This window comes from Sphaerodactylus townsendi, linkage group LG15 (assembly GCF_021028975.2).
Source record: "Sphaerodactylus townsendi isolate TG3544 linkage group LG15, MPM_Stown_v2.3, whole genome shotgun sequence".
NCBI lineage: Eukaryota > Metazoa > Chordata > Lepidosauria > Squamata > Sphaerodactylidae > Sphaerodactylus > Sphaerodactylus townsendi.
In genome coordinates, this window is record NC_059439.1 from 9,686,146 (window position 1) to 9,757,164 (window position 71,019).

Below are 71,019 nucleotides of genomic sequence, written 5' to 3' on the forward strand. Positions count from 1 at the left end.
TTTAGAGTCTTCCTCTCTCTTTCTCTCAAGCACTTCTCTCACTTCAACATGGCACGGAAGCCAGAGAAGAGCTTGGGAGAAAGAGAGAGAAAGATTAGAAAGAGATAGAGCCCCCAAGCCTCCCTTGTTGGAAGGGAGTGGACTCTGTCAAACTGAAGAGAATCCACACACCTCCTTCCCCCACAAGTGCCTCCAAGCTGAGGACGACGACGACGACGACGACTACTACTACTACTACTACTACTACTAATAATAATAATAATAATAATAATAATAATAATAATAATAATACTTCCTCCTCCTCCTCCTCCAAGCCGAGGAACTTTAAAGATTTTTAAAGATCTGCAGGGTGCAGGCTCTTGCTGGCAAAAGGGGGGTAGAGTCCAGTCCACACACTCCTTTTGCTAGCAAGAGCCTGCACATCATGGGTCTTTAAAGATCTGTAAAGATCCGCAGTGTGCAGGCTCTTGCCAAAGAAGGGGAAGCGGCGGCGTCCGAGGACTCATTTAAACGCATCCCCCCCCTAATGCCCTGAATACAGGTGAGGCGTGATCGAATGTTTGTATTCGGGGTTAAAAACTCGGCTTCCAGGCATAATGTATTCAGGAAGAATATGGCCTGAATACGCCCGAATAGGCCGTGATTCGGCCCGAATAGGTGATTCGTTTTATCCGAATCACCAACCCTAATCAGGCATTTAAACTAGAACTCCCACCCCAACAGCTGTTGAATACAGTAAGGCAGGAGGAAGTTGGAAATACAATTTCAGGAACAAGGATCAATAGGCAGAACCACAGTCGAAGATGCAATTTGTATAACTGTGTATATGTGGTTTAGGTAGTGATGCCTTAGCCAGAACAATGTTCAGCAACTTTCTGCCAGCGTTTAAAATTGAGCTGAGAGCTGAATGTACTTTGGTCTTGTTTAGAAAACAAAATTTCTGCCAGTGGAATCCTGTGTAAAACTTATTCACACAATTACTTACTTCGCACACTTTGATCCAGGTTTTTTTTGCAGCTAGTCATGGGAACAGGCAAAGAGTGAGGAACAGGTCTGGAGTCCCACCCCAAGCCCTGGAAATCCAGTTCATCCCTCCTTTCCTCAGTAGCTCGGACTGTGCCCAGAGAGTCTTTTCTCCCCATTTTAACAGACAGAACATTGCTTTTAATAGACAGACAGATATTGGAACACCTTTGTAATGTATATGAGCACACAAATGCTATTATTATTTTGTGTGCATTTAAGTACTGTGATTGTGGCAGCGTACAACACAAAGCTCTATCCACTGTGTCTGCACGTACCCATTTCATAAACTTAGCACTCATTTTCTTGCAGTGCGACAAGGTATTTGTACTAATGCCACCCCATCCTTCTGAGCATGTTTTCTTGGCAGTACAAGATTGCAATCACGTGCGAATAGAGCCCATTTTCCTTGGGAACAGCACCCCTCACCCCGGGTTTTGGGAGCCAGACAATGTGTGGCAGTTAAAAAACTCATTGCATTTGTTTAAAATATGTGTTAGCACCATTTCACGTGTCAGAAAACCTCCAGAATGACTTGGGGACAGCTTCCATTCACAATGTACTAACAACAAAAAATCATTGTAATCGTGGGAGCATGAAACTTTTGGAAGAGAGTAAAATCAGTCTGCCAAAATCCAGCTCTTCTTCAAAGCGTTGGAAATGGACACATGGCAGTTTGCAGAAAATATGTTCGCTGAGCCCCTTTTCTCACTTGTCCTTTGCTGGACCTGACTGAGCCCTGATAATATCCTTTCTTCACTACCGGGGGCTTGTATCCCATTCCAATGGGAATGGTTTACAAAGAGATGGGAGCGTCAAAATGTGATTTTCTACCTACTTCCTTCCAAGGACAAGAGGCCAGCCAGGGCATTTGTCAAACACAGGTTGACATTCCCCTGCTCTACCAGCATCTCTGAGCTATTTCCCTTGCTTCAGACTCCTGGGTGTGGCTTGACTTCTGGCATTCCTTGTCCTAGGGCACCCCTAGCTGGCAATCTGACCAGGATACACCAACTGGGCTTACCATCCCCCTCCCCGTCTCCGAACATGCAGGCTGCACTGACACCTGGTGGCTGTACATGGAATTGCATGAAACTTTTCCCCCCTCAAGCAATTAACACCCCCACCTTCCAAAAACAAACACCGGCCTTTGTTAAATTATTTTAATCCCACCACTGAATGGACCATCTATTGTGTCATCGGGCAGGTCACGCTTTTCACACTTAACGCTGAAGCTGGACTAGATGTGCTAGAGGGCAATCCCATGCAGAGTTTGAACCTTTTAAGCATGCAGGAGTTACATCTGTGGAACTTTGCCTACTGCTATTTTGTCAAACCTGCCATAGGGCTCTTGGGGGACACACCAGATACACACCAAGCATTGTTGAGTTCTAAGGTGGAGGAATACACAACCCTACTAATGACTTTTTCTGAGGCAGACTAATTGGAGAAGATAGATTATGTAGTGTCTACTGGCACCTACTGGTAAGAAGAGGTTATGCCTGGAGATACCTGGAATAAATAGTGGGTTCCTGTCAGCAATTAAAACAGTGCAAACTTTACACTGCAAGATTTCTTCAGGGTAATTGCACCATAGATTGTAGAGCATGGATAGAAACCAGAAACCAGACATAAAAGGAAGGGCACTGAGTCAAAGAGTTAGGAGATCACAGAAGTGGGTCTGCCTTTCAGGGATTCATTGGCAAGCTGTTCTCAGAAACGATAGCAAGGCTGGTTTATCGGCAATCCTTTATTTTTCATCCAAAGCCTTAGGCATGGAATTGAATGTGAAGTTCCCACCACCTGCACCTCTGCCAACATTTGCCCAGTATCTCTCACAGTTGCTGCTCTACCTCCTCCACACGAGACGATATCACTTTGCCATCCACCAATTCTTCAATGACGGTCTTCACCCGGCGGCTCGCAGAGGACTCTGTACAGAGAAACAGGAGATGCTGAGTCTGGGGAAATCACCACCCGGTATCCAAGATGTTTGGTGTGTATCTGGTGGCTTCCTGAACTTCTGGTCATTCTGGTCTCGACATATACAAGGGAGATCTCTGGGGATCTTCATCTCCTTTGAAGATATCTGGTTCTCCGTTAAAACATATCCAACCCAATTCAACATCCAAACATAACTGTAATCTGCTTGTCGTCACAAAAACGGATTCCCATCCTGGGATATTATCTGTTAATTGTCCATCTTCTAAGAAATCATCAGTCTACCAATATAAGATACCCAGCAGATAGTTTAGAGCAGGGGTGTCCAACTCTGGCACCTCAGATGTTCATGGACTACAATTGGCCATGCTGGCAGGGACTGATGGGAATCATAGTCCATGAACATCTGGGGCACCAGAGTTGGACACCCCTGGTTTAGAGCCACAGCTTGACAGCCAGTGTGATATAGTTGTTATTGTTGCACTAAGATGTGACTTGGATTCAAATGCGACAGTCACCTCGAGATTGGACTACTGTAACTCGCTCGACGCGGGCCTTCCCTTGAGACTGACCCGGAGGTTGAAACTGGTCCAGAATGCGGCGGCCCGATTGCTTACGGGGGTCTCTTTTCAAGACTATATTACCCCCATATTGCGCCGTCTGCACTGGCTTCCGATGGGAATCTCTCGGGCTTCCGCTCTTCAAGGTGTTGAGTGTTAATCCTTCAAGATTGCCAGCGGCCTGGGACTCTCTATTACTTGCAGGGACCAGTCTTACCCCATATGCGTCTCAAATAGGCTTCACTGTGCTCCTTATCCAGTGGAGCTAAGCTGCAGAGTCCCCTGGTCCTTCAATGATGCAAAGTGGCTGGTTCTCTACACCGAGGGCCAGCGCAGCAGTGATGTGAGTTCTGCAGGGCCTGCAAAACTGAGATGTTCCACCAGGCTTTTGGAGAGGCTGGCCACGGATTGGCTGCCCCCTGGTGAGGCCCCTGCTGTATGTTGTCATTTTTAGCAATGCCTCATATTGATTCCATCTCTTGGCATTGCTGCCCCTCCCAGCCTTGGACCCAGGCACCACCCATATGGGGTTTTAATGTAATTGTTGTTTTATTGTGTTGTTCACTGCCCAGAGCCCTTTGGGGGAGGGGTGGTATACAAAATCAATTATAAATAAATAAATAAATAAAATTTAAGCTGCTTCTGTTTTAGAATTTTTGTATGCTGCTATTGATTTTAAGGGTTGTAATTATGTTTTAACTGTTGTTAGATATTACGTGTTGTAAACCGCCTAGAGCCCTTTGGGGATGAGGCGGTCTACGAAATCTACAACAACAACAACAACAACAACAACAACATGCTGGAGGTAGGGTATTCTACCAGAAGGGGCTCCCATGCCAGACAGGTCTCAACTGAGAAACCAGACTAAGAGTGTCCACAAACCCATACAACATGGTGATACAAATGAAAAATTATTCCATACTGCATCGGTCATCGTGCGGGTTAACAAGGGCCACATCGCATGCTGGGGTCCCTGGGCATGCGTCGACAAGTGAGCTACAAGTGGACCAACCATCCCAAAGAAAGAAGTATAGTGTGCAAGAAAATCGTGCCATCATGGCTTCTTACTACAACTCAGAGCCAGAAAAAAGAGGATACTTGAAGTGGATGTACGAATTGTGGAAACAACGCTACTGGGGCGACCATGAAAGGATGAAGTAACTTTGAGGCATCTGCCATGTCTGGCATGGGCCAATGACTGGCGAGAGATTGGCCTCATGGGATGGCACTCCTGCCCTGGAAGCACAGGAAGGGATGGGGTGGAATGTGTTATAATCCCAGCTTCATGGAAGTGCCATTCCCAAGCTTACCCCCCTAAGTGCAGGCACTGATGAAGATGTCTTAATTAAAATGGGACTTTTACCCCAAAAGCCTTTTTATTTCGCCGAAATTCTCATTGGTAAATCCATCTATCTATATATTCCTGCAGGACCCTCTTGTCTGCGAAGTGTATGGAGAGGTTGAATAGCTATTGGCAGGCTGCAGCCCTCAGTGAGGCCCAATCTTTCCTTCTGATCTGGAGGAACCGGTATATAACTGGCCCTTCATTAGTGGCCTTTCCGCCTCGTGATCAGCAATTAGTTCCTTGCATTCAGCGAAACGAGGGATTTGATGATTTAATTAAGGGACTTCCATGGAGTCGTTTAGTTTGCCCATGGATCAGAGTTCTGTGACTGATCTCCCACCTGCTAAGGATTACAAACCCAGATGGAAATCAATATGGAGGAGACGGGTTTGAATTCAATTCCTTTCATATGTATGCAACCTGTGGAATCAAATGACCCATTCCTGGATCTTGGGGATTTTGGTGGATGTCTGCTAAGGGTCCACTGTGGGTATTGAAAGCATCTGGGGCTCCAGCCCAGCGACACCGACTAAACTCCTTTGGAATTCGTAGGTATCCAGATTGGCCCTAAATCGACCCCCCCTTAATCTCCCTGGCTAGCGAATTTGGACCTGGGAGGGCTTCGGGAGCCACCAAGCATGCGGTCTCGGGCCGACGTAATGGCGAGTCCCAGGTTTTCGCGGCCCTGTGCCGGATCGGCCTCCCATCAGAGGGACTCCGGGAAGGTAGCGACGACGCGATGCCCGCCGCGGAACCGAACGCAGCTGTGGGAGAGGAACGCAGCGGCAGCAAGAGCGCCAAAACGGTAGGAGGGACCGGAACAGCAGGTTCATTGAAGGGTTCTCCGTGCATGGCTTCCAGAACGATTAATGCCCAGAATCTGTCAGTCCATGATGAAAGTCCTAGAAACATTCTAGACCGATCGGCAACGCAACGTTAAAGCGTCTTTGTGTATATCGGAAGCAGAGTTTCCACTTGGGGCTCCAATGTAATTTAACTGAAGCTAATTCAACTATAGTGCTGTTTCAGGAAGCACCAGGATGCACGAAGGAGAGGGATCACAGAGGGAAACTGTTGAGGCAGCATCCGGGAAGCCTGCTGAGCTCCATGCTGTTACTGACCATGCCAAAGCTAGGCCACGGTAATTTGGTCCTGCTACCCAACGCTTAGAAGGTAATTCCTCATTTAGCCTGATTCGCCCCCCCCCCATACAACAGCGCTGCCTGGCTCCAACTCTGTCAGTTCACCAGCAGAACTAATTTCCCAGCAGGCTTAAGAGAGTTTACACCGGGCTACTTATCCGGCCCCCCCGGAGCACAGCCTGTTGATGATAACCCGCCTAAACTTCCTTTACTTCTATCTTATAACCAATGCCTCCACTTGTAAGACTAAGGGGATGATTTATACCCGGTCTGAGCTGGTAAAATACAGAGCATCGGGTTTCAGTCCTGAAGGCCATCAGTTCCCGTGACTTTGATCGGCGATGAGGACTTTATTAGCCCGACTCTCCAAGCCTTAAGAGCGCTGCTTTCAAGATTCAGGCGCTGAATTAAAGCCAACTGGCATCTATCAAAACCATCAGCAAGGCACCTTCTGCTTTGTAGAATTTGCTCAGAATTGCAGGCGGCGTGCTGTCTGGAATACCTCCTGGAGGGCTCAGAATTTATGAAATGCCAATACTTCGATGCTGTGTGAATGGCAAGCGAAACGGGTGTTTTTAATTAGCTCCTCGGCTCATTGTAGATTGATCCAGTTAGTCCTAAGCATGCCTCTGCTTTGGAAATGACGCCGCCACAAGGCATTTTACCTAAAAAAACCACTACTTCTCAGGTTCACTCAAGTCAAGCTTCCAGCCTCTACCAAAATCCATCAGTGGAAACGCCAGCTGTGCTACTGGGATTGTGGGTTCTTTACTCGCGAGGGTCAGGTCATCAGCCGCCAACTGTCCTAAGAAACAAAACCAACCGCTTCCAGCTCCGCTGTGACTCCGCCTGCTAAACCAATTAATGCAGGTTGGGGCCGTTTCCCACAGGCTCGTCAAAGCTGGGCATACCGGCTTACCCAGAGGAGGGTTAAATGTCGGTCTTTCTTCAGCTCCCTCATGATGCGGGGTCTGACTTGACGCGTAGCAGCCCATTACTGTTCAAGCATCTTCCTACAACTCCCCACAAACACACTGGCTATAGCCTCAGCCTTTGTGGATTCCGGCTGCCCTAATTGCTTAATGCGCCCTGTGGCAGAGGAGCCAATCTGGACCGACCTCCTGGTTAAGCTTCCATACCCATCTCAACCAAATGGGATCGGTAGTCTCTCGAACAAGGACCGGCCTAGTATAAACACAGCCGGCCTCCTCATACCGGTCTAATTGGGAGAAAATTATTCATTTCATGCACAAACACTCCATGTTTTGGGCATGCCTTGAGCTAGCTGCCATATTAAACCAAAGTTCATTTGGAAAGAACGATCCTAATCACTGACCCTCCCTGCGAAGAAGGAATCAGGAGAAACCCAACGCCTCCCAGGGACACACACCCCTCCCTGGCTTCCCAGTGATTTACCCCTGATCTCATTGCATCCCACCTGCATAATGCTGATTCCAGCCAGAGTCTTTCAGGAGCAGAACGCGACTCAGCTGCCACCCCACAGAGACACGACCAAAACACGCTATACAACCAGGGGCAGCAACTACCCAAAGGTAGAATCTACCGAGATGAGTCCCAAAATTGAGGAGTAGCTGAACTTCGTGTCTTCCTTGGATGTTACAGAACCTTGCCTGGTTCATAATACTGGGCGGCTACCAAACACACACACACGCCGCCCCATGATTTGTCAAAAAGAAAGATGGGCCCTACGGCTTTGCAGATTATCTATAATCTCTAATGCGGCCTCCTGTCCAATAAATATCCTTTTGCCTTTAATTATGACCTTTTAGATGCAATCTTCCGCAAAGGGGACGTGATTTTTACTAAATTGGACTCTTGAGGAGAAGTTTACTACAGAGTCAGAACGTTTGAAGGCTATGAACACTTAATACAAAGTTTGGACAGTCGAAGATTTAATAATGCTATCTTCGGTTAAGCGGCCCTTGAGCTTCAAGGCTCACGAAGTTCTCCAAGGATTTACTGTACAAGGAGTTGTTGTAGTATACTGATGACGCTTTTAATTTACTCTACAAACCATAGAAGAGTGCGAAATATCATTCGAAAGAGGCATGAAAACGCTACTTGACAACTCTCTTTGCCAAACTCTCCAAATGCTGCTTCACTGACCTCCATTGACTATCTAGTTAATTGATCCTCGGAGGGTCAAAATGGATCCTGCGAAATTGACGCAGTCCTCCAATGGCTCAGCCCCCACCAACCGGTGGCGTTAACTCCAGTCGCTTCTTGGTCTTTATTAATTTCTATCGTGGACTTTGATACCCTAATTCATTGAACTGACTCTCCTCCTTACAGACCTCTTTTACGCATCTAAGGGTAAAGATCCACCAAATCCCGCCCATTCTTCCTGGTCGAGGGAATGTCACAGCCTTCAACTATTAAAATCTATGCTACCAATCAACTCTGTATCCTAAAGCACTCTGACCTAGATCTCCGCTTAGGGTTCAGATGCCCGGATAAAGTAATTTGGGGCAATTTGCTGCAGAAAATAAAGATGGTAGCTGTCCTGTGCTTATTTGTTCAAAAAATTCCTTCAAGCCGAACCTAACTGGACTAGGAGACATGAGATCAGCGGCCACCAAAGTAGCACTCCACTTCATATCATTGAGGGGCTTAAGCACCCTTCAAGTTTCATCGATCATAAAAAACTCTTGGTGAAGCCTTTCCACCCCTCAAGATGTCCGAAAACAACTTCGCTAACATTTCCTTTTCTCGCTTCTCTTTACAGTCCATTTTTCCTGGGAAAACTAACAACTGGCTGACGGCCTCGCTGCCTACCTGAGGTGGAGCTGCCCCACGGTGACATTCCACGTGACTGTTCTTCCTCCCAGTTAGTTGGCTGTCACCCGGGATCCCCGCAACACCTACTTCCTCCACCCCATTCCCAGTCTCTGGCTTCCTTCCCAGCGGGAACTGGAGGGAGCATGCAAACAGCCTCCAGCAGTCAAGGAGACTCCTGACTGGCGCTTAGGAATGGAGTCAGCGGAGGGGGGAAATGCTGGCACCGCACTTCCTCCGCAAGCAGGTTCTGCTTCACATCATGCCCGTTGGCTGGACATTTCGTTTTGAAATCCCTCCGTACGAATTCACGGGTAGTTCCCTTGGGTGGAGCGAATGCGCGAAAGACATGGAGGTATTAGCAATAAAGGTTGCCTTCGGTTTGTGCAGAAGCCAAAACTATCCCGGAAAGTCCTACGGACTATTGAAACCTTCCCGTAGCCGCCCCGCCTAAGTCATCTCCATGGACGGCTTACAGATTTGCCCTGTGCTGGCAACACGGGCTTTATGGTGGTAGACTTATTCTAAGCAAGCTCCATTTTATTCAAGTGTGCTTCCATCCTCCATTCTGTTGGTAATGGCTGTTTATTCAACATGTTTAATCATTCCATTCCGCTTCATAAGTATCCCACCAAGGCCCCCAATCTATCCAAAGTTCTGGAGCGCTTTAGTTGTTGGGGTTCGCCGTCACACGCCTTCCTTCCAGCGACGACGGAGAGAACGCAGAAGAAACTAGAGCAGTATTTACGTTGTTATACCAATCCACCACCAAGACAATTCAGAAAGTGAGCTTATCTGCTTTATGGAGTACCATACCAGCCATGTGTCTATAGTAGTAAATAAAAGAAACCCCTTTGAAATTGTTCCGGTCGCCCTTCCGCCAAGGTTACAACTAAATTCTGCAGCAGCCTTTGACCCCTCCTGTGAATTTCTAAATAATGATTCCAACCGAATAGGATGGAAGTCAACCCAGACTTCTACAACAAGCAAAGGACTCCAAAACTGTAAGCTGGATAAACACCGCCTGATTTCTCTCATGCAGGGCTCCTGGGTGCATTTATTCATAAAAAAATCTCAGAGACGCATAAATATCTCCAAATCCTGCAAGAGACTGTGGGACCTTTCAGATTACTAAAGGATTAGCGATGTCACTGCCTACTAGATTTGCCTAACCTCTTAGTAACATCCATCCCACTTCCATTCCAGTTTGCTCAAGGAGGTCTCGGCTCCGGATGTCTGGTAATGACCACTGGAGAGGCCCCGCACCGACTATTAGCTGGATGGCCGCGGCACGCCGTAAATTGACGCTTTATCCTGACTCTAATCTCCAAACGCTTAAAAATATTTGAACCTCTTGGGTGGGATATTCCTCTGTATAACTTCAATGGGTTTATTCCAAAATATTGAAGCTCCCACTTCATTTCTGTCTCCACTTCCATAAAACCCAAAGGGTCTTTAGAGTAAAAAAAAAAGGAGTGCAGGCTGATTCAATGGTGTTGATGGTGAAGTAACCTTGAGTGCATTCCACAGCCCGGGCTGATGGAGCCAAGATACGCATCGGCGGAGAACTTTATCTTCTTGCTTGCGGGAGATGAAGACTCCGTTCCTCATGGGAGGGAAGCAGGAAGGGGGGGATAGGGTGAAATAGTGTTATAACCTTGTGTGCTTCATGGCGAGGAAGTGCCATTCCTGCCACTGCGTGTACTTGAGCTTTCTAAGATGTCTTAATAAATGGACTTTTACTCCCAAAAGCCTTTTATTTCTGCTTCTATGGAATTCCTTACAGCTACCCAGATTAGAATATCACTGAGCAAAGACTGGCAGATCAAAGGCGATTCATCATACGGAATAAAGTGTTCACAGAGATAGAACTGGAAGAAGTCCAGAAAAATTGTGAAAAGAAAGCAACTGTAACATCAGAAGACAGAACAGTACATACTCCAGAAACAACAGGAGAGATCATAATAGAACTGCTAGATGAAAACGCCAGCACAGGGGAGAAAATAATAGTACAGTCACAAGAGAAAGTCCCCATGACAGAAAGACAAAAAGAACTAAGGGAAAAGATCATCCAGTATGGACAATCAAATGAGGAAAGACAACGGCTGCCAGCATTGAAAATGGTGCCCAAAAAAGACCTGGCAACCATAACGAGGGATGTAAACATGGCATTGATGACAATTGAAACAACATCCATCAAACAAACTAATCAGCTCATGTACAGTACGGCACTAGTGGTCACAAGATAACTGGGCATTGAAATACCTAAACCCAGGATAAATCAACCAAAGTGGAAAATTAGACTGGAACAGAAGATCAGAAAACAAAGGCCCTTTCCGCACCGCAACAGTGCGGGGGTGCATCGGCGTAAAAAACGCCAACACACACCCCCTCGGGCCAATTTGCATGGACGGTCCCAGGAGGGCGGCAGGTGGCAGCGCAGCCCTTGCACAGGCTGCACCGTCCCTGAAAGCTTACCTCGTCCCCTGTCATCCGGCTCATCGCAGAGGCGAGGGGACACGCCCCCACAGGCTGGAGCGACGGCTCTAGAATCGCAGGCCAGGGGGACATGTCCCCTGGCATCTGCGACGAGCCAGAAGCCAGGAGACAAGGTAAGCTTTCAGGGATGGGTGCGGGGGACATGGCCGGAAAACCTCACCCAGGGAACAAGGTTGGGAAACAGCGGCTTCGCGCCACTGGGGGGGAGGGCGGCGCCCCTCATGCGAACAGCTCCCTAGGGACAGCGTTTTTGCCGCCTTAGGGCGCAGTTTTTGGCCAGTGCAGAAAGGGCCTAAGATCAGATGCCAGTTACCTGAAAAATATGAAAGAACAAAGACTAAAGAATGGCAAGATCATGAAAGAATTAATTAGAAGGTACTGGCTAGACACTAGAACAATTGAAGAGGCTAACTCGATGATCACCAAACAAATAAATAAATAAGCCACAGCGAGAAAAATTGGAAAAGATTCATGGAAGCAAGTTGAACATCCAGTACAGACAAAATCAGCAATTTTGTTCAGACCAAAGCTGCATTTCTAACAAAACCTCAACACAAAAAATCAATGTTGGAAAGCAAAAAACCAGAGAAAAATGCAAATAACTTCCAGTTTGGAAAAGTTCTGTGGAAAAAACGAGAAAGATTACAAACAGTAAGGCAAGTGAAAGTGGATAAAAAGATTTTGAGAAAGATGTTGGCCAAAAACAAAATGCAAGAGCTTGAAATAACCAACTGATATGATAAAACGAAGCAAGAAAGTGAAAAATTGGACAGCACCAGGACATGATCAATTGCATGGCTTCTGGCTCAAATACCTAACCAGTTTGCACCCGGCAATGGCCAAGCAGTTCAATGAAGCCATGCAAAATGGTGAAATCAATCAATGGCTAACAACTGGGAAGACATACTTGATTCAGAAAGATCCAGCCAAAGGAGCAACACCTAGAAACTAGAGGCCAATAACATGTTTATCCACAGTGCTCAAACTGCTCACTGGCATAATAGCAGATAACATCATGGACTACTTCGAAGCAAATAGCATCCTGCCAGTGGAACAAAAAGGGAACAAAAGAAGGAGCAGGGGCAGGGACATAGGTACAGATTTTTTATGGGGGGTTCAGGGGTGGGGCCACACCCCCACCTGCCCCTAGGGAATGGCCACGCCTCCCCAAGCCCAGCCCCTGGCCTAGCGCTTATAAAAGCAGCTCTCCAAGGCCGGGGATGGTAGACTCCCCTGCCCTCCCCTGCCACCCACCAGCTGGGCTCCCAGCCGGCAGCCGGCAGTTCCTTTTGCCCTCCCCTCTGGGCAGAGGCATAGAGGGAAAATGGAGCCCGGTGCAAAATCTGAGTTTTGCGCCCCCCACCCCCTGGCAGCTGTTGTGATGCTGGAATCCACCCCCAAAGAGCATCACTTTCAATGGTGTTTAAACTAGAGAGCCCCAATTCTCCTTTTAAATCCACCTTAAAGGGAGAATCTGGGGTCCCTAGTTATTGAAAGTGATGCTGTTTTTGGGTGGATTATCCCCCACCCTGAAACAGCATCACTTTCAATGCGGTGTAGTGGTTAAGAGCAGGTGCATTCTAATCTGGAGGAACCGGGTTTGATTCCCTGCTCTGCCACTTGAGCTGTGGAGGCTTATCTGGGGAATTCAGATTAGCCTGTGCACTCCCATACACACCAGCTGGTTGATCTTGGGCTAGTCATAGCTTTTCAGAGCTCTCTCAGCCCCCTCCCCCACCTCACAGGGTGTTTGTTGTGAGAGAGGAAGGACAAGGAGATTGTAAGCTCCTTTGAGTCTCCTACAGGAGAGAAAGGGGGGATATAAATCCAAACTCTTCTTCTTCTTCTAAACTGAGGACCTCAGATTCTCCCCTTAAATCCATGCCGAAGGGGGTGGATTTAAAAGGAGAATCTGGGGAAATTTGGGGGGTGCCTGCTGTCAGGGGTGCAATGGTTAATCTAGAAGCACCAAACTTTCAGGGTATCTTTAGGAGACTCTCCTAATGATACCACCCAGGTTTGGTGAAGTTTGGTTCAGGGGGTCCAAAGTTATGGACCCTCAAAGGTGTAGCCCCCATCTTCTATTAGCTCCCATTGGAAACAATGGAGATGGGGCACTCCTCTCTTTGGGACGACCAAGTAGCTTTAGACCTCCTGAACTTTAAAACTCTCACTTTAAACCCAGGTAGTATCATCAGGAGAGTCCCCCAAACAATCCCTGAAAGTTTGGTGCTGCTAGCTCAAACAATGCGCCTCCTGCAAGCCAAAAACCGAAAAAAACACTAAAAATGTTTTTAAAACCCACAAATGGAGGGGCGGAGCTTTGGACATGAATGGGGGGGTTGAACCCGAGAACCCCCCCTTACCTACGTCCTTGAGCAGGGGTACAAAAGATCAACTCCTGATAGATAAAATGATAATGGAGAACTGCAAGAATCGAAGAACGGATTTGCATATGGTCTGGATCAATTACAAGAAGGCATTTGACTCACTGCCCCATAGTGGATCATGAAATGCTTGGAAACACTTGGCATCAGTGAAAACATTTGAGCATTCACTGAAAAAGCAATGAGACAGTGGAAAACTGAACTGATAGTCGGAAATGAAAACTTTGGAACAGTCAACATTAAGCAAGGAATTTTCCAAGGTGATTCACTATCACCTTTACTGTTTATCATTGCCATGATCCCACTAACAGTAATTTTAAAGAAAACAAAGTTGGGCTATCAATTGGCCAAAGACTCAGAAAAAAATCTCACATTTGCTGTACATGGATGATTTGAAGCTATATGGGAAATCAGACACAGAAATCCAGTCACTAGTAAACACAGTCTGAATATTCAGCACAGACATTTCGATGGAGTTTGGCCTGGAAAAGTGCACTACTGTGGCAATGAAGAGGGGCAAGATCACTGAGAGTGATGGGATTGAAATGCCTGATGGCCAACTCATCAAGTGCAACCAAGAGGCCGCTTATAAATACCTGGGCATTTTGCAGCTGGATAACATCAAGCACGGGCAAGTGAAGACTGTTGTCAGCAGAGAGCACACACCCAGAGGGTCAGGAAAATTTTGAAATCTAAATTAAATGGGCGGAATACCATCAAGGCCATCAACACCTGGCCATGCCCTACCATCAGGTAAGCATTGCGGGAATCATCAACTGGACACAGGGCTGAGTTGGAAGCATTGGATAGAAAAATCCTTGGAAGTTTATGGACAATGCACCCATGCCTTACACCCAGCACAGTGATACTGATAGATTAGTACCTTCCCCGGAGATCTGGAGGCAGGGGCTTACTGCAAGCATACAGAAAAACAGTGGAAGCAGGAGAAGCATGCACTGGCCAATTATGTAGAAGGAAAGTCAAGAACAGGCATTGATTAGAAGCGAAGAATAACAGACATTTAAGCTGCAAAACCCAGAGGAAACCAAGCAAGAATACAGAAAATGTGATTAAAATGAGGGACTGGAAAGCTGGCAATACACACAAAGGTGACTGCACGGCCAATTTCTGGAGAAAAATCAAAGACAAGGTGGATAAATAAAAGACTCTGGCTGTGGTTAACAACTGGAACTCTGGCAAAAGGAAACTGAATCCCTGATTTTAGGGCCCAAGAGCAAAGCCAGCTGAAACAAATTCGATCAAGGCTTTTGTAAAATTGAAAAATCCTCAGATGTTGCAAATGCAGATTGTTCAAAGAAGCTTGATGAAAGCTGAGGATCGTGTGTCCTCAGCTGCTGTAAAAAGATTGCCCAGATCTGAGTGCAACAATCAGAAGATACAACTCAGTGGCCAAGATGATCCACTGGGAATTTATTATGCAAGAATTACAACATAAGAACAGCTAAGAATCTAGTGGGAACATTGTCCAGAGAAAGTAATGGAACATGAGAAGGTCAAGATCCTATGGGACTTTCGAATCCAAACGGACAAAGTATTGAAACACAATATACCAGACATCACCGTGATCGAGGACAAGAAAATGATCATCATCAACATAGCAGTCCCCGGTGACAGCAGGGTCATTGAAAAAGAACACGAGAAGGTCACTAGATACCGCGATTTGAAAAATCGAGTTTTCAGCATCTATGGCACAAAACCAGCTGAGGTCGCTCCCAGTGGTAATCGGCATCGCTTGGCCATCCTAAAAACACTAGGGCAGCACTTGAAACATCTTCGAATTGACAAAATTAACATTGGTCAAATTCAGAAGGCAGCTCCTCTACTGGGATCCGGGCAGCACGAATATCATTTACCGCATACATTACAACTTCCTAGGCCTCAAGGAGGCTCAATTGTAATGATAGGGCCAACAGCCAGCTAAAGATCTGGCAGCTGTGAAATCTACAATAATAATAATAATAATAATAATAATAATAATAATAATAATAATAATAATAATAATAATAATAATAATAATAATAAATCTTACCCACTGCCATTAAAACTCATTGGGAATCTCTGGGTTTGTCACGCTTCCTTAGCCAAACCTACTTTGCATGGTTGTGGTAAGGCCAAAATGTGATTGTTTGTATCTATCACTTAATAAACCAAGATTGACATTCAAGATTCTGTTCTCTGGTTACTATTTCAGGATCTGTTTGCCCCATGGCAACATATTTTCATCACCATCTGTCCCAGTCCACCCAAGCCTCCCTCCAAAAGAGTCTGGGCAGAGTACATGCAGTTCTCCTCTTCCACTGTATTCTCACAACAACCCTGTGGGGTAAGTTAAACAGAGAGAGAGAGTGACTAGCTTCATAGCAGTGTGAAGATTTGCCTATGGGCCCCAATAACCCCCCTCAGCACAAGCAGGCCTTCACAAAGTGTCACCTGGGATGGCTTTTTCCACAGCCACCCAGCCCTGAAATTATGGGATTGGGTGGGTGGCTTCTGCTAACGTCCAGAGCCAGATAAATGTGTTTTCGGCATCTGGAAAGCCTTTTTCCCTGGGTGAAATTGCTGAGAAAGCCTTGTAGTGTTCCTACCTTGCTTTCCCCAGTACAGCATGCCTTTCCTTCTCAAATCATCCCACGCTTTTTGAAGGACATAAGAAGACCCCTGCTGGATCACAACAGTGTCCACCTTGGCCAGAACCCTGTCTCATGCAGTGGGACACAAGTTGTTCTGGAGGGACATCAAACAGGACATAGCGGCTAAGGCCTTCCCTGATGTTGCCTCTCACCACTGGGATTCAGAGGTTTACTGCCTCTGTATATGGAAGCTCCTTTTAGTCACCAGGCGAGTAGCCACTGACAGATCTGTCCTGCGTTCATTTAATTTATTGATTCATTTGTAATTCCACATTTCTCCAGATCTGTTCTTCCCCTGCTCCATGAACAGCTCTAATCCTCTTTTAAAGCCATCTACACCTGTGGCTGTCCCCACTTCCACTGCCAGGGAATTCCACCATTTAACTGCTCCTCTAGTAGGGATGCCAGCCTCCAGGTGAGACCTGGGGATCCCCTGGAATTACAGCTCATCTCCAGACTGCAGAGCTCCTGGAGGAAATGGGTGCTTGGGAGGGTGGGCAATAAGGCATGCTCCATCTCCAGATCTCCGGGTGTTTCCCAGCCTGGATCTGCCAACCATATCCCACCATCCCCAACCAGAGGGCAACTGGCAACCCTACCCTCTGTTAAAGATGTACTTCCCTTTGCTCTGAATCAATCATTCGTCAGGTTCTAGTTTTGCACTTCTCCTAATTGGCTTGCAGTTTGGATTGGATGTTGACCAGTAAGAGGCTGTCAGGAAGAAGGCTCTTGCTCTTGGGCTCAGGAAGTTTATGGCTATGAAGTATTTTTGCCCGCTGCTGTGTTGTAACTGAAGGAATCTACCACAGGGCGTTTGTAATGGTGACACAGTGCCCTCTTGTGGACAAATCTCATAAAAACAAAAACTGTTGGGCAGTAGCACACAGCAGGGCCTGGGTAAGTTGTGCAAGTCAGGTGTTATGAAAATGCCTAGTGGTTGCTGCTGGGCCTGGCCCCGATGAGTCTCATAGACCAAAGCAACCCCAGAGAGCATCCTGCCCCCACCTTTTACTGACAGAAACCAAGTTTTGAAGTCTGGCAATACTAAGGTGACCAGATTTTAACATTGGTAAAGTGGGACACCATTGACCGGGGGGGGGGGGGGGGCTTGATTAAAAATTTGGTATAACTGTCTCTCCCTTTCAAGCATAACCAAAGAACTGATTTAGGATGTAGCTTTCTTTCCACAATTACATCTGCTTCTATTACAAACTGATGTGCTGAGTCTGCTCTTATTCCCTAGTTCTTCCAAATGCCTTCAACACAAATGCAGCTTTATTTACCTAATTCTAATGTTGCAGCACACAGGGGCGTAATGCCCATTGGGCAAGGTGGGCATCTGCCCAGGGCACCACCTTGTGGGGGGCATCAAAATGCAGGGTTTGGTTTTGGGTATTTTTAGTGGTTTTCCATTTTTGGCCTGCAGGGGGCACAGTTTTAAGGCTAGCGGCACCATAATTTCAGCGTATCATCAGGGGACTGCCCTGATGATACCCCCCAGGTTTGGTGAGGTTTGGTTCAAGGAGTCCAGAGTTATGGACTCCCAAAGGGGGTGCCCCCATCCCCCATTGTTTCCATGGGAGCTAATAGGAGATGGGGGCTACAGCTTTGAGGGTCCATAACTTTGGACCCCCTGAACGACACTTCACCAAACCTGGCATGTATTACTTTATGTATTACATACATAACTTTGGCCCACCTTGAACCAAACCTCACCAAACCTGGGGAGTAGCATAAGGACAGTCTCCTGATGATACGCTGAAATTGTGGTGCTGATATGTCTAAAAATGTACCCCCTGCTGTCACTAATGTCCTGGTGCAAAAATAAATTGGTCGTGGTGGAGTGGCCGCCCATGGGGGGGGGGGGGGCATCCAACTCAGGTTTTGCCCAGGGCTACAGTTTGCCTCGTTACACCCCTGTGCAGCACATCACACTCTTGGCTCTGGGTAAGCTAACAATATAACTTAGGATTTAAAAAAACACCTATCGATTCTTTCTGATCCAAAAAATAACACCAAACCAGCACTGTATTTATAATTCAGAATTACCAGTCTACTGTGTGAGAAGAAAACATGCAATAGTGATAAGTATACAACCAGTCATCATCCTATCATGCTGGAACTAAAAGTATTATTCATTGACTACAAACTTTGCAAAGGGATTTTAAGCATCTATTGTATCCTACCCATTTGCCATTGCTCCAGGGATCATGAGAACTACATTTTGAAAGTGCTCGAATCCAAAGGCAAACACCTGAACTGATTCATACCATGGCATTTAAGACAAAATGTCTAACATTATCCATGCAACAAAACTCAAGTCATGACTATGAAAATTCAAAAATATTCAGACTTATATTAAACAAATAAACTGCAAGATTAAACAGATTCCCCTTCCTTTATAAATCATATAACAAAGCTTTTTAAAAGAAGAAAATGTCTAATGATAATAAGTCGAATGATAAAGTTTTCATTTATTTTAACCCTTTACAATACATGGAGCACACATTTCAGTTCCCAATACGTTTGAGATGTTTTAAAAAGTTCTGACACTAAACTAAGGATGGAATTCTACATGTTATTAGTAGGGGGTAAATTATACTCAACTCGATAAATCTGAATAAACATACATAATCTAGACTGGTAATTGTCTATGTAAGTACATCTCGAACTACTAAAAAAAAAAAGTTGATCTGCCATGGTAAAAATAATGAGATAGTTGATATCTTAAATACAAACAAATATATGAGATTAAGATTTTTTTTTCAAAATAAAAGAACTGTCTTGTGCTTAACTGCAAGCTTATTCTGGAAAAAAATGTTATTACTAGGCAAAGGATTCCAAAGTACAACACTGAGACAGTCACTAAAACATGGACCCTAGGGAATACCTTGGGGACATTAGCCACAGTTTGGACACTTGATTGTTTTTTTCTTTCCAACTGTAAAACATCATTTGCTTCTCTTCTACCTGTCACTGCCCAAAGGCTCTCAGTTTACCTAGCAAAGCCTTCATGGGAACTGAGTATGGCCCCATGAGGCAACTATCATGGGCAGGGACCGCATTACCTCACCACTTTCTCTCTCTCCCCAAATCCACCTGTCTATCCTGTTCCTTACCTCCTGCCTATATCTCCCCTCACCGGGACAGAAAGACGCAGGGCCCAGAGCCCCGGGTCCTGCAACGCTCTCCCTCAGTCCTGGGGTGCCTCTGAGGGTTTCCTCCAGAGTAAGAGCGGGGAAAATAGGAGCCCGGGGCAAAATCTGAGGCCTTGGGCCCCTGCCTTCTACTCATGCGACTCAAAGAATGATTTTTTGCACCAGGCTATCTCATGTCACTTAATCGCATTATAGAATACTCTAATTCTCAAATCTGAAATACAGAAATGGTCCATGCCACACAGCTGAAATAAAAATTTGACAACATTTTCCAAAATGCTTTCAGAATACACATAGCTGTTATTACAAAAGTGTTCATGTGCCACATGACTCTAAATGCTTTCAAATGTTTGACATTGCTAGAAAAATGTTTTTTATAGTGTTATATCCAGTAATCTCTACTGTCTCCCAGCATTGAACACACAGCACAGAATCAGGAAGAAAAAAGGAGGGAGGGAAAGGACAGGAGCAACAGTCAAAATAATGAATTTTAATACCAGACCATAAGGCACTTACTAACATGAACTCACAGTCTTTACAAAAATAACTCTTTGTAATAAAAGTCACAACCTGTACTTTATCTTATATTTGTCCATTCCTTTGAATTAGTCAAACATTTCCAGTGAAAAAACACCCTCAAGGATCTCTTCTTACAACATATCTGTATTTACTGCACAATACAGATACTACACTCAAGAATCCACCTTTCAAGCTCCTCTCACCACATTCAGCATAACACCAACTTTCCTACCCCTCAGAACTCCTTATTAAGCATCTGGCCTGAGCTCCAAACAACTCCAAAGCTCACTCAAATAGCTGTACTCTTTCGGATGGTTTAATACAAATAAAGCATAAATAAGTTCTCATCCTCCGTGACATTAGGGGTAGGGGATAAGTTTTCCCTTGTGCAAATGAGCCTCCAGGGATGAGGAATGGAGAGGAAAGCCACAGAAGGGACTGCGAAGAAGCTTGTCAGTCCCTTGCCCTATTATTATTTTAACATACATCAAATTCCCTCCCCAGCGCTCTTGGAAGATCCACCTGCAAACAGTGGGAATACCCCATGTTTTTTTTAGACTCCAAGTGCCTTTTACCACCAGCAAGGCAAGCAAAAATTCAACAGGGGCGATTCTCCAAGCTTGGAAGTGCAATGATAAGCCAGCACCTGCCTTTCCAGACAAGACTAAGTGCCATTTTGTCTAAGCATCATTTTCCCAATCTAAGCACCATTTCCCCACATTTCTAACCATCACCTGTGGCAGGGGAGAATGTGGAGGAGGAGCCCTTCATTCCAAGGGAAGTGATGAAGCCGAGGCAGAAAACTGTCATATATGTGAGGGGAGGGGTAGAGAAAGAGGCCAATGGGGCAGAGGGACGGCTGGAAAGTAGTGCATTTTCTACATACTGGCTTACCTTACTATGGGTTGTTGTCAGAATAATTAGGCTCATTTTATGCCCAGGGAAAAACCCTTTGAAAAAGTCTCTCCAAAAGCAGTGGCATGTAGTGGTTAAGAGCATGGGAGCACTCCTAATCTGGAGGAACTCGGGTTTGATCTCCCTGCAGCTCTGCTGTCTCTTGAGCGATGAAGGCTTATCTGGGGGATTCAGATTAGCTTGTGCACTCCCACACATGCCAGTGGGGTGACCTTGGGCTAGCTCAAGCTAGCCTCCATTATCACGGAGTCTCTCAGGCCTCCCCCTCTCACCTTACAGGGTGTGCTCTGTTGTGAGGGGGAAGGGAAAGGAGATTGTAAGCCTTTTGAGTCTCCGTTCAGGAGAGAAAGGGGGGATATAAATCCAAACTTCTTTCTTCTTCTTCTACAAACAAAGGACTCATTGGAAAGCACGCTTGCGGCCAAGAGGCAACTCACCTTTTAGCAAATCACCAAGTAGGCTGGGCTAGCTAGGCCATACAATCCCTCTAGCCTCTTCTATTCTGCACTCCCCACCTCACCCCCCATCCCTTTTCTACAAGGAACATAATATCACAGGCTGGATGCAGGAAGCTGGAAGGGAAGAGCTGAACCCAGTTCCCTCCAGCAGGCAACTTGCCTTTGCAAAAGGGAGGGGTGGGGCTTTGTAAAATGGGGGGGAGGGGCTGTAAAATGGAACAAATAAAGTCATATCATGCAAGTTTCTAACTTAATATGCGGCAGAGAGATAATCATATCGAACATATTTAGATTAATCTATACTATTAGAAGGCGATTTTAAGGCATGCCATAGTAGCACCAGCTAGACAAAAGGCAGAGAGGTGGAATTGCATCCAAACTGTTGGACTACCCCGAGAGAGAGAGAGAGAGAGAGAGAGAGAGGGGGGGGGGGCGAAATTCATAGGGGAAATTGGAGAGTTTCTGCCACTGTAACTCCAGTAAGAAGGATGGGGGAGATCTGAACCTGGCAGTTGTTTTGGGAAGGGGCAGATGCTGGGGGTTCCTCTTCCTCCCCTCGTTAAATCCACTCTGCTGCATTCATCCTTGCACTTCCTTCCAACTTTCCCTGGACTTCTTGGAATGCAAAGGGAAACATCTTTCCTACTCCTCCTGAGTGGTGCCTACAAATGTCAGCCAAAGCAACTCTCTTCTCCCAGGCAGGCACCCCAACCCCTGGCAGCTATTTCCAGGTCGCCAGTTCTGCAGCAGCAGTAACAAGTCCTTTGAAGAAAGGGAAACATGCCGGGGTTGCTTTGGAAAGTGAAAGTAGATCTGACTCTGGTGGAGTCACATTACCCCCACCTCCAATTCCAGCCTATAATCTCTTACTAGAACAAAGGGGGGAGAAAAAGAGCAAGAGAGAATGATGCACCTTTTCTTCCTGGCAGTAGCCACTTACAGGCATCTCCTGGAATACAGCGGCATGGAAGGACAGGGAAGGAAGGAAGGAAGGAAGGAAGGAAGGAAGGAAGGAACTGGGGCGGAGGAGGGCTTTTCCCTCCTCCTCTGTGCCGCCCCCCCCCTTGAAGGAGCTGGGACAATGAGGCTTTTTTTCCCCTCCGCAAGCTGCCTCAAGCTGGGCTGGGCTGGCTGGGCTCTACCTGCGTGGAGTGAGTGAGTGAGTGTTGCCTCCCTTCTGTTCCCTCCCTGCAGGCTTTGGGCTCCGGTGGCCGGCAGGGGCTTGGCTGGCTGTGTAAGTGCCAGCCAGGCTCCCGTGGGCCAGCCAGGCGGTCTCTTCTTGCCTTGCTCCTACATGGGAGAGGAGGCAGAGGGGAGGTGCCGGCCATGGTGAGTCACGTGTGGGGGGATGATTTTGCGTCCCCCACGTGACTCAACACTGCAGCGCCCGGGACAAGCCGCCCCGGATGTCTTCATTGGCCCAGTCTCCTCCTCCGTCCCCGTCATGCGCTCCTCACCCTGCTTAGCAGCGCCCAGGACTTCCCCGCCCCTTTTGCCTTCGTCATACAGCAGCTCTTCAATGGCAAGCCAGATTGAGGCTGGGGGAGGGGGGAGGGGGAGTCAGAAGCACAGCCCTCTCCACCCTCAGCCTGACTCCTCCTCCCCCTCTGAGAGGGAGCTCGGCTGATCCGACGGAAGCAGGCGAAAAAGCAGCAGCTGAGGAGAAAGAGGAAATCGGGACTTTTTAAAAACCCCGCGGGACGCGGGAGAAATTGTTCAAAAGCGGGACCGTCCCTGGAAAAGCGTGATGTCTGGTCACACTAGGCAATACTATAGCGGTTGCCTAACAACAGCCGCTGAGGGCATTCATTTCTTAAAGCTTCGGTCATGGACATAGGTAAGGGGGGGTTCTCGGGTTTCAACCCCCTCCCCCATTCATGTCCGAAACTCCATCCCTCCGTTTGTGGGTTTTTAAAACATTTAGTGCTTTTTCAGTTTTTGGCCTGCAGGGGGCGCACTGTTTGAGCTAGCAGCACCAAACTTTCAGGGATTGTTTGGGGGACTCTCCTGATGATACTAGCTGGGTTTGGTGAGGTTTGGTTCAGGGGGTCCAAAGTTATGGACTCCCAAAGGGGGTGCCCAATCCTCCATTGTTTCCAATGGGAGCTAATAGAAGATGGGGGCTACACTTTGAGGGTCCATAACTTTGGACCCCCTGAACGACACTTCACCAAACCTGGCATGTATTATCAGGAGAGACTCTTATTGATACCTCCCAGGTTTTGTGAAGTTTGGTCCAGGGAGTCCAAAGCTATGGACTCCCAAAGAGGGTGCCCCATCCCCCATTGTTTCCAATGGGAGCTAATAGGAGATGGGGCTACACCTTTGAGGGTCCATAACTTTGGACCCCCTGAACCAAACTTCACCAAACCTGGGTGGTATCATTAGGAGAGTCTCCTAAAGATACTCTGAAAGTTTGGTGCTTCTAGATTAACCATTGCACCCCTGACAGCAGGCACCCCCCAAATTTCCCCAGATTCTCCTTTTAAATCCACCCCCTTCGGCATGGATTTAAAGGGAGAATCTGAGGTCCTCAGTTTAGAAGAAGAAGAGTTTGGTTTTATATCCCCCCTTTCTCTCCTGTAGGAGACTCAAAGGGGCTTACAATCTCCTTGCCCTTGCTCCCTCACAACAAACACCCTGTGAGGGGGGGGGCTGAGAGAGCTCCGAAAAGCTGTGACTAGCCCAAGGTCACCCAGCTGGCATGTGTGGGAGTGCACAGGCTAATCTGAATTCCCCAGATAAGCCTCCACAGCTCAAGTGGCAGAGCAGGGAATCAAACCCGGTTCCTCCAGATTAGAATGCACCTGCTCTTAACCACTACGCCACATTGAAAGTGATGCTGTTTCAGGGTGGGAGATAATCCACCCCAAAACAGCATCACTTTCAATGTTGTTTAAGTAGGGACCCCAAATTCTCCCTTTAAGGTGGATTTAAAAGGAGAATTGGGGCTCTCTAGTTTAAACATCATTGAAAGTGATGCTGTTTGGGGGTGGATTCCAGCATCACAGCGGCTGCTGGGGGGGGGGGGCAAAACTCAGATTTTGCACCAGGCTCCATTTTCCCTCTATGCCTCTGCCCAGAGGGGAGGGGCAGGGGAGGGGTGTCTGCCATCCTCAACCTCAAAGAGCTGCTTTTATAAGCGCTAGGCCAGGGGCGGGGCTTGGGAAGGAGTGGCCATGCCCTAGGGGCAGGTGGGGGTGTGGCCCCACCCCCGAACCCCCCCCCCTAAAAAATCTATACCTACGTCCCTGGCTTCGGGTGCTGCTTCTATAATTTTGGAGGGCTTTAACCCTGCAAAAAAAATTCACTTCAGATTTTTTGTGAAAATCTGGCATTTTTCCAGGTTGATAGAAAGATCTGTTTGATCACGGCTCCTGTGTCTGGATTTAAGTATCCTCAGAATCAAACATGCTGAGAATTAAAGATATTATTACATTCCCAAATGGAAAAGTAGCCTGACTTACCTGATATGGGTGGTGGGTCAGTTTCTGATCTAAAGGGAGAGAAAGAACATTGGATCCGTTAGAGGCCTGCATGCTGTAGAAGCTCTTTAAAAAGAATCGAATTTGCGGTGCATGCCCGGTTGCCCTTCCACACACTAATATAGACCCACACCCATATTGCAAGCATAAACCACTTTCAAACAGGTTTATAATTATGGTTTCTACTTTCTACCAACATGCTATCAAGAAAAAAAGGCTTTTCTTCTAGATCATGCTGGTCTGTTACTTAGTACTTTCTCATGCCCTCTTCAGTTGGGACACTTTGGTGGATCCCAGAGTGTATTGCATCACCATACAAAGCTACTAACTTTTTGCTGCTTTTTGGAAGGATTTAATGTGCCAGAAAGTAAATGCATTGCATCTCTCTGACATTCTGCACCTGTTCTGGTAGTGCACAGCTTGATTTGTTTGAGTGCATCATACAGAGCTGTTTTACTTGCCCCTGCTAAAGTCCTGGGCACCCTTTCTGAGTCTGTGTCATGCTTGTGTTCTGGATTATTTATGCTGATTTCCCAGGGGCTGAGAACTGGAATGTCCTGCCTTGTGGTCTAAGCAGCCTGATGATCCTTTCCAATTCTTATTCCTAGTCTCAGAATTGTGTCTCTTTTGGGAGGGGAGGAAGTTCTACACATGTTTTGCTCCCTCTAGTGGTCAACCTGAAACAGCTGTAAACCCAGCATATTTGCCTGCAGATTTAAACTGCAGGTTTTTATGCTGGATTTAAAGATGCTTGGTGTTGAATTGGCCACTACTGTTATTCCAAGTAGGTAGTCTCTACTTTAGTTGGGGGGAATTAGCTCAAGACAAGGATAGTATTGCAGATCTTCCATGCAGGGTTGCTGTTAAGCATTCCTCAGATAATATATGTAAAGTGCTTTAAATCACCAATAAACATAATATTGTTTTTTAAGCAACTCTGCAGGATAGACCTTGCCTACCTACAACCCCATGCTTATCTCACCCTTCAAGCAGACACCGGTAGGTGGCTATCTCCTGCTCCAGTCTGGTCTTGAGGTCCATCAGTCGGTCATAGTCTTCCGCTTGGTTCTGGGCATCCGATCTTAGCTGCAGCAGCTCGGCTTCCCTGGCAGCAACAAGGTCACGCAGCTGAGAAAGCTCCGTTCCATAGTGGAATTTGGTCTCAGTCAAGGTACCCTCCAACACCACTTTCTGAAAAGGAAGAGGGGTGCTTTGTGAGGCCTCTGGGGAGAAGATGGGCATCCCTTTGCAGAGTGTTTTTGAAAGCAGAGAGTGGATGAATGTCGGATTTTGCAAATGCCAGCCCCCTCATCCATGAAAGAGTTAACTTGATGTTTGTTTGGTTGCTGTAACCCGAACAGTTAAATTACCTTGTAACGAACAGGGTGTTGAGTTTGGGGATCCTGTCTAGAATGTAGGTGCCTTCTGCATGCTTGTTTGATCACAGAAAAAGGGGGAGCTTTGGGGTAAAAGTTATTGCTCTTTGTTTCCTGAGTCTCTTTCATTTCCATTCTCTCTTGTATTAGTCACTGACCAATTATCCACTGCAGGCTGTTCCATGCCCTTGCCCTGCTCTGGCATGACAAGTCATACCAGAAGTGCAAGAAGCACACACGGAGCAAGAGAAAGCACATTGGCGCATCAGGACAACATTTCTTGCCCCGTGTGTTTCTGGTCCCACCGCGCACCCCAGCGCTGGTGGGTAACTGGCCACTATGTAGTTAAGATGCAGCTTAGAAAGTTGGCTGACTATTTTCTACCTATAGATACCCTTTCTATTTAATATTATTTACTACAGAATCTTTTTATAAAATCTCACAGTGTGCGGGCTCTGCTTGCTTTTGTGGCATTACTCTGCTAAATATAGGTTATGATTATTAATATTAATATTTCGCCCCCAACCATGAAGAGACTGAAGAAGATTTCTGGTAGCTTTCCAGGTCTATGAGTGGAGTGTGAAAGCTTTTCACACACACCCAGGCTAAGGAGGAAAGATGCTCAAGTCACACATACATGGAAGTACTCATAGAATCATACAGTTGGGAGAGACCACAAGGGCCATCTAGTCTAGTATAACCCCCCGGCATGCAGGAAGACACAATCAAAGCATTCCTGACAGATGGCCATCCAGCCTCTGTTTAAAAACCTCCAAAGAAGGAGACTACCAAACCCCAAGGCAGTGTACTCCACTGTCAAACAGCCCTTACTGTCAGGAAATTCTTCCTGATGTTTAGGTGAAATCTCTTTTCCTGTACTTTGAATTCATTACTCCTTGCTCTATTCTCTGGAGCAGCAGAAAACAAGCTTGCTCCCTCTTCAACATGACATCTCTTCAAATATATTCATGTTTCTCCTTAACTCCTTAGGGTTAGGGTTATCTTCTTCAGACTAAGCATACCCAGTTCCCTAAGTCACTTCTCATAAGGCATGTAATCCAGACAGTGGTGGGATTCAAATAATTTAACAACTGGTTGTTCACAAGCACCATTTTAACAACCAGTTCTGCCGAAGTGGTGCGAACCTGCTGAATTCCACCACTGAATCCAGACTTTTGACCATTTGGTTGCTGTTCTCTGGACCAACTCCAGCTTGTCAATATCTTTCTTGAATTGTGATGCCCACAACTAGACACAGTATTCCAAATGATGTCTGATTAGTGCAGATCAGTACTATCATGTCCCTCAATCTAGATACTAAACCTCTATTAATGCAGCCCAGAATTGCATTGACTTTCTTGGCTGCTGCATCACACTGTTGGCTCATGTTCAGTTTGTGGTCTACTAAGACTCCCAGATCTCTTTCACTTGTACTGTTGTCACACCATGTGTCACTCATCCTATATCTAGGCATTTCATTTTTTCCTGCCTAAATTTGTTCTGCCTTACCTTCTGCCTTTCCTTTATCTCCATTGAAATTCATTTTGTTAGCTTTGGTCCAGCTCTCTAATCTATTCAGGTCATTTTGAATTCTGACCCTATCTTCTTGGGCATTAGCTACCCCTCCTAATTTGGTGTCATCTGCAAATCTGATTAGCATGTCCTCTCTTCCATCATGCAAATCATTGCTAAACGTATTGATTAGCACTGAGCCCAGGTAGAACCCTGTGGCACCCCACTAGTCACTTTTCTCCAGGATGAAGATGAGCCGTTGGTGAGCACCCTTTGGGTTCAGTCAGTCAACCAATTACAAATCCATCTAACAGCAGCACTGTCTAGCCCACATTTTACTGGCTTGCTTGCAAGAATATCATGGGGGACCTTGTCTTCCTTGCAATCAAGTTGTCATGCTGCTCCTAAAATCCCTGCCCTGATTTTTGTTCATGCACTGTTTGATTTCCAGGGTTGTTGTCCAAAATATACCTTTGCAGTACAAGGGAATCGCATGCTGTGTGTTCTTAAATGTATTGAAATGGCCACAATGAGTCAAACTGAAACTAGACCACTGACCCTTTTAGCTTGGCACTGTTTGCTCTGTTTGGCTTTGTCTTCTAAACAACCTGATATCCATAAACAGGAGATGTCAGGGATTGAACTAGAGGCCTTCTGCACACAGAGCAGGTGTTCACCATTCATCTACAGCCCCCCTTCGGGCAATAAAATGTTTTAGGTGCCTTCTGCCCACCCATCTTCAACCCAGCGCCTCTCATTTCCCAAAGCCTTCCAGGGAGGGCAGGGGGGTATAAAGTGCCATCAAGTCACAGCTGACATATGACCCTTGTGGTGTTTTCTGGGCAAGTGATTAAGCAGAGGTGGTTTGTCATTGCCTTCTTCTGCAGAGTCTTCCTTGGAGGTCTCTGTTCCAAGTGCTGATGCTGCTTAGCTTCTGAGATACAATAAGATCAGGCTATACTATACCATTGTACATCCCATCCTACAAGGCATAAGGGGGTCAAAATTGTTACCAAAGTGTGTGGGAGCCGGTCTTCCCACACTGGCCATTTTCTTAATCTTAAATGGCTTTGTTGGGGCCAAGACAGAAGCCATTCATTCCTGTGCTCCTCTGTCTCCCCAGTGAAGTAACCAGCAGCCCCCTGGGACACAGCAATTCCTTTGGAAAGCGGGAGGGAAGAGCTAAATCCCACCACTACCCTCGTGGCATGGTCCAGTTCAGAAGCATATCTGCCTGACATAGGGGGTCAATTGACCCAGGGCGCCACCCATTAGGTCATGTGGGGTGCACAAAATTGCCCCCACTCCTCCTGCGGAGAGCCACCCTGCCTGGGCCATGAGCCTGTCACGGGCCCGCTGGGCGCCCCTCAGCAAGGCCCCGTCAGGCTGCCCGAGATCACCCCAGGAGTAGCCAGGCCGGGAGCCTGCTGCAGGCCTGACAGGAGCCCCTCGGCCCGGCCACACTAGGCCCAGCCCTGCCAGGTTGCCCAGGACCACCGCCACCCTCCTCTGCCGGCTGAGGTAAGTGAGATGGAGGGGGTGGGGGAGCGCTTGAGCAGGTGATGCCCCAGGCACCATTATCTCTTGGTACGCCTCCAGACCAGATCCAAATCATGCCACCGACCCCATAGCTGCTTACTGGGGGGGACTGGTTTATAAAACGAAGAACTAAATTAAATTTAAATTTAAAACCCCGTCCACTTGAAAACTGAGTTTTTTTTCTCGGTTGGTGGCTCCAGACACGGGGCTCCCAGCACCAGGTCAGGGTTGGACCCTCCTCCCAAGGCTGACAAGTCGCTGCCTGCTGCTGACCGTGCTACGGAGCGACTGGAGCTCGATCTCCAAGGTCTGGGCCATACGTTTCAGTTCTGCGATCTTGGCCTGAGCCTCCTGGAGGGCTTCAGAGCTGGTCACAACCTGGTGGCTGATGACATCACACTGCAAGAAGAGGAAGAAGAAGAGTTGGATTTATATCTCCCCTTTCTCTCCTGTAAGGAGGCTCAAAGGGGCTTACAATCTCCCTTCCCCCCATAACAAACACCCTGTGAGGTAGGTGGGGCTGAGAGAGCTCAGAAGAACTGTGACTAGCCCAAGGTCACCCAGCTGGCGTGTGTGGGAGTGCACAGGCTAATCTGAATCCTCCAGATAAGCCTCCATAGCTCAGGCGGCAGAGAGGGGAATCAAACCCGGTTCCTCCAGATTAGAACACACCTGCTCTTAACCACTATACCACTGCTGCTCCTAGAGAGAGAAGAAAGCCCTCATTCACAGCCCCTCCCATAGTGACAGCCCAGATTTTGCACCAAGGACATTCCCCTCCCCTGCCTTCTACCCTGGTGGAACCTCAATAGACTGTGTGCATTTCAATGCATTTGTTGGGTGTCAGGTTGGCTTGTTTTATTTCTGTCATTTATTTGGCTTCTGCTCGCCCAAAGGAGCCTTGCAGAGCACTGAAAACGAGGCACTCTGACTTCCCGGGTTCTTCAGTGGATTGCCTGGGAGTTGCAAGGCAGTGTGTGTCATGGGTAAGAAACTGGAAGGAAGGAAGGAAGGAAGGAAGGAAGGAAGGAAGGAAGGAAGGAAGGAAGGAAGGAAGGAAGGAAGGAAGGAAGGAAGGAAGGAAGGAAGGAAGGAAGGAAGGAAGGAAGGAAGGAAGGAAGGAAGGAAGGAAGGTCTTTGATTAATCTGTACTTGCGAAAGGCATTTGCAGAACCTTAACATCCTTGCCAAGAAGCTGCATCTGGAACAGTTTTCAGGACCTCACCAAGTGCTCCCCATCTATGAGGCTTATAAGACTCACACTCAGGAGAAGGATCCTGGGTCTTAGGGTTTTCCCTCTCCTCTCAGACAGGGAACAGGTAATCCCATCCAGTCCTGTCAGCAGGAGTAACTCCATCCATCTCCACCCATATTGCCATGAGCTGCAGAGAATGGAACCAGACAATCCTCCAAGTTGTGCTGAGCTATAAAGAAGGAGCAATCCAAGAGGGGGTTTGCTTTGGTTTGGCTTTAAAGCTGGCCTGTACACTATTGCTGAAGCGAGAGGTACATTGCATGTTCCCATTAGCTCTGGGAAGACATCAGAGTACTGCCTTCCTTTTGCCCACAAGTTTTATACAGATCATGAAGCAAAATGAACACAAACAGAGAAGAAGGGGATTCTGGGTAACTCTGTCAATGGTATAACTAAAAAATGCTTAATCTCCATGCCCTGTCAATAATATGCAACAGCAGACAACAGCTGAAGATGTAACTAGGAAGTGTCAACCAATATGAAAATCTTGTGGTAACACAAAGGCTGTTTTCTCCTCCCACACACACACCTCCCATCGCACACACTGACCGATCACCCTTTCTCCAAACCTGGTCTTTGTGCAATGCCTCAGCTTCCTGGCTGTTCTTTTCCATGACTTCCTCATACTGGTCACGGACCTCAGCCAGGATTTTCTGCAAGTCGATGCCGGGCATGGTATCCACCTCCACACTTACGTTGTCCCCCAGCCTTCCCTGGAGAGAGGTCACTTCCTACAAGGCAGAAAATATGAGAGGTGTGAATGTGTGGGGACTCCAGAAGAAGCCGTGAGGGGCAACGGCTGGACAGAAGAAGAGTTTGGCTTTATACCCCACTTTTCTCTCCTGTAAGGAAACTCAAGGTGGCTTACAAACTCCTTCCCTTTTTCTCCCCACAACAGACACCTTTTGAGGAAAGTGGAGCTGAGAGAGTTCTGAGAGAACTGTGACTGGCCCAAGGTTACCCCCACAGGCTTCATGCGGAGGAGAGGGGAAACAAATCCAGTTAACCAGATAAGAGTCTGCCACTCAGGTAGAGGAGTGGGGAATCAAACCTGATTCTCCAGATTACAGTCCACTGCTCTTAACCACTACACCACGCTGGATAGATTATGGACATCAATACCATGCCCCCAACATTTGTGAAGTTACATTCACAACATTTGTTAATTTCTGTTGTGCAGCTGCTGAGAACCTTCCACACCCCACTCCTGCACAGTCCCACCAAGCTCCGTGAAACAATTCCAAGGGTACCTTTTCCTACCACTTTGCCCTTTTGAAATGACTGCATATTTGTGTATTGTCATATTCTTTAGCTTTCCAGCCCTCCGTGTCCCAAATAGCTTGCAACAAATAGCAAGGATGTTTTTAAAAATCTCTAGATACATGTGCCCTTTCATACAACAGTTTATAAAACTGCAGAGAGGTGAGAGGTAAGAATGAAATAAACTTGTGTATGTGTAAAGTGTCAAGTCATAGCTAACTTACTCAGCAAGGGGCTTTCAAGCAAACAGAAAGCATAGGTGGTTTGTCATTGCCTTCTCTTGCAGAGCCTTCCTTGGTGGTCTCTTCCAAGGACCAATCCTGCTTAGCTTTTGAAACCTGATCAGGCGACACCATGCTGCCTTCCTTCCAAATAAGACTCATACCAGTGACAATTTACTCAGCATGACATTCCATAGAGTGCTTGAGTAAACTTCTGAGTAAACCAACTGTTTATGTCATTCTAGCAAGTGGTAAGCTTTAATTCCTATTCATTAAGTATAGAAGCCTGTCCAAATGGTATGTTGGTAAAAGGTCAGTTTTCCAGAGCCCCTAAATCTGATTTAGCCCTTTAAATTTTGTACTCAGTAGCCTAAAATAAATCATAATTTTTAATCCACAGATACTTCTTTGTTCATTTCACTGGTCCCCCATTCCATGCCATTCACCCAAAATGGTTCAAACAAAGATTCCTCTACTGATGGTCCTTTCAGATTTGCAGTCATGCTGAAGAATAAGTGATGGTGGCAAAATCCCCTCTGAGCCAGGGAAGATGCTGCTGGCTTTGACAAAGGACTCTCAGCCAAAACCTGTCTGTTCCGGATCATAGATATCATCACTTTTTACTCCAAAAGTGTCCAAAATCCATAGGAATAGGTTGCAGATCTTTGTAGCATCAGATCGGAGAAGGAGTCTGAGAAACAAGGGCTGGTACCCACTGGATTGGGGGGAAGGTCTGTGAAAGCAGAGACTAGGGGTACCTGGTGGAGGCAGAGGACCACACCAGGTGATTTAGGAGCAAAACATTCATTCAAAGGATGTAGGTAAGGGGTTTTTTCCTGGGTTCAACCCCCCTATTGCATATCCGAAGCTCCGCCCCCATTTGTGGTTTTTTGTATTTTAGTTTTTTCCCCAGTTTTTGGCCTGTTGGGGCGCAGCTTTTAGGCTAGCACCAAAGTTTCAGGGATTTGTTGGGAGACTCTCCTGATGATACCAACCAGGTTTGGTGGGGTTTGGTTCAGGGGGTCCAAAGTTATGGACTCCCAAAGGGAGTGCCCCAACCCCCATTGTTTCCAATAGGAGCTAATAGAAGATCGGGGCTACACTTTGAGGGTTCATAACTTTGGACCCCCTGAACCAAACCTCACCAAACCTGGGTGGTATCATCAAGAGAGTCTCCTAAAGATATCCTGAAAGTTTGGTGCTGCTAGCTTAACAATTACACCCATGACAGCAGGCACCCCACCCCCCCAATTTCCCCAGATTCTTCTTTTAAATCCACTCCCTTCGGCATGGATTTAAAGGGAGAATCTGAGGTCCCCAGTTTACACATTGAAAGTGATGATGTTTCAGGGTGGGGGATAATCCACCCCAAAACAGCATCACTTTCAATGTTTTCTTAACTGGGGACCCCAGATTCTCCCTTTAAGGTGGATTTAAAAGGAGAATCTGGGCTCCCTAGTTTAAACACCATTGAAAGTGATGCTGTTTGGGGGTGGATTCCAGCATCACAGTGTCCGCCCATGGGGGGGAGGTGCAAAACTCAGATTTTGCACCGGGCTCCATTTTTCCTAGCTACGCCTCTGCCAGGAGGGGAGGGCAGAAGGGACTTCTGGCTGCCGGCTGGCAGCCCAGCCGGTGGAGGGGGGGGGCAGGGCAGGGGAATCTGCTGTCCCTGGCCTCAGAGAGCTGCTTTTATAACTACTGAGACCAGGGCAGGCCTTAGGGAGGTGTGGCCACACCCTCAGGGGCAGGTGGGGGTGTGGCCCTGCCCCTGAACCCACCCCATAAAAAATCTATACCTGCATCACTGATTCATCCAAAACATCCTTCCGATGGCTCAGAGGTACAGCCTAAGGATCACAGTGGCAGGTCCAAAAGCAAAAACATTCCATGTTGTTTTTAACTCATTTATACTGTTCCTTTCCTTTAATGGTACAATTTTATGAGCCAAAGCATTGAGCCTTCCCCCCTCCCTCCCCGTTTTAATGTTGTGAAATGCCGCCAGGCTCTTTGGATGAGTGGTGACTCAAAAATTCAAACACGCAAGCAAATGAATAATCTGTCCTCCAGCTAGACACAAAATAGCCTGCCCTTTTGATTCTCCATGTTGTTTCCCCCCCTCCTCCATCCCAGTCAGAGAATTTATTTCTTCTCTTGAAGACCTTGAGAACTGAGACCCTGAAGTATCAGGTCAGATCCACAGAACTGGCAAACCTATCCCAGGAGGAGAAAAGCAAATTACCCACATGATCTTCAAGTGATAATCTAACATCAAGTAATAATTTAGCCTTGGGCAACTGCTAGGAAGCAGTGAGTAGGTGGGTACTTCCACCAAGTATCTGCCTGGCCCACATACCATCAAGGCCTCCCCTCCATGTCCCCTCTCACCTCCTGGTGGTTCCTCTTGAGAAAAGCCAGTTCTTCCTGGAGATTGTCCACTTGCACCTGCAGACTGCCTTGGCTCGCGTTGAGTTCCTCCAGCGCCTTGCGCAGGTTGCCAAGGTCCCTTTCCACAGACAGGTGCATGGCCAACTCTGATTCAAACCTATTAGGAGGGGACACAAAGCAGTCTGGACAGAGCATGTTCTCAAAGTTCTCAAAAGACCACAAAACCAGGTGGTATGCAAGGTGAAGACTGGGGCCCAGATTAAAGCGGTAGTTTTAATGGCATCCTGGGATGCAGGATATAGGCCAGGGGTGGCCAACCTATGGTGCTCCAGATGTTCATGGACTACAATTCCCAATTGGCCATGCTGGAGGGGGCTGATGGGAATTGTAGTCCATGAACATCTGGAGCACCATAGATTGGCCACCCCTAATATAGGCCCTTGGGCAGGAACTATAATGCCATAGAATCCACCCTCTGAAGCTGCCATTTTCTCCAAGGAAATTGATCTCCAGGGAAGATCAGTTGTAATTCAGTTGTAGTCTGGAGATCAGTTGTAATTCCAGGAGATCTCAAGTCCCCACCTGGAGGCTGGCAACCCTAAGCCAGCTCCAGACAGGGGAAAGTGGGGACAACAGGGGAAGCAGAACCAGATCTGGAGGGAGAATGAGAATCCCCCTCCCACCTTTATTTGTTCTCACAGGTTCCCCTCATGAAATATTATGTTTTTAATCAAAAGTGGGGAGGGCTATGACAAAAGGGCCTTACTTCACTCTGAAATCATCAGCAGCCATTTTGGCATTATCGATCTGTAGGAGCAGCTCAGCATTTCTCAGGGTCTCTTCTTCGATCTGCAGAGAGAGAGAAAAGAGGTCAGTTTGTCTCAACGTTGCTACTCCACAGGACAACAGACTGGCCAAGTGGTAGGGATGCCAGCCTCCAGGTGGGATCTGGGGATCCCCTGGAATCACAACTCATTCCCGACTACAGAGGTCATCTCCCCTGGATAAAATGGCAGCTTTGGAAGGTGGCGTCTGCAGGATTGTGTTCCACTGAGGTCTCCGTCCTCCCCGGGCTCCATCCCCAAATCTCCAGGAGTTTCCCAACCTGGATCTGGCAATCCTATCCACGCCCTGTACTCCTGCCCACCCCCGTCATGCCCCAGAATGCCCCCGCACCGGTGCACTCCCGGTGTGTCACACGCCCCCCCCTCCCCCTTGGCACTACGCCTCTGATCCTATCCCCCCCCCCTGCCAAGGGGGATCTGGCAATCCTACCAAGAGGATTTGGAGGTTGCTGATCTGGAAGATTCTCTTAGCAAATTTGTATGCCAGCAGCACAAGGCAAAAAAGTACCAAATAAGTACTGGTAAAAAGTACCAAAAAAGTACTGGTAAAAAAGTACCAAATAATCACCCGAAGAACCAATTGTATGAAGAATAAGCCATCTTTAGAGTTATCTTCAGCTGGAGAAGTTCAGTTTTGTCATGGGGATGGTTCCCATAACAGATGCACACATACAAATACATACAAACACAACCTGATACATGATCATTGATTTGCATCTTCACAAATAGAAGTTCAAGTTGTTAAAAAAATAAAATAAATTCAGTAATGTAAAATTCGACTGAGAGTCACTGCCAGATGTTATCACAGAAACTGTCTTGTAACCTTGTGGCTCACTATAGAACCTTACCTAGGCTACAATAAAAAAAGCACAAATATATAAACTATATACTCTATTTTTTAAAAATGTCAGAGCCTTTACTGGCATAATATATACTCAACAGTCTGCGTGGAAGAGACTACAGGCAGCCTGGCTTAGATGGGACTTATAACAAACACAAGAATCTGCTGTTAATTATCTGAAGAAGACTAGCATCCCCTAAAGAACACATGGAAGATGGAACATATGTGCTAATGAAGTGGTTTTGTATCACAAAACGGGCATAAAACTGGGGTGCTCATCTTTGAATTTAATATTATGGACTGTTGTTGAATGGTGGACATTGAGACTGCCACCTAGAGGACTTTGAGAATTGCACAATGTACTTGGATATGGTGCTCTGTTGGAGACTCTTGAGCAGGGGTCCCCAAACTACGGCCCGGGGGCCAAATGTGGCCCCCTGAAGGCATTTATCCGGCCCGCCAGGCATGGCAGCGATGGCTCCATTCATGTGCAGTGGGGGCTCGAGGGAGAGGAGGAACTGGCCCCAACGGCTGTTGATTGCAGTTACATGATGGCACCCCCAAATCTCCATGCATTTTCTGACCCAGAGTTGGAAACCTTACATGTGGCAACGCCAGCTCCGCCCTTCCCTCTCGGCTACTCCATGTGTTGCTCTCAGGCTTTCTGTTCCGCCCACTCCCATTGGCATCAGCCAGGCTGGCTAATCGGCTGGCTGCTAGGAGGAAAGAACCCAGGAAGATACCTGATCCTGGGTTAGATGGAATGCTTCATTGGGAAAGTTCTGCTTTTTTTTTTACAGGGGAAGGTATTCCACAGCCTCCCCAACAATATTTGGAGCCCACCCTGTACTTGACATACTTTGGTCACTGTTCTAAAAATAGACCATGACAGAAAGGCTGAAAGGTGAAATCAAACATTTTACAATCATTTGTGCATAGGAATTTGTTCATAGTTTTTTTTAGTCCGGCCCTCCAACAGTCTGAGGGACAGTGAACTGGCCCCCTGTTTAAAAAGTTTGGGGACCCCTGCTCTTGAGTCATAACTATTTTGCAGTTTCTGCATTTTAGCAGACACGCTTGCACAGAAGTATTAAAAACATATAGCACTTCTGCACTTTATATATTTGTGTACACAATTGTAATTTTTTGGCTGTAGCCCAAGTGTGGTTTTCTTTTTGTTAGGTTTGGTTTTTACAGTGTATACTATTCCATGATATATGTACTGTATCCAGTGTATACTATACCAAATATTTAAGGATGCTAGAATCACCAGGAAGTGAAGGCAATGGCAGTCAAAGATGTTTGTGGGTGCTGACAGTCGTCTTAGAGAAGCTTGTATATTTGTGACATGTTAAGATCTTGTGTCTGGGCTGTTTCCTAATAGAGGTCTTGTGATGGCCGGCATTTGGGCTCTGAAAACTGCATGGATTATTAATTGTCATGAAAGTTATCAATAATGTCAAGTTGTTTGTTTTCAGTTATGCAGTTTATAGGGTTGCCAGCATCCAAGTGGAAAAGGATATATTTTTTTTGAAAATTACAAGTAGCTTACATTCCATTTACTTTGTAATGTTATCATATTGTTTCTGAAATGTGTTTTGACAATAATCATTTCTTAATATTACACAGGATAATGGGCCACTGTGAAGGTTTCATGAAATCATTCAACAACCGGGGAATGGCAGCCCAAGTACATATAGGCCCCTTCCGCACATGCAGAATAATGCACTTTCAATCCACTTTCAATGCACTTTGAAGCTGTGCAGAATAGCAAGATCCACTTTCAAACAATTATGAAAGTGGATTGAATGTGCATTATTCTGCATGTGCAGAAGGGGCCATTGTTTGTGTTAATTTGTTGCTGTGAGCCCTTTGCAGAGGAATCATTGTGTAAATTATCACACAATAATAATAAACCTGTGTACATATTGTTTATGTTGTTAAGTTTAACACAGTATAAAACCTTACTGTAATTGATTAAGTGTTTATTGAATATTAGAGATACTGGAACGAGAGTATTATTAGCCATATAGGTGCTTGCTTGAATTGCTAACCTTTCAGCAACCTACCCCACATTCATTATGTTTGGTTAGCATCCAAGTGGAGACTGTTGATCCCCAGGAGTTACTACTGATCTCCAGACTACAGAGATCGATTCCTGATTTCCCCTGGTGAAAATGACTAGGGCATCATATCCCACTGAGGTCTCTCCCCACCCCACCCCACCCCACCCCTTCCCCCACCATACCCTCTCCATGCTTTAACCCAAAATTGTCAAGAATTTCCCAACCCAGAGTCGGCAACCTTATAATGCAGAGCCTTTGTTATAACTAGGGTTGTCAATAGATGGTACCGCTCAGTGGTGGGATTCAGCAGGTTTGCACCACTTCAGCAGAACCGGTTGTTAAAATGGTGCTTGTAAGCAATCAGTTGTTAAATTATTTGAATCCCACCACTGGTACCGCTCTTACAATAGATCTCTAGACAACCTAGATCAGTTCCCCTGGAGAAAATGGCTACTCTGGAGGGCAGGTTCTATGACATTATACCCGACTGAAATCCCTCCCCTCCCCAATCCCCGCCCTCCTCAGGCTCCAGCCTCAAAACTTCCAGGTATTTCCAACCCAGAGTTGGCAACACTATTTATACCAGCTGCTTTTTTACCTCTTGCCCTAAAAGTTAATATGGTTGGCTCACTGATTATAAAAGGTTGCTGACCCTGATCCTAAATCTTCCCAAGGAGAGTCGGTGTGGTGTAGTGGTTAAGAGCAGTGGACTCTAATCTAGAGTTTTTGGGGTTTGATTCCCCAGTCTTCCATATGAGCAGCGGACTCTTGTCTGATGAACTGGATATGTTTCCCTGCTCCTACACAGGAAGTCTCCTGGGTGACTTTGGGCTAGTCACAGTTCAGAACTTTCTCAGCCCCACCAATATCACAAGGTGCTTGTTGTGAGGAGGGGAAGGGGAAGGAGTTTGTAAGTCACTGTGAGCCTCCTTACAGGAGAGAAAGGTGGGGTATAAATCCAAACTTTTCTTTTTGTTTATTAAGCTGCTTTGTGCAACCCTACATTTTATCTCCATCTGCGGACCTAACAGGAATTCAGTGGGATGGAATGGAACAGTGAAATGCCTCATGATGAATAAATACATCCAGCTTTGGGACGGGCAGCTATGTTGGTCTTCAGGAAAGAGCATGATTTGAGTCCCGTATCGCCTTAGAGACAAACAGCAGGGTATAAGAGTGAAAGCACCCTTCCTCAGATACCTGATGATGAGTAATTCAGATTACCTGAGCCCTCAGTTCAGTGATAGTACTGAAATATCCAGTCAGGTCGGGAGTCCCAGTTGATGCTCGCTTTGCATATGTTTCCTGGATGCACTGTTCCAGTTTTCTGTTAGATTCTTCCAGAGATTTCACCTGATACAGAAACGAGAAAGCTAAATTGAGTGAGGTGATCAGATGAAGGGAGGATGGCCTGAAACTGCAAAGGTCTTCTTTTGCAGAAGGATTGTTAAATATGACTGTTAGAGAGGGCAGCTGGGTGCTTTTGGAGAATACCCACTGCATTTGTGCCTTTTCAAACAGCCAGAGATGGGAGCTGCCAGCGAATTGTGGTTACTAACAAAGTTGGAGGCTTTAGTTAAAATTTGGATGAGAAACCACCAGACAATACCAGGGTCATGATGAAGAGGCAGGCAATAACAAACCACCTTTATTGGTCTCTTCCTTTGAAAACCCTACCCAGGTCACCCTAAGTAAACTGTGACTTGACATTTCACACACAACAAGGCTAAGAGATGAATTGATCATCTGGCACCCAGAGCATAATCCACTGGAAAGTTCTCCAGCACCCCTCTGAGTTAGTTATGCTGATGTTAATTAACTAGTCGTATGGCTTGGGAGAGATCCTGAAAAGAATTCAGATTAATGTCACAAATGACATGAGCAAGGTACTTCTGAGCATGTCAAGAATGCTTGCACCTCATCACTGAGCATCTTGTCCCCACATTTAACATGCAGAGTTCCCAACTCAGAGCCAACTTGCAACATCTCTCATTAAAATTAAGCATTTCTCATTTCTTTTCATCCCATTCTGAGATGACACAGACTGAACCTTTTTTTAATAGGAAAAATAAACTTAAAAATCTATAACTACTGGTGGTTCTGCTACACCCCCAATAAACCAGTGCAGGGATTCAAACACGGCTGTACCTGATCTCTTTCAGTGCTGGGTCACAGTATTCAGTCACTCACCCTTTCCAGGTAGGCAGCGAGGCGGTCATTCAAATCCTGCATGGTGTCTTTTTCATTAATATCCAGAATGCTGGTCTCTTGCCCATAACGCTTTATCAGCCCATCCTTAGCACGAGGTAAGAAGCTACTGGCCATCCTGCTCCCCCCAAAGATATTCAACAATTGCTGAGATCCAGCTAAAGCAAGCAAACTTCCTTCTCTGGGTCCCCGGAAACCTCCCGAGAAGGTCTGGCTACTGCTTGAGAAACTAGTCATGGTTCGTGTAGCAGAAGGCAATGCAGAAAGGGAAGTCAGCCGTAAAAACACTGAGGAGTTCCCTTATATAGGTGAGCTATGGGGCAGGACGAACTCTGGCCCTCTCCCCACCAAACCATCTTGTTCTCCATATGAACAGACAACCAGAAAGGCATTTGTTTTGGAAACCAAGCTCAAAATAATTTTTTTCTCCACCCCCCACCCCCAATTGCAAGGCCATTGCAACATCCAGATTTGGACTGCGGGCAGTTTGTCAGTGTCAGATGGATGCCCAGATAACCCTGAAGAAATGTCCTGTGTACCATTTCCCCACCCATGCAATCTCCAGGTCATTCCAGGAATGCAGATACACAGCTGATTTGAACTTGTGAGAAGAACAGACTGAAGGCAACAACTTGAAGAGAATCAAGGCACTTAGGAGTATCCCTGTTCTAAACTAGGGTGCCAGCTTTGGGTTGAGAAATACATGGAGATTTTGGGGGTAGAGCCTGAGGAAGGCGGGGTTAGAGAGGTGGGGTTAGACTTCAATGCCATAGGGTCCATCTTCCAAAATAGCCATTTTCTCCAGGTGTACTCATCAGTTGTAATATGGGAGATCTCCAGCCACTGCCTGGAGACTGGCAACCCTACCAGCCACAGCCTGGCAACCCTATGCTAAACAGAACTATTAAGGTGTATCTTCATATATTCATTAAGCAGCCTGAATAGCCTAATTTGACCACAAATCATGGAGGACTTGGGAGCTAAGCAGGGTCACCCACAGCTAGTTCTTGAATGGGAGACCACCTAGAAAGACCGGGATTGCTGCATGGTGAAAGGCAACAGCAAAAGAACATTGCATTGAAACCCTCATAGCTGGGGTCATCATCATGAAGAAGAAGAAGAAGAAGAAGAAGAAGAAGAAGAAGAAGAAGAAGAAGAAGAAGAAGAAGAAGAAGAAGAAGAAGAAGAAGAAGAAGAAGAAGAAGAAGGAGGAGGAGGAGGAGGAGGAGGAGGAGGAGGAGGAGGTTAGATTTATATGCCATTTTTCTCTCCTGTAAGGATACTCAAGGTGACTTACAAGCTCCTTCCCTTCCTTTCCCCACAACAAGCACCTTGTGAGACAGGTGAGGCTGAGAGAGTTCTGAGCAAACTGTGACTGGCCCAAGGTCACCCACCAGGACTGCAGGCTGTAGCTCATTGTTGGTACATTCTTCTGTTGCTGTATTACACTTTTACCCCTCCAAGAATTTTGTTCCCCTTTTGTTGGTGCCATTCACTATTGATATAGATTTACTAATGTAGCATTGCAGAACTTTTGAACAAAATGTGCAACCAGGCTCAAAATATGCAGTTGCGGGTGTGTGTGTGTGTGTGTGTGTGTGTGTGTGTGTGTGTGTGTGTGTGTGTGTGTGTGTGTGTGTGTGTGTGTGTGTGTGTGTGAACCCTTGTGTAGTTCCAAAATTCAGATCATGAAAAAGTTGTATTATGAAGGCTTAACTATATATATTGAAGCCATCAATTGCTGTTGTGAGGATTTTCTCTCATTCTGGAAAAGCTGCTAAACATCATGGAATGTGAATAAGCAACCAGACATGTGGGTTGTTATATTTTTGTCTCAATGTAAATAACTAACTAAATACATAAATGAATACATGTATATATTTTCTCTCTCGTTTTTAATCTCTATTCAGTTGCTGGATTTTCAGTCTTTTCTTTTATATATATTTTTAAAGAAAGATTTTTTTTAAAAAAAATAATGGATGCCTTCCTAAATTCAGATGGATGGAATAAAAATAAGAGAGACAGAAATAAAACAAAGAGAAAAGAGGCTGTTTCCTTCCATTATACGTGTTTCCCTTCTGGTTCATTGAAGCTCTAATAAGATACTGTTTCTTCTAGGGTCTGCAACCTGCGGCTCTCCAGATGTTCATGGACTACAGTTCCCATCAGCCCCTGCCACCATGGCCAATTGGGAATTGTAGTCCATGAACATGTGGAGAGCCGCAGGTTGCAGACCTCTATTCTAGACTTTTTGTCGGAAACTCCAACCCAACTACTTCTGAAGTGACCAAACCCTCAGGCTTGAGAATAATTAAGATACAAGCCAGAACAAACCCAGGCCCACCAAGTGAGCTTTGCTCCAGTTTTACAACATGCTCGAGGTCAGAGGCAACTGGGCCACAGGATGGAACTGTACATGAAGTTTCATAATGACTCAGAAGGTGTCCCAGAAGTCATTCTTCAGCTCTAACCCCCACCCCCCTGATCTCTGGCTGCAAGACATTCCAGATACTGAGGTTATGATGAAGAGGGGAAAGGAAGAACCTTGAAGATAAGCCGGTTAGAAGGAGTTTTTTGCCTTGAGGCAGTTCCAGAGCAAGGAGACAAGATATAATAGGGACTTGCTGCCTTTGTATTTAACTACCTTCCAGGACATCCCTCCAGTATAGCAGCAGTTCTCAAAGTGCAGGGCAGCCCCCTACCAAAGACATACGGTATCTGAAAGCAGAGGTGTGAATTCCCAGGAATGTCAATGCTGATGGTCCCTCCCTTCACTCACAAACCCAAGGTGGGATGGATTTTATATTCCATAGCATCTGGATCCTCCCTGATGTTTGCCTGGATATTAAGCAGTGGAAACTCACAACAAAACCCATGTTTTCTTTAATGTTCAACACAAGGGAGTAGTTCAGTATTTAATTGAACAGAGTCTTCCAGCCTAAAGAGTCAGCAGATGTTCTCACCAAACTAACAATTTCCAGTAGGCATTCTTATGCATAAAATTCCCACTTTTGATCCATTACTGCGCTTATATTACAGGCTTGGAGAGGGTTTAACTATTCTATACATGTAGTAAGACTTGCTTGCTTCCTCATTGTTTAGCATCCAGCTGGTAAAGGCAAATATTTTGCATTTACACTCTGAAGGTAAGTAGTGCTAGGGATGGGAATTAAATTCTCATCTGCATTGAGCCTACATTCCCTTTGGGTTGGATTCTCAGTTATGCATGCAATTTCCCCTCTTCGGCAGTCACCCCGCCTTCAGATCAGAGAATCCTCATGGTTTCCAAAAGCTCCAGAGGTGCAACTTTTCATCTCCCTTCACAGGGAAAAAAGGGTGGAAGGCAACCCCCCCCCCAAATGGAGGTTGTACAGAAACAGCAAGGAAGCATCAGGAGGGCAAAATGGCAGCTCAGCTCAACTAGGGATACTTCACAGGAGGAGAAATCTTTGGGTAAACAAAAAAAGTGGGGAAGCTCTACTGCAAATCAAACTGCTACAGGGTAAGTAGTACATGCATAAAAATATATCCAGCAGCTCAAAGGTAAAGCTTGTACCTATGATCTCAAATGCAAGTATTGTTTTTCCCCAGTATCTTTGGATGACAAAGCAACTCCACCGTATGTCAGAGTTTTCTTTTGCTTCAAAGTGCTTTGATTGTATCTTCTGCATAGCAGGGGACTGGATGATGGCCCTTGTAGTCTCTTCCAAATATATGATTCTAATGATAATAAAACCACTTTCAACACAAATTATTAGGAGCATTACAATTCTTGGAGGGAGGGGAGGGAAGGGAGATTTGATTAGGACTCTAATACCAAGAGCACTGAGTCAGAAGTATCCTTGCCAACTGCCTGAAGGTAAAATAATGTTCCATCCCTTGAACAGAAGTTTAATAAGATGTGATTTAGCAGGTGATGTTATTTACCCTCATAATATGAAATAATCCAGTGACCTATTTCCATGCATTGAGAAACACATTAGTTAAAAGGATCGAACGTTTTTCTTCAGGCCTGTTGATTACCCTATCCTTATATTACATTTCACTCCCATTTCTTTTCTAATATTACTGAGATGATCCTCATTACAAAGGAATATCTAACAAAGTTTAGATCACGTATCTGTCAGGTTGTCAAAATTAGATAGAAGCAGTTCAAAAGTTTATTTCAACTCGTAAGATCAGGGGAAACTGTGCTGTTAAATTGCAACTATTTAAACCAGAAGGGAAGGTCACGTAATTTTAGTAGCCAATTATTGACACCAGTCTTGTTGACCCCGTTTCTCACAATGTTTTGTTACATCCTGGAGATGAGAAGAACTGGCGGAACTTACTGAGCCAATTCAACAAGAAACAACTGGGAACATTCTTGAGGAGCTGACACCATTTTGTTAACATTATGCAAAAAGATAATATGGAGCTTGATTTTCCAGGCCAGTATTGTTTACTTAAAACAGGGGTGCCAAACGTGGCCTGGGGGGGTAGATCTGGCTTCTTGAGTGGGCTTCTCATGCTAGCGAGTCAGCTGGAGAATAACCCTCCCTTGCTCCCAACCAGGAGCCCCTGAAAGGGGGTTACTTCAGCTGGTCTGTGAGCCTGATAAGCCCCCTAAAGACAGCTCACCAGTCTGGCTACCCTTCCAGTGTCATTCTGGGGCCAGATGAAGTTACCACATCCCCCCGCCCCGCCAGGGCCCAACCTGACCAAAACACATTTATGTCATATCCAGCCCTCATAACAAATGAGTTCAACACCTGTAATTTAAAAAATTTGTACAGTGCCTTCCCATCTATCTTAAGAGTCCCTACAGCAGCAAAGAACCAAAACACCTTATTCATTCACTTCTTTTATACTCTACCTTTCTCCTCAGTGCGGACCCAACACAGAAGGGACACAATATCATTCTTTCCTTCTCTGTTGTATCCTCACAATCACCCTGTGAGGTAGGTTAGGCTGAGAGTTTGTGACTGCCCCAAGATCGCCCGGCAAGCTTGCATGGCAGAGAGGGGCTCTGAACCCGGGTCTCCTAGGTCCTGTTCTGATACTTTAACCACTGGACAAAACTACATCTCACAATGTTAAAATGTTAAAATACAGATACATATAAAAAGACTTGAAAATTTTTAAAAATACATTTTATTGAAACAAATCAAATAAAAGCAAGGCTCTAAAACAAAATTGCTAAAAGATCTAAATATACTAAACAGAGATGAAGATGGAGGAGAGCCAATGGGAGTTTGTGATGGAACACTAAACAAAGCAAAAAAGTCTTCACATGCTGGTGGAAGAGAGTGATGGAGGAAGACAAACAACTCGGGGGGTGGGGGGTAGAAAAAGAAGAGGAGGAATTTGAATTTTTACCCCGTTCAATTTGGGTGCTTTTCATTGCCCATGTGAGCTTCTTAAAGCGCCTAGAGAAGACCAATACCTTGGTTTTTTCATAATTAATTGTCAGTCTGTTGGATTCACAGTAATTCACACAGCGCTTCATTAAGCGTCTGAGGCCAATCTTACTCCTATGCATTTACCCCATCTCCCCAATTTAATTAAAGTACACTACTTGTTGGACAATCCTGATCCTTCTCTCTGTATGATAGTGGCAGACTTTCTCTTGGAAATTACTAAACGCCAGTAGATTTCCGTCGACCTAACATTTATTTCCTGTATTGTATATGCTTTTTAATCCGTTTTTTAATATTGTTGTACTGTTGTCTATGCCGATAAAGGCTTGCTTGTAAATTTATTTATTTATTTATTTATTTATTATTCGATTTATAGGCCGCCCCATCCTCGAAGGGAGACTCAAAGCAGCTGACAAACTCTTTTCCCCTTCCCCTCCCCACAACAGACACATTGTGAGGCAGGTGGGGCTGAGAGAATTCTGAGAGAACTGTGACAGGCCCAAGGCCACCCAGCAGTCTTCATGTGGAGGAGTGCAGGAGTGGGAAACAAACCTGGTCCTCAGGGTAGAGTCTACCACTCTTCACCACTACACCATGCGGCTTTGAAGCATGACCTCTGGAGATGACCAGAATGATCAAGTGAGCTCATACAGTGAACTTATACATAGAGGGGAGCTCATATACCCTTAAGGTATACTCAAGGGGCCAGTGTGTTGCAATGGTTAAGAGTGGTGGACTCTAATTTGCTGAAATGGGTTTGAACACTCAGGAGAGTTACAACCTTGAGGAAGAGGACCCAAAATCAAAACATCTGAAAGGCCTTGAAGTACAGGGATTCTCTTTCTTGAGTCAAGAACAGGATTTCGATCCAAAAACTGTTGACATCACCATGTGCCGAAATGATATCTTGAACGGCATCTTGAACATGTTCAGTATATTTTCCCTGAGCAATTGCTGCATGAGATAAACATGAGTTAAATTGCACTGCAAACCACATTGAGGCTAACAGGGTTGCCAACTCCGCCTTAAGAAATGATTGGTGATTTGGGGAAAATGTGTAAGAAAGGCAGAGTTTGGGGAGGGAAGGAAGGAAGTTCAGCAGGCTTGCAACACCATACAATCCATCCTCCAAATTTCCTCCATGGCAATTGCTGTAACCTGGAAAGAAACTGTGGCCGTTTCCGCACGGGCATTAAATGGCGGCCTGGAGACGGCCGTCTCCAGGCCGCCTCCAGGCCGCCATTCGCACAGGGGGCGCTGCTGCATCGCAGCCGCGCCGCCCTCGCTGGGGGGTGGGGGGGGGGGTGCCGATGGGGGGGGGGGGCGGTGGGCGGGGGGGGGGAGGAGGGGGGGTGGGGGGGGGCGGCGGGGGGGGGTGGTGGGGGTGGGGGGGGGTGGGGGGGGGGGAGGGGGGGGGGGGGGGCGGTGGGGGGGGGGGGGGAGGGGGGAGGTGGGGGGGGGGATGGGGAGGGCGGGGGGGGGGGGGGGGGGGGGGGGGGGGAGTGGGGTGGGGTGGGCGGGGGGGGGTGGGGGGGGGGGGGCAGGGGGGGTGGAGGGGGGGCGGGGGGTGGGGGGGGGGGGGGGTGGGGGGAGGGGGGGCGTGGGGGAGGAGGGGGGTGGGGAGGGGGGGGGGTGGGGGGGGGGGGGGGTGGGGGGGGGGGGGGGTGGGGGGGGGGGGGGGTGGGGGGGGGGGGGGGTGGGGGGGGGGGGGGGTGGGGGGGGGGGGGGGTGGGGGGGGGGGGGGGTGGGGGGGGGGGGGGGTGGGGGGGGGGGGGGGTGGGGGGGGGGGGGGGTGGGGGGGGGGGGGGGTGGGGGGGGGGGGGGGTGGGGGGGGGGGGGGGTGGGGGGGGGGGGGGGTGGGGGGGGGGGGGGGTGGGGGGGGGGGGGGGTGGGGGGGGGGGGGGGTGGGGGGGGGGGGGGGTGGGGGGGGGGGGGGGTGGGGGGGGGGGGGGGTGGGGGGGGGGGGGGGTGGGGGGGGGGGGGGGTGGGGGGGGGGGGGGGTGGGGGGGGGGGGGGGTGGGGGGGGGGGGGGGTGGGGGGGGGGGGGGGTGGGGGGGGGGGGGGGTGGGGGGGGGGGGGGGTGGGGGGGGGGGGGGGTGGGGGGGGGGGGGGGTGGGGGGGGGGGGGGGTGGGGGGGGGGGGGGGTGGGGGGGGGGGGGGGTGGGGGGGGGGGGGGGTGGGGGGGGGGGGGGGTGGGGGGGGGGGGGGGTGGGGGGGGGGGGGGGTGGGGGGGGGGGGGGGTGGGGGGGGGGGGGGGTGGGGGGGGGGGGGGGTGGGGGGGGGGGGGGGTGGGGGGGGGGGGGGGTGGGGGGGGGGGGGGGTGGGGGGGGGGGGGGGTGGGGGGGGGGGGGGGTGGGGGGGGGGGGGGGTGGGGGGGGGGGGGGGTGGGGGGGGGGGGGGGTGGGGGGGGGGGGGGGTGGGGGGGGGGGGGGGTGGGGGGGGGGGGGGGTGGGGGGGGGGGGGGGTGGGGGGGGGGGGGGGTGGGGGGGGGGGGGGGTGGGGGGGGGGGGGGGTGGGGGGGGGGGGGGGTGGGGGGGGGGGGGGGTGGGGGGGGGGGGGGGTGGGGGGGGGGGGGGGTGGGGGGGGGGGGGGGTGGGGGGGGGGGGGGGTGGGGGGGGGGGGGGGTGGGGGGGGGGGGGGGTGGGGGGGGGGGGGGGTGGGGGGGGGGGGGGGTGGGGGGGGGGGGGGGTGGGGGGGGGGGGGGGTGGGGGGGGGGGGGGGTGGGGGGGGGGGGGGGTGGGGGGGGGGGGGGGTGGGGGGGGGGGGGGGTGGGGGGGGGGGGGGGTGGGGGGGGGGGGGGGTGGGGGGGGGGGGGGGTGGGGGGGGGGGGGGGTGGGGGGGGGGGGGGGTGGGGGGGGGGGGGGGTGGGGGGGGGGGGGGGTGGGGGGGGGGGGGGGTGGGGGGGGGGGGGGGTGGGGGGGGGGGGGGGTGGGGGGGGGGGGGGGTGGGGGGGGGGGGGGGTGGGGGGGGGGGGGGGTGGGGGGGGGGGGGGGTGGGGGGGGGGGGGGGTGGGGGGGGGGGGGGGTGGGGGGGGGGGGGGGTGGGGGGGGGGGGGGGTGGGGGGGGGGGGGGGTGGGGGGGGGGGGGGGTGGGGGGGGGGGGGGGTGGGGGGGGGGGGGGGTGGGGGGGGGGGGGGGTGGGGGGGGGGGGGGGTGGGGGGGGGGGGGGGTGGGGGGGGGGGGGGGTGGGGGGGGGGGGGGGTGGGGGGGGGGGGGGGTGGGGGGGGGGGGGGGTGGGGGGGGGGGGGGGTGGGGGGGGGGGGGGGTGGGGGGGGGGGGGGGTGGGGGGGGGGGGGGGTGGGGGGGGGGGGGGGTGGGGGGGGGGGGGGGTGGGGGGGGGGGGGGGTGGGGGGGGGGGGGGGTGGGGGGGGGGGGGGGTGGGGGGGGGGGGGGGTGGGGGGGGGGGGGGGTGGGGGGGGGGGGGGGTGGGGGGGGGGGGGGGTGGGGGGGGGGGGGGGTGGGGGGGGGGGGGGGTGGGGGGGGGGGGGGGTGGGGGGGGGGGGGGGTGGGGGGGGGGGGGGGTGGGGGGGGGGGGGGGTGGGGGGGGGGGGGGGTGGGGGGGGGGGGGGGTGGGGGGGGGGGGGGGTGGGGGGGGGGGGGGGTGGGGGGGGGGGGGGGTGGGGGGGGGGGGGGGTGGGGGGGGGGGGGGGTGGGGGGGGGGGGGGGTGGGGGGGGGGGGGGGTGGGGGGGGGGGGGGGTGGGGGGGGGGGGGGGTGGGGGGGGGGGGGGGTGGGGGGGGGGGGGGGTGGGGGGGGGGGGGGGTGGGGGGGGGGGGGGGTGGGGGGGGGGGGGGGTGGGGGGGGGGGGGGGTGGGGGGGGGGGGGGGTGGGGGGGGGGGGGGGTGGGGGGGGGGGGGGGTGGGGGGGGGGGGGGGTGGGGGGGGGGGGGGGTGGGGGGGGGGGGGGGTGGGGGGGGGGGGGGGTGGGGGGGGGGGGGGGTGGGGGGGGGGGGGGGTGGGGGGGGGGGGGGGTGGGGGGGGGGGGGGGTGGGGGGGGGGGGGGGTGGGGGGGGGGGGGGGTGGGGGGGGGGGGGGGTGGGGGGGGGGGGGGGTGGGGGGGGGGGGGGGTGGGGGGGGGGGGGGGGGGGGGGGGGGGGGGGTGGGGGGGGGGGGGGGGGGGGGGGGTGGGAGGGGGGGGGGTGGGGGGGGGGGGGGCGGGCGGGTGGGGGGGGGGGGCGCGGCGGCGGGGGGGGGGGGGGGTGGGGGGGGGGGGGGAGGGGCGGGGGGGGGGGGGGGGGGGGGGGGGGGGGGGGGGGGGGGGGGGGGGGGGGGGGGGGGGAGGGGGGGGGGGGGGGCAAGGCCAGGCGGCTGACCCGTTCATCAACACCATTGAATCCTTTACATTCTTCAGATGAAGCAGAGCTGCCAAGCCCCCAGCTGGGGTAGGAATCCTTGGCTCCCATTGCCATTGGGGGGACCCAACACTGGCTCCTGCACCACTTCTGGTAAAAAAAAGCTACAACAACAACCAGAAGTGAAATAGAGTACCACAGCCACCATTTTGGAGTTGGCCCAGCCCTCCCCAATCCATGGTGGCACCCAGAAACTGTTCTCAAACTTCCTGAAAAGTTCACGAGCTCAACAACTTTGGCACCGCCTAGAATCAAGGGTGTAATGAGCAAGGGCCAGCGGGGCGCTTACCCTGGGCACCAAGTGGCTACGGGTGCCCTGGACACTGCTACCCACACTCTGCTGTCATTGCAAAAAACCCGGCAATTCCTTTAAAATTCAAGTTACATTCCTTCCAGTCATCCGAGTGGGGGCCAGGCCGGCAAGACAATGGGGGTGGAGACAAGGCCAGAGAGGGCAGACTCCTTCTCTGGCCTTGTCTCCGCCCCCAGTGTCTTGCAAGCCTCGGCACTGTGGCACCCGGACAGCTGAAAGGAAAGTAAGCTGAAGGAACTGTTCCTATAAATTTTTCCGCTTACTTTCCTTATAGCCATCTGAGTGCCATGATGCCAAGGCTGGCAAGACAGTGGAAGTGGAGACAAGGTCAGGGAGGCCTCGCACCTTCCCTGGCTGCTCCCAGTGTCTTGTTGATTTCAGTGCTGCTCGGACTACTAGAAGGAAAGGAAGTTTAATTTTTAAGGGAGCATTTTTGGCAGGGGCAACAGGGAAATATCATGACAAAACATCAATGGAGCCAGCTCCCCCCCCCAAAAAAACAATTTCACTTCTTGCCCTGGGCACTGTTTTCACTAGCTAAGCCCCTGACTAGAATACAGCATGCATGAGACCATGTGACTACCGGAAGGGCAGGTGAAGCAAAGGGGAAGAAGAGTTTGGATTTATAGCCCACCTTTCTATCCTGTAAGGAGTCTCAAAGCAGCTTTCAAACTCCTTACCTTTCCTCTCCCCACAACAGACATGAACTGCACCCACGTGAGAAGAGAATAACTGTAAGGAACTTGCAAAGTCCAGGCCAAAAGTAACATTTGAGTTCTTTATTGATCAGGCAATCTAAGTCAATCACAAGCAATGCGGGAACTGGCCTCCCAACGTTCAAGCAGCCACTTTTACAGGCTCCCCTCCCAGTTCCCGCCAAAGTTAGATAAACACACCTGTAGTTCCCATCCGAAAACTACATTGTAACAGTTTCACACAGACAGGCAGAAGAAACAGAAGATACAAGAGATGGAACTACAGATACTGAAAACACTCCCCCAATTCTGGGCTGCACGCCAACCTTGGCAGAGGCAACCTTCCAAGGTTAAGCAGCACCCTTACAATAACCAAACCAAGGCTGCAGAAGTGTTCCTCCCATTGGGCAAAGTGGGCAGATGCCCAGGGCACCCCCTTGTGTGGGCGCCAAAAATGCAGGTTCGTTTGTGGTTTTTTTCTATTTTCAGTGTTTTTTCCGTTTTTGGCCTGCAGGGGGCGCGGTTTTTTGGCTAGCAGCACCAAAATTTCAGAGATGTTTCGGGAGACTCTCCTGATGATACCACCCAGGTTTGGTGAAGTTTGATTCAGGGGGTCTAAAGTTACGGACCCCAAAGGGGGTGCCCGCATCTCCCATTGTTTCCAATAAGAGCTAATAGTAGATGGGGCTACCCTTTTGAGGATCCATAACCTTGGACTCCCTGAACCAAATTTCACTAAACTTAGGTGGTATCATCAGGATAGTCTCCTGCTGATACCACCCAGGTTTTGGGAGGTTTGGTTCAGGGGGTCAAAAGTTATGGGCTCCCAAAGTGGGCGTCCCATCCCCCATTGTTTCCAATGGGAACTAATAGGAGATGGGGGCTACACTTTTGAGGGTCCAAAGTTATGGACCCTGAACCAAACTTTACCAAACCTGGGTGGTATCATCAGTAGGGTATCATGAAGATACTCTGAAATTTTGGTGATGCTATCTTAATAATTGCATTCCTGACAGCAGGCACACCCTAAATTTCCCCAGATTCTCGTTTTAAATCCCCCCTTCCTGCCAATGCTTGTTTTCTTTCTTTCTTTTATTCTCTCAATGCCTAATAGTTATTATTATTATTAAATCCACCCCCTTTGGCATGGATTTAAAGGGCGAATCTGAGGTCCCCAGTTTAAACATTGAAAGTGATGCTGTTTCAGGGTGGAGGAGAGTCCTCCCAAAATAGCATCCCTTTCAATGTTGTTTAAACTGGGGACCCCAGATTCTCCCTTTAAGGTGGATTTAAAAGGAGAATCTGGGCTCCCTAGTTTACACCATTGAAAATTATGCTGTTTGGGGGTGGATTCCAGCATCATTTGTTTAAACTAGGGAGCCCAGATTCTCCTTTTACATCCACCTTCAAGGGAGAATCTGCGGTTCCCTGTTTAAATCACATTGAAAGTGATGCTGTTTCCCCCAATTGGGGGGACTGGATACAACACCATAAAATGTTTTCATAGCAGTAATAAAACATTTTGAAAGCATTTTGAAAATGTATTGTCAAAGGCTTTCACGGCCAGAATCACTGGGGTGCTGTGTGGTTTCCGGGGTGTATGGCCGTGTTCTGGCAGCATTCTCTCCTGATGTTTCGCCTGCATCTTTGGCTGGCATCTTCAGAGGATCTGATGTAGGAAAGGAAAGCAAGTGGAGTATATATACCTGTGAGTAAAGGTCAACAGGTGAGAGCATCTGAATAGGAGTGGCCTGGCAAGTGAGTAACAATGAAGTGTAGCATGTGAGTAACAAAAGAGATAGCAGAGATAACATTTTGAAAATGTTTCCAAAAAAATTATTTCTGCTGTGTGGCATGGCCCATTGCTGTGTTCAGATTTGTGAGTTGGGGCATGTTCTATAATGTGATGGTGACTTTGAAATGACCTGGTGGGAAAAAAATCATTGTTTGGTCACAGTGTGGAAGGGTGGTCGCCCGTGGGGGGGGGGGGGGATTCAAACTCAGGTTTTGCCCAGGGCTCCAGTTTGCCTCGGTAAGCCACTGCAAGGCTGTATCTTGCTGTCTGTAGCAGGAGATACGGACATATAAGCATTACTGCCAGGCCGCCCCGTCCTTAAAAAAAGATTAACAGAAATTCTTGTGTTAGCTGAAACCTCCATAACAGGGGTATGCAACCTGTGGCTCCAGAGCTGCATGCGGCTCTTTCAGCCTTATACTGAGGCTCCACTTGGCCTGGAGGTCGGAGGGTAGCATGGGCGTGTCCCTCCAGCCCTCCAGAGCAGCGCTGGAAGGAAAGGTGAGTTGAGGGGCCGCTTTTCTCGTCCCCTCCACTCACCTCTCCTTCCAGCACTGCTCTGGCGGGCTGTAGGGACATGCCCACGCTATCCTCCAACCCCAGGAGGTCGGAGGGTAGCGTGGGTGTGTCCCTGCAAAGCAGCCACCATCCCCCCTCTGCTATCCCCACAGCCGCCATCCCCCCTCTGCCCCATGGAGCAGGTGACTGCCTGCTCCATCGGGCAGAGGGGGTTTCCCTGCCTTCCGCAGCACGAGAGGCAGTGGCACTGGGCAGGCCGCAGACGCCATCCCCCCTGTGCCCCACAGCGCAGGCGACTGCCTGTTCCGTCAGGCAGAGGTGGTTTCCCTGCCCGGTGCCTCCGCCTCCCAGCGCTGGAAGGAAAGGGGAGTGGAGGGGCTGAACCAGAGGTGGCTCCATAGATCTTTGGGGCTGTGGAAAACGGGTCCAAATGGCTCTTCGGGAGGTAAAGGTTGCTGACCCCTGCTCTAGAATGTGAAGGTTAACTAGAAGACAGACCCAGTTCCATGAAAATGGGACTGAGAGCAACTTGCTCATGCTTTGGAGAAAACCACATTTAAAAAGTATGAGCAAATTGTTCTCAGTTTAGTTATCCAATTATCCCATCAATCCCACACTCTCAACCACTACGCAACCCTGGCCCCTTCCGCACGTGCAGAATAATGCACATTCAATCCACTTTCACAATTGTTTGAAAGTGGATTTTGCTATTCTGCACAGTAAAATCCAGCTTCAATGTGCACTGAAAGTGGGTTATTCTGCATGTGCGGAAGGGGTCAGTCTGGCTCTCCCTATTTGCAAACATTCTCAGATGCGAACATTTACTTGGGAAATCAAATCATTTAAAACACAAAACTGCTAGCAGTATTGGTCATCATTACTACTATGCCACAAAATGCCGTATATATGTATGTTTGTATGTGTGAATACACACCCACATGTCATTCCATATATATATATAGTTAACCACATGTGTTGTGTGTATGTGTACACACACACACATGTATGTATGTGTGTCTATATACATCATTTCATATGTTTTATGTTATATAATAAACTAATTTTACAGCTCATCTGCATTTTTAATTGTTTTGTGGTTTTGTTGATTGTATTTCAATGTTTGAAGCCTAAAAATATAATAAAAATATAATACATATATGAATGTAATTAAAATAAATATAATAAAATTAGACAGATGTGCCTCTGGACCCAAACAAAGTACATTCCCTTATCACTTCATTAATTGCACTCAGCCCACTTTCACGCTTTTGGCAGTACATGTGACGTTTTCAAACCCGTGACTTTTCTTTATCAGTGTATTACGTATGAACGAGTTACCAGAGCACGCCTCTATTTGCAATGACTCCTCGTTAATACGCATGCGCCGTGCTCATTTCCCAGTCCCTTTTTTCTTCTTAGTTGAACATCTCCAAGCGCGCTAGCGCCCCCTGGTGCTGCAGGAGGAGATGCGGTATCAACAGGATGATAAGCAAAAGAGACAAAGGTTTCTTGGCACGCCCGTTTCTCTCCAGCCAATCCCCTTCCTCAATTTCTACCCCGTGATGCAATCACAAACAAGGTCACCCTTGTTTGCCTGCATCAAAACCACGCAAGCGCATCGGTTGCCTTCAAATCGGGACGCGAGAGTGACGCGCAGCCTTCCGCTCCGCCTCCTCCGTCACTGTCCTCGCCTCCTTTTTTCCCTCAGCCAATCTCTTCTCTCGCCTCCCTGTGCGCGTTGACGTCATAAAAGCGGTTTCGCTATATAAACCGACGCCCGTCTGGCCGCGCCCTTCCTGCCGTCTTTCCCTTTTTTTGCCGTCCCCGCAGAGGCTGAAGCGTTCTTTCGCCGCCGTCCTCGCCGCTGCCGTCGACCCTGCTGCTGCCGCCTTCGACACAGGAAGAAGGGAAGCGAAGCGCGTCGTATGTCCGCTATCCAGAACCTCCACTCCTTCGGTGAGGAGGGGCCGGCCGCCTCCGAAAAAGGCGGGAGGGTGAAAGGAGACCAGGCCAAAGATGGCGCAGGGAGGGGGATGAGGAGAAAGGGGTGGGGCTGCGGCCTTCCAACGTTGAGTAAGAGGCGGGGTCTTACTCTGCTTTGGAAATTCTAAAGGGGCGGGGTCTGAGTTTCCGCGCGGGACGTTTCCTGGAGGTTGAGTGGAGCGATGGTTAGTGTGGGGGAGGGGAGGGAATTGGTACGGTGTAGACGCCGTGGAGAGGCCTACAAATCGGAGTGGTAGAAAATTGCCCAGCGCAAAGTGCAGGATTGGGAGGGTGTGGAAGTAAACAGAAGCCCAACAGGAGAAACCAAATAGGCCTAATCCGGCTTCGGCGGCATAGTTTTCTCCATTTCCCCCCCCCTTCTTCCCCTGGTTTCACTTCCCTTCGGTGACGCAGTTACTCATTCCTAGTTGTTGCGTCATCCCTCGCAGAGGCGTGACTTGGGGACAGAGCGGCGCTTATTGTCACGTGGGGGGGGGGCCGATGGAGAGATGGCGGGTTCTGGGTCTGGCCCGGGAGGAGAGCGGGAAAGCTGCGCGGAGCTCGAGTGGGTTAGGGAAGGGCTTCGTATTTGAAGTCCCCTTTTTGAGCCTTGTGGGGAGGAGTTGGGGAGAAGAATTGTGTTTCGTCTGGTCCACATTTTATTCATTTGTTGGTGTTCCAGGCTGACCTTCCCCAAAGGCCTGAAGGCAGCCTACAAGGAAGAATAACGTGAGAGGCAATGTCACAATAAAACCTGTAAAATTCTAATAATACCTCAATTTAAATTTGAGGTTGAAGTAATTAACTTGATATTGTCTTTATCAGTCATGGGGGGAGGGGATCACAGACACACACAGATTAGGGTTGCCAACTCCAAGATTAGAAATACCTAGGAACATGAAGGTGGAGCCTAGAAGAGTGGGGAGGGAGCTCAGTATGGTTTAATTCAGTCTCTCTCCTGAAGCAGTCGTCTTCTCCAGTGGTGTCATGAGTGTTTCAAATAAGTACAGTTTCAAACAAGTTTTATGTAGTCTGGAGAGCAATTATAATTCATGGAGATCTTCAGCCCCCCACTTGGAGGTTGGCATCACTAACATGGGGATGGTCAGACTTATGAGAGCCTTCATATAAAGCAGCGTGTGAGCTTAATTGGAAAGCTGCCATGCAGATTTCTCTCTCCCCTAGGAGGATGTGATCTGTTTCTTTGTCCAGTGTGGCAAGGACAAGAGCAGCCCACTGTCCCACCAGTGGGAGAGATTGGTGGAGCCAGATGTCCACCTCGTTCACAGTTGAGTTCTGTCCACTTAAACATGGTTCTTTTTCAGACCCCTTTGCTGATGCAAGTAAGGGTGATGACTTACTTCCTGCTGGAACTGAAGACTACATCCATATAAGGATCCAGCAGAGGAACGGCAGAAAAACCCTCACCACTGTCCAGGGCATTGCCGATGATTATGATAAAAAGAAATTGGTGAAGGCCTTCAAGAAGGTGAGTGGAGTTGAGAAGGGCAATAGGCCTTGGAGAGGGTCGAATCTAGCATGGAGAGCAGCCAGTAGTCTGCAGCGTGAAGGTGATCTTTCTTTGGCTGTCTGTGCATTGGGGATTTGTGACCAGTATGTTACTGAAAAGTCTTTTGATCTTGAGAGGGTTGCAACACCTCAAAGCTGAAAAGCTTGTGTCGTTCTTTCCCTTGTAGAAGTTTGCCTGTAATGGTACTGTGATTGAGCACCCAGAGTATGGAGAAGTGATTCAGCTTCAGGGGGACCAGCGTAAGAACATATGTCAGTTCCTTGTTGAGGTAAAGAGCACTTTAAATCCACAGTTCCTTGAATCAGTACTGTTTTCTTTTGTATTTCAAAGGGGGGGTGGTGGATCTTGGATAACTGCAACCAAACTAAAGCCACTTTTAAGGCTTATTATAAGGCTTATTTTGTTATTATGAGGCTTATCAAAGCTACAATTCTTGGTCACCGTGAGAGATGAGTGCCTATTGTCTGTTCTATGTTTTTGGATTTGTTTTGTGAAACCTTGTTCTTCTCCTTCTTTGTAGATTGGACTGGCTAAAGATGACCAGCTGAAGGTTCATGGGTTTTAAGTATCCGTGGGCCACTGAAATCTCAAGGGAGGAGGCTTCCCTGCGATGAGAGAACTTTGTGTCCCATGTCACTAGTTTAAAAACAAGCCAGCTTGCATAATGTAATCACATCAGGTTTCCTTTTAGTCTAGACTAGCGTAACTCAGCAATGTAATAAACTGACAAAGAGCCCATGTTGTCTCGTCTCGCTGTCCCTCATTTAAACAAGGCTCCCATCATGGCGGTGTCAAGGCAGAAGCTTATTCTACATGAAAAATTCCCAATAAGGCAAAGGATGTCCTGGCTGTTTCAGGAGCTGCCCCAGACATTCCAACCCCTCCTTATTTCATAGCAACCAGGGTGGTTATCTTGAGAGTTCTGTCATTGTCCTTGGTGAACTGTGACACTTAATGGCAGAGGCCACTGGGTCCGAACTATACCACCTGATAGCCGCATCAAGCCATTGGGGATGTAGAAACCAAAGCCCCCTTTATGCAGAGAGAGATCGGCATTGAAGTGGCCAAACCCAAAGACACAGCAGTTAGCAGGCTTGGGATCTGTGGCTTGGAGTTGGAGATGAGGGGGGTGCTTTAAACTAGCGTGTCACCGCAGAGTGCTGCTTCGGCAACTAACGATGCTGTGAAGCAACAGTTCTTGGTTTGAATCCTGATGTTCTGTGTAATGTATTTAAACACTTATTTAAATAAAAATGATTTTCAGAAACTCCTGGCTTTTGCTTTCAGTCCCTTGTTTAAGGGGTACTTTTTATAGTTAATTGGTCAGCTGAGATAGCGGTTTCATGAGGGAAGAAGTCCCCCTAACTTCTTTAATAAAGGATGGCCTTGTTGCAGAGAGCATAAAACCACCTGAGAAAATTTTTTGCAAGCAACTGCTTTTTAACTGTATTATGAAATATAGTTCATATATTTTATCTCCGCTGTGTTAGCATTCTTAGTGTTCCAGATGTAGCTACGACAGCATGGTGTGGTTAAGAGCAGGTGAACTCTAATCTGGGGAACTGAGTTTGATTCCCCAGTCTTCCACATGAGTGGCAGACTCTTATTTGGTTAACTGGGTTTGTTGCCACATGAAGCCTGCTGGATAACTTTGGGCTAGACACAGTTCTCTCATAACTCTCACTCAGCCCCACCTACCATACAAGGTGTCTGTTGTGAGGAGAGGAAGAGAAAGGAGTTTGTAAGCCACCTTAGGTCTCCTTACAAGAGAGAAGTGTGGGGTATAAATCCAAACTCTTCTTAAAAGCACCTACCTGGAAGGAAACTTGAATAAAAAACAGCAATGCTTGGTGTACATCTGTAGTTCACTATCCTATTTCACATTTTGTACAACCAATCCTGGTAGCCTGTTAGTCCTACAACTGAGCTAAAAAAGTTGGAGATACCCTGTTGCCCCAGCCTTGAAATACCAAGGGTTACTGTATATGAACATGGAAGTTCCATTTACTCATACCTAGCAGTCATTGATGAGCCTATTGTGTGGATTTATTTAGTCTTTGTACTAGATTAGTAGCAAATGCCATACATTAGTAACACTTGGCTCCATTTGCTTGCAAATCTTCTGCATTGGAAGGCAAGAGAATATAACCTCTGGTTAAAAGGGTGAGGGACAGTACGCAGTAATACTGCACCCTGGTGGGTCAGAGTTAGCCGGTTGATCTTGTAGTTGCATCATAATTGTAAATATGACCTTGGTATTATAGTGCATTATTTGGCCAATGTGGCTTGCAAAAAAGTTTGGGGAAATTACCCCTTGAGTACCAGGTGGTGTACCTTCATACATCAGGAAGCAGAAGCACACATTTGAAGGTATTGAAGTAAAGATCATGCAGTGAGTCCTTTGCAGCTTTATGGCATCGAGCTAGGCTGGATGATCTACATTTAAAAGAAAAATTAGCTATGGGGGGTTCTTATGTAGAATTTAATCAGATCCTGAATGGACCTTTACACTTTGTTCTGTCATTTGCAGGTAAAGAACATTAAACTTGGAAAATATTCTTGTTTGTAAGGTTGAAAGTTCCAACCATACTGAGAGCACCCTTGTGTTAGTAGAGGCAGAAACATCCTGTTTTGTTCTTCCTGCAGGGCGAATGTGTGGATATCTTTCCTTGTTGGAAAACACATAGAACAGGGGTCTGCAACTTGCGACTCTCCAGATGTTCATGGACTACAATTTAACATCTGTAGCATAACTAGTTATTGATGGCAAGGTTCTAATTAGTTCTCAAAGCATTCGTTTCGTGTGCCTTCCTTTCAGAAAACCATAGCAGACAACACGTGTGCCCTCGTGGCATAGCTGATAAATGCAGTACACTCTATGCCAGGGGTCTGCAACCTGTGGCTCTCCAGATGCTCATGGACTACAAATCCCCTGGCATAGAGTGTACTGCATTTATCAGCTGTGCCACGAGGGCACACGTGTTGTCTGCTATGGTTTTCTGAAAGGAAGGCACACGAAATGAATGCTTTGAGAACTAATTAGAACCTTGCCATCAATAACTAGTTATTCTTCACAGAAACATTTAGTAACTATTCTGAGAGGTGGCTTGACTCTGCGTGATTTCCGTACTATTCCAGACTTGGGATAGAGGAAGTGTGCTAGTGAAATTAACGTAAAACTGTCTAGTGTAGGTTAGCGCAAACATGATGACAAAAAAATTTATTGGAGCTTTTGTAAACTGCTGCGGGCCACTTAAAGGGATTCAAGTGACTTCAAAGCATCTCATCAATACTTTTTATTGAGCCATAATATACCTTCTAGCTATGCTTTGAACCCTGAAAGAATTGCCTTGTGCCTCCTGTAAGAGAAGGGGAGATAGGAAGTTAGGCAGTTTGCTCAAAATAATACTTGTTAAGATGGGAGTGAATTTTTTTGGAGTGTATACCTTTACCTAAGTAGATCATTTTCAAACCCTTGGAAGTAATCTGTGGAGGTTGTTGTGGATTTTCCAGGCTGTGTTGCTGTGGTCTGGAAATTTTTGCCAGTTGTAGATGTGGGCAAAATGTTAGGTGCAAAAACTACTGGATTATGACCACACAGCATGGAAAATCCACAACAGCCAGTTGATTTCACCCATTGAAGCCTTTGACAATACAAATCTGGTATTCACTAGTTAGGAAAATGAAGTTGACATTTGGTATCCAGAGGTGGGATTTAGCAGGTTCGCACCACTTCGGCAGAACTGGTTGTTAAAATGGTGCTTGTAAACAACCAGTTGTTAAATTTGAATCCCACCACCGGAGCCAGTTGTTAAATTATTTGAATCATACCATTGGTATGGAGGCTTCTTTTATAATGTCTTGGAATAACTAATATTTCGTAAGTGTCTTTTTTGTTGCCATAGTACAGTGATGGCGAACCTATGACACACGTAGCCATTTTTGCTGACACGCAGCCGCATGCAACTGCATACAGAGAAGTATTATTATTTTTATTATTATTTATTGGGTTTATAGACCGCCCTCCCCCGAAGGGCTCAGGGCGGTGAACAACATATAACAGAGCACAATAATAAATTAAAATCCAATAAATATAAGTTAATATGGCTCTAATAATAAACCCTATCTTATTAAAAATACAACATTATTAAACTTAGCATTAAACTAACATTAAAACAAGATGGCGCCAGCTTCAGTTCACCCAGAGCCCCAGGGGGGATGAGGCGGTGGATCCACTTGATGTTATAATAAAGGAGAGGAGGAGAGGGAGGGGGCCCCTATCAAATGCTAGGCTCCCCAAAGGCCCGGTGGAACAGCTCTGTCTTACAGGCCCTGCGGAACTCAACCAGATCCCGCAGAGCCCGAACAGCTGGTGGGAGAGCGTTCCACCAGGCGGGGGCCAGAGCTGTGGGGCTCTGGCCCGGGAAAGTGGGAAGCCAGTCGTATCATTGAGGGGCCAGGAATCACCAGTAGGTTGGCCTTCTGCTGAACGTGAGTAACCGATTCGGGACATATGGGGTAAGACGGTCCCCAAGCAGGTAATGCGGTCCCAAGTCAGCATAAGGCCTTAAAGCGTTGCAACACACCAACACCTTGAGAATGATTCGGCATTCTATTGGCAAAATCCAGTGCAGGCGGCGGAGCACAGGCGCGATGTGGTCTCTCATGGCACCCCCTGTGAGCATAATGAGCCGCCTGTGATTCTGGGACCATTTTTTAATCTCCTAATCAAACGCAAGGGAAGGTCTGCCACAGAGAGCGAAGCGTAATAGTTCAGCCTGGAGGTGACCAAGCATTGGACCACAGTGGCCAGGTCTGCTCTGGAGTAGGCGGGGCCAGCCATTGGGCCTGACGGAGATGGTAAAACGCGACCCGGGTTATGGCTGGGTCTCCACTGAAAGAGACGAATCCAGGTGGACCCCCAGGTCAGCGTAACAGAGGGGGCCGGTGCCATTATAGCCCCCTCCCACACTGGCGCGGCTGAAAAACTCCCCACCTCCCCCTCGCTACTCAACCAGAGGATCTCCATCTTCGATGGATCTAGTTTCAACCTGCTCTGTCTCAACTAACCAGCCACGCCCTCCAAGCACGCTGGAGAGCTGGTAGGGCGGCGGTCGCTCCCCCCTCCATCAATGATTGCCGGGTGTCATCAGCATGGCTGATGACACGCCAGCCTAAAAGCTCCGCACTCCAACTGAGCAAGGGGTCGCATGTAGATAGCAGAATACCAGCTGGGATAGTAGCGCTCCCTGAGGCACAATTCACAATGAAGTGAGCACCCTCCGGGATGCTTGGTCCCCACACCACACTCGCTGCGTCCGGGTCCCGGAGAAACGAAGCAATCCATTCAAGGGACAGCGCCCCGCACTCCGGAAGCGCTGGCAGGCAGTGGGTCAAAAGATCGCGGATCGATCATTAATCAAACACCAAGTGCCAGGACGCAATAACAAAACCAGCAGTGCTAATCCGGGCCTCGGTCTAGTTGTGTTGGAGCAGATCCAAGTGACAGCTGCAGGGAGAGCGGTCTCATCTCCATGCCCAGCACGGAAACCGGACTGGCAAGGGATCAAAAGCCACTGTGTCCTTAGGAAACTGAAGCTGCTCCAGCATTCACACTCTCTCACCCTACCTTCCCCAGAAACGAAAGATTCGAAACAGGGCGGTAATTGGCCAGATCACCAGGATTCCAACGGCTGGTCTCTTTAACAGTGCCCGGACCCCCGCCTCCTTCAACCCACCCAGGAAAAACTCCTTGCCTAAGGGGAGTTGGCTGATGCATCTCACAGGTGGGGTCAGAACTCTCTGGCACGCTTTAATAAGCCAGGAGGGGCACGGATCCAGAGGACAGGTAGTAGGTCTAACAGCAGCCAGGGCCCTGTCAACAGCGGCTTCCGAGCTGCCGTTGCGGACGACATTTATGAGGATATCTTGCAGTTTTGGGGCTGCTGGCGGCGCCCGGACTGCTGCTGGCGGCCCCAGGTGTTCCCTGTGGCGACAGGGCTTCCTGCCCGGCAGGGGAGCTCCGGTGCAGGCCGACGCCCTGCCGGGGGGGAGTCCCCACCCTGCTGGAGGGAGTCCCCGCAAACCCGGAAGGCGCGGGGAAAGCCCCAGACAGGCCAAGGAGCTCTCCAGCGGCCCTGCTGATTAGCACGACGCCACTCAGCTGCAGCTGTGGGGGCTGGGCATGCCGGGGGAGGATGCAGGGGGAGGGAATAAAAGGGGGGAAGGGGGCAGAGGGCGGGGAGGCTTCGAGAGGGATGAGGCGGGGGAGTGGGAGGCTGTGGCGTGCGGGAAGGAGAAAGGCGGGTGGGAGGAAAGGAAGAAGTGGCAGAGCCGGCTGCTAGCCCTGGGCCTGGACAGGCGCAGCGGGGAACAGCTGGGGGGCACCTCGAGGGACGCTTGTGGGTCCCCCCGCAGGTGGCGCCTGGCGAGGCATTGAGAGGGTGGGCAGAGCGGGGATAGAAGTGAGATCCCCCAGTAGCACAAGGACGTGGGCCCGAGGCAGGATCTTTGACCTCACTTCCGGCCAGCGGAGCAGGGAGCAGCGGAATGCCTCAGGGGACGCATCTCTGTGGGCCCTGTGATCGCCATTACCCTGCACAGGAAACATAGCCCCAAAGCAAATCACCAAGGCATTGGATGGCTAAGACATTGTAATGCTGGAGCCAGAAACTTGGAAACCAATAAAATCTCACAGTTGGGTAAATGCATCTCTTTGCCTGGCACTTAAAGGGCCAGCGACTTCAAGTGCCAGGAGATCCTCTGAGGAGAAGGAGTTCCCAAACCTCGGCATCCCTTTCCAAGCCTGGCCCGTCTAGCCTTGGATGATGATGATAAGTGACAGGCAAGTTGGTACATGAGAAGGAGACCTGTGATGCTCCTTGGCTGCAAGGTGTGTCTGGCTTTGTCGAGAATCTCTCGCCCTGCACATCAGCAGCCAGAGGAAATCTTTTGGAACTGTTAAATAATATCAAGACCAACAAAAGAAACCGACTGACAGATGAACAAAGAAGTAACTAAGCAGGTAAGTTAAATAATTAGTTTTTGGTTTATTAAATACAGTTATATGTTACAATTATACATTTTTGTTATTTAAACTACAAATATCGTGAAATTATGGTTTTTTTCTTGAAGTGACACACCACCCGAGTTATTCTTGGTTTTTTGGCGAATTTTGACACACCAAGCTCAAAAGGTTGCCCATCACTGCCATAGTACTTTGGTGTGCTAGTGTTGCGGGTCAGGAGTGAAATACAAGACTATGGCACAGTTCCCAACCTTTTTGAGCCTGCGGGCATGCATGAGATTCTGACATGACGTGGACACAGCAACAAAATGGCTGGTGCAGGAAGCGGAGCCAGCCACAAACTTACTGCCCCAACTTAACTGCAGTAACATAGCGTAGATCTTTGCGCTGTGGTGGCAGCTGCTGCCATATAAAATAATCCACACAGCCAATCAAATCTCCAGTAGTCAGAATAGTAAATAGTCAGTTTTGCCCTTTTCTGGGCAAAAGCCCTACCTACCTTTACCCACTTCTTAAAAATGCTAGGCACCAGAAAAGTTGTTGGAGACCATATTCAGAACCTTTGGAATATTGTATGGATTGGTAGAAAATCTAGTTTGAGAAAACCTTTGTGTAAATTCTCTTGGACAAACCACTGTACTACTTTGCTGACTTCTGAATAAGCTATTCTCTGCCGGAACTGCTTTGCTTTAGAACGCTCCACCTAGGTTCTAGTGCCTACCTAGCCCTGCTCCCCCCATATGTTTGAACTTTGAAAGTTTGGTGATAGTCGTTCAATGAGCTATAAATGCTCTTGTATCCAAGTGCCAAATTAAAAAATGCACAAAATAATGGGTTTGACAAAGGCAGCATGTAAAAATGAATCATAATTCTCATATTCGTTTGGGACTATATTCTAATGCAGAAGCATAAAATTCTCTCAACCACTTCACCTTAACTGACCATATTAACATCTTTATCTGAGACAAAGTATAGTGTGCTGTTGGAGAAAACAGTGCTTCTGCACAAATTGTGGTGAGCTACTGTCGTGCACGCAACATCCTGTTTTGTTCACGCAAGTGCTGATAGAAGGCCAAATGCCAATTTGTGTATATGCCTAAAAGGCATGTATTCAGTATCTTATGAATTCCGAAAACAGAAGGGACTCGGATGCCTTATCCTCTCCAAATATTTGACCAGTTTGCCCCTGCAAAAGGTTAGCAGTTCAACAGCACAAGGTTGAAATTGATTTTTAAATCACTGCCTCCCCATTTCCTATGTTGTAAAACAGCATCTCTTTTGAGATTGACTGCTTGTTAATAAGTCTTAACAGAGTAATATGAAGCCCAATCTTTCTCATCTGTCAGTTTCCTTTATTTGCTGGGAACATCAGAAAAACACTTGGGTTCTGATGTGTCAGCCACAAATACTCCCAGTTATTGAATTTGATCAGCAATGGAGCGTTTATCGGTTAGAGAAATTGTCTTTAAGAGGGAAAATGTCAAGTTGTTTGATAGTTTATAGTTTATATTTTCATATTGAGGGCAGCCTTCCCCATGTGTATATGAAAATATTTCCTGTTTATCACACCAAACGTCACATCAAGAATGAGGCTTCAATTCATGTTTTTTTAAAGTTGGGGTTTTCTAAAATTAGGGTCTCTGTCACAGATTTTTAGCAGTATTCGTCTTGGGGAAGGCAGGTGTCTCTTTAACCTACAGAATTTTTGTTTTTCTAAACCAAATGTTTAATTCGTCCTCAAATTTTTAATGTCTAAAAGATTATGACGATCTTCCATTTGAAAGAGGACAGCAAAACCAGTAACAGTGAAAAGCTACAATAGGCAAGCAAAAAATGTTTACATGGCACCAACAAAATTACTCTGCCCTGGGCAAGATTCTCACAGGTGCCAAGCATTTTTTAAAAGCTAGCTTTACTCTGTCTCAGAAAAAGGTGTTAGCGGTATTGTATATTCCTCTGCCATAGAACTCAACATGCTGGACCTTCTTTGTTGCAGAATGCTCTGCATGGGTGCTAGTGCTTACCTAGCCCTCTCCCTGCAATTAGTTTGAAAGTGAAAATACATGCTCTTGTATCAAAGTACCATGTTCAGTAATGCACAAAATAATAGTTTTGACAAGGCAGCACATGAAAATGAATGATAATTCTCATAGTCAATTGGGATTATATTCTAATGTGGAAGCATACAGTTTTCTCAACTGCTGCACCTCAACTGACTGTACTAACACCTTTTTCCTGGAATGAAGACATAAATGAAATCCAAAAAAATGGAATAATGTATGTAAGAACAAAATCAATGGTCATTTAGTTCACTATCCTTAGTTTCACACATCCCACCAAGTTTTCCTAGACAGCTTGTAAGACTAAAAGTTTCCCCTTCTGCTGCCCCTCCCCATATCACTGGTATTTAGGGAGGTAACCACCTATAACCCTGCAAATCCCATTGTCTCATTGTGTCCATACCCATTGATGGACTTTAATTTCTTAAATTTTATGTTGTTAAATTTCTATCCCGCCCTTTTTTTGGCACAAGTGTGAAGTTGTATGGTCAGTCCCTTTTAAAGCCAACTGAACAAGTGACCATCACCACACCTTGTTGTAGTGAATTGTACCACTGAATTACTTAATGAAGATGGATCTCCTTTCTCAGTTGCGAACCCACCAACTTCTTTGTGAGGTCTGGTTTTATGGGGGAGAAAGAGAAAAATCTCGCCGTTCTCTTTCTCTCCCCATGAATGCTTTTGTAAACTGTCATGCCCCCCACTGACTTTTTTTTTAACAAAACCAGGGATCGCCGATGTAGGGATGCACCTCGCTGAATTGCAGTACTGTGGTAGAGCTAAGCAATACCGGCGCTCCTACGGCTCTTCTCTTGGTCGCATCATACTCTCACCTCTCATCCCCCCATGAGTCAAGCAGGTCATGAACTACCTTGGTTTCACAACCACGGCACGGGTGTCCCGCGACAAGTGGACAATGGATGCTTGCCCCACAGGTGAGGATTAGGCCTCCCAGACAGTCTCGATGCTCCTCTCCTCGCATTGTGACGAAGCAAGATGAGATCATGCATCACATGATGATCTCTCCAGATCTCCCGCTCTCCCGGAAGATTCCCCTGTTCAGCTCTTCTACACGCCCCCGTTAGAATCATAATAAAAGGTGCCAGGAACCAGCACGCGGCAGAGTCGCTAGGAACACGGACACCCGCGCTCCCGCTGCTGGCACTCTCCACCAGATGTTATCACCGCGTCTCGTCTCGTTCTTGCGCTGACCTCGCGGTCACGACTACAGCCAACATGGTGCCCAATACCTTTCCTGATAGCTGCAAAGTGTTCTTTAACACTGAGTTGGGCCAGTTGGGGCTTTTGCCTAGCAAGGCTTCTGACTGCTCCCAGAGACTTGATCAGCTGTGCAGATTTTTTAAAACATTTCTTGGCAGCACAAGGACCTTTTCCGTGTGACTGAAGGTAAGCTACAGCAACCATTTTGTGGCTGGCTTCACCTGCAGCAGCCATTTTGTGGCAGTGCCCATCTTACCGTTTCAGATTCTGAAGGTGTCTATAGGCAAAAAAAATTAGGGATCCTTGCTCCGTACTTTTAAAGTCTCAAACTTTTCTGACCTAAGAGCTCCAGTCCCTTAATTTGTGTTGCCTTTTGGGTCCTACAACATCCTTTTTTAGATAGGGCAGCCAGAATTATACACCATATTGCAATACCCATCACTCCATAGAATTAGACAAGTGTCTAGCTATTTTGTTTTCAATCCCTTTCCAGTAATCCCTAGCAAATGTCAATCGTGCTGATTTTTTCATCGAGCTACCTGCCTTGAATTGAATTGCTTCTCATCCTGCTCTGCTAAGATTCCCTGCCTACAGATGCGATATGATGTGGTGAGCTGTCCTTGCTCCCCCTAAACTGCCCAGAACAGGCTCCGGCGTCTAGCGTCTGCTGTTGATCTGGGCAGTGCAGCTTTCTTTAGCTTGCTTTCAGCCGTTCTCATCCCTTTGCTCTCCCTGGTTGCATTTTGTGGGACTTGGATATTGTCAAACTGCACCCATCCCCCAATAGTAAGGATTGGACTGATATCCAAGTGACTCCTAATTCCTTTCCTTCAAGCTGGCCCCATTGTGTGGAACAGGTTGGAGGTCCTGGACTTCAACCTGCTGTCTAACAATCTAAACCTCATTCTGGACCTTATGATAGCACCTTTCCAGTGTAGGTGGCGGCCTGACTTTCCTACCAGCTTATCTAGACAGCGGCCAATGTCCACAGCCTTTGCTCCAGCATGCAAGTAATAATGCAGCTGAAACCATCCATGCATACATATACCCATCTCCCTACATTGTTAAGGACTGAATATCCCATTACCATGAGTTCCCCCACAACTACAGAGAGCTATCTTGGTTGTAACAGGATATATGGTTTTGCCATCTTAGACATGGGTGTGTTTCCCTTCTAAGGAATCCTTTCTTCCCTTCTCGGCCTAAATGCCCCCTATGCTAAGACCAGTAGTGGGATTCAGCAGTTTCGCTGTATCAGTTGTTAAAATGGTGCTTGTAAACAATCAGTTGTTAAATTATTTGAATCCCATCACTGGCTAAGACCCTTATTCTCCCTAGCTGGAGGGATCACCACAGGAACAGAAAACCTCAAGAATGTCCATGGAAGTCTGGCCTGCATGCGTCTGCCTCAGCATCTGTAGGTCAGTGGTCTTTAGGTTCAAACCAGATGTGACATCTCTTGTTCATTGCAGTCAGAAAACAGCTGCAGGGGACTAATTTCTGAAGTAGTGTGGCAGCAATTTGTATTAGGATCATGACTCATGAAGAGAAGGGGCTTCACTCCCACACCCCCCAATTTCCTGACCTAAAATGGCCCCGTGGGCAGGGCAAATGACACTTCCCAGGGACTGCATCAAATCAGTGAAATGGATCCCACACTGTGGTCCTGTGGAACTGGGCCCTTATGGTGCTGAGGACATTAGCTGCCTGCAGCTGCTATCAAACTGTAGGTTAGAATCAAGGATAGGAACACATTTCCTGAAAGCTAGAAGCTCCTTGCCAGAGGCGTAGCAAGGAGAAAAAGCACCCAGTGCACTGGTGCATCCTCTGCCCCCGCCCTGCCCCCATAGGGGCGCACACTCAGTGCTTCACCCCCCCCTTTGGGCTATGCCTCTGCTCCTGGGGATAGCATTAGATAGCAGGCAGGCATCCAACATTCTGGACAATACATTAGGTAGCTCCAGTTCTTCCTGCTGACTTTTTACTGGTTTTTGTCTTAGGCATATTTATTCTGAACCACATCCTGTTTATGTTCAATATAAGTCACTCTCGAATAAGTGTATTTATGGTTGAGCATTAAAATACTAGTGTGTACTTATGCACTGGTGAGCCCCATGATGTAGAGTGGTAGGCTTCAGTACTGCAGTCAAAGGTCTGCTCATGGCCTGAGTTTGATCCCGACAGCTTGGTTCAGGTAGCCAGCCGACTCAAGGTTGATTCATCCTTCCATCCTCCCAAGGTTGGAGGGGGCTGCAAATTCTCAGTTGGATATCGGCTGTGAGGCATTTATGAGCTTTTTTTGCGGATAAAGTTGCATTGCTCCGCCAGGACCTTCCGGCCACGTTTGAGACAGTTAGTGAACTGGAGGCTCCATGGCAGTCTTCTGATCCTTGTTTGGATCAGTTTTCCCTGCTCTCAGAGCCTGATGTCGACAGAGTCCCACAAGCTGTTAGACCTACAACCTGTCCTCTGGATCCATGCCCCTCCTGGCTAGTTAAGGCCTGCCGGGGGGAGCTGCAACCCCACCTGTTGAGTATTATTAACAACTCCCTTGAGCAAGGGGTTTTTCCAGGTGGAGTTAGAAGGAGTACATGGTCCACTCTCTGAAAAGACCATCCTTAGACCGAAGTGATCTGGCCACACTACCACCCAGTCTCGAATCTTTCGCTTCTGGCAAGGTACTTGAGACAGTGGTGTTGGGACAGCTCTGTGGCCTTTCTGGAGGACACATCAGTACTCGATCCCTTCCAGTCCGGCTTCTGTGTATAGGTATGGGACGGAGGATCGGGTCTCTTGTCGCCATCACGGATACACTCTGCATGCATTTTGGATCGAGGCGGACGTGGGCCAAGTTGGTGTTGTTTGATCTTACAGCAGCTGCTGATGTGGTCGACCATGACCTTTTGACCCACCGCCTGGCTGCGTCCGGGGTACAGGGCACTGTCCTTCAGTGGATTGCCTCGTTTCTCCGTGATAGGGGTCAGCAGGTGTGGTGCGGGGACCAGGCCTCTCAGCAGTGCCCACTCTATTGTGGCGTGCCCCAAGGGGCCTTATTATACCCGCTCTTATTTAATATCTACATGCACCCCCTTGCTCAGCTGGTGCGGAGCTTTGGGCTGGTCTGTCACCAGTATGCTGATGACACCCAGCTCATTCTGTTGATGGAGGGCGGGGACGGCCTCCGCCCCTGCAGCTCTACAGCATTGTTTGGAGGCGGTTGCTGGTTGGTTGAAGCAGAGCAGGTTAAAACTTAATCCATCGAAGACAGAGGTCCTTTGGCTGGGTACCGGGGGGTGGGGAGATTGGGGATTTCCAGCCACCAGTGCTGGAAGGGGTCTCATTGGCCCTGACCTCCTTGGCTTGTAGCCTTGGGATCCACCTGGATTCTTTCAGCATCTGGAGAGACAGGTGGCTTGTGTTACCGGAACGGCTTTTTTCCATCTTCGCCAAGCGTGGCGGCTGGCCCCCTATCTCTCCCAGGTCAACCTGGCCACAGTGATCCATGCCATGGTCACCTCCAGACTGGACTACTGCAACCCGCTCTACACAGGCCTTCCCTTGCGACTGATCCTGAAATTGAAGCTGGTCCAGAATGCGATGGCTTGGCTTTTGACAGGTAGTTCCTTTAGAGATCATGTTACCTCTGTGCTGTACCGTCTGCACTGGCTCCCAGTGGAATTCCAGATCGTCTTCAAGGTGTTGGTGTTCACCTTTAAGGCCCTTACCAGCTTGGGGCC

At 48.6% G+C, this 71,019-nt stretch overlaps 2 protein-coding genes across 3 annotated transcripts; one reads left to right on the top strand and one right to left on the bottom strand.

Moving 5' to 3' along the window:
• Positions 1–2,758: 2,758 nt before the first annotated feature.
• On the bottom strand, positions 2,759–40,522 carry LOC125444605 (keratin, type I cytoskeletal 47 kDa-like). 2 transcript variants are annotated; one of them, XM_048517109.1, is made up of 9 exons: positions 40,373–40,522; positions 39,407–39,535; positions 35,197–35,279; positions 34,431–34,587; positions 31,131–31,292; positions 29,580–29,705; positions 25,862–26,070; positions 24,862–24,890; positions 2,759–2,956 (listed from the first exon to the last, which is right to left on the bottom strand). In XM_048517109.1, exons 1-9 carry the CDS (start codon positions 40,505–40,507, stop codon positions 2,859–2,861), a joined length of 1,128 nt encoding a protein of 375 aa, XP_048373066.1. In that variant the 5' UTR covers positions 40,508–40,522; the 3' UTR covers positions 2,759–2,858. The 2 variants fall into 2 exon arrangements, with proteins under 2 accessions (XP_048373066.1, XP_048373065.1); XM_048517108.1 differs by lacking the exon at positions 29,580–29,705 and having other exon boundaries at positions 40,373–40,467.
• Positions 40,523–55,234: 14,712 nt separating this feature from the next.
• EIF1 (eukaryotic translation initiation factor 1) lies at positions 55,235–57,712 on the top strand. The gene is made up of 4 exons (XM_048517111.1): positions 55,235–55,416; positions 56,769–56,932; positions 57,141–57,242; positions 57,495–57,712. Exons 1-4 carry the CDS (start codon positions 55,386–55,388, stop codon positions 57,537–57,539), a joined length of 342 nt encoding a protein of 113 aa, XP_048373068.1. The 5' UTR covers positions 55,235–55,385; the 3' UTR covers positions 57,540–57,712.
• Positions 57,713–71,019: the final 13,307 nt, after the last annotated feature.

Coding starts and splice junctions, on each gene's coding strand:
- LOC125444605 (XM_048517109.1), bottom strand. CDS start 40,507: ATGGCCAGTAGCTTCTTACCTCGTGCTAAGGATGGGCTGATAAAGCGT. Junction 34,588..35,196: donor GCTGATGATTTCAGAGTGAA/GTAAGGCCCTTT, acceptor CCCTCCTAATAG/GTTTGAATCAGAGTTGGCCA. Junction 24,891..25,861: donor TACCGGTGTCTGCTTGAAGG/GTGAGATAAGCA, acceptor CTCTCCCTTTAG/ATCAGAAACTGACCCACCAC.
- EIF1 (XM_048517111.1), top strand. CDS start 55,386: ATGTCCGCTATCCAGAACCTCCACTCCTTCG. Junction 55,417..56,768: donor CCAGAACCTCCACTCCTTCG/GTGAGGAGGGGC, acceptor GTTCTTTTTCAG/ACCCCTTTGCTGATGCAAGT. Junction 57,243..57,494: donor TATGTCAGTTCCTTGTTGAG/GTAAAGAGCACT, acceptor CCTTCTTTGTAG/ATTGGACTGGCTAAAGATGA.